The sequence below is a fragment of the Cynocephalus volans genome, chromosome 1, assembly GCF_027409185.1.
Source record: "Cynocephalus volans isolate mCynVol1 chromosome 1, mCynVol1.pri, whole genome shotgun sequence".
NCBI lineage: Eukaryota > Metazoa > Chordata > Mammalia > Dermoptera > Cynocephalidae > Cynocephalus > Cynocephalus volans.
In genome coordinates this window covers 177,199,093-177,271,181 of record NC_084460.1, presented here as the reverse complement: position 1 = coordinate 177,271,181, position 72,089 = coordinate 177,199,093, and the positions used below count along the sequence as shown (strand labels likewise).

The 72,089-nt window shown below is 35.7% G+C and overlaps 3 protein-coding genes across 3 annotated transcripts; all 3 read left to right on the top strand.

The window, feature by feature from the left end:
* The first annotated feature begins 249 nt into the window (after positions 1-249).
* Positions 250-894, top strand: LOC134364224 (keratin-associated protein 26-1). Its single transcript, XM_063080176.1, has one exon. The coding sequence runs from the start codon at positions 250-252 to the stop codon at positions 892-894; it is 645 nt and encodes a 214-aa protein (XP_062936246.1).
* A 35,766-nt stretch (positions 895-36,660) lies between these two features.
* On the top strand, positions 36,661-37,080 carry LOC134364129 (keratin-associated protein 25-1). Its single transcript, XM_063080074.1, is given in 1 exon segment — positions 36,661-37,080. A coding segment is annotated over 1 exon segment (420 nt).
* A 5,759-nt stretch (positions 37,081-42,839) lies between these two features.
* On the top strand, positions 42,840-43,595 carry LOC134372613 (keratin-associated protein 24-1). The gene has a single exon (XM_063090061.1). The coding sequence runs from the start codon at positions 42,840-42,842 to the stop codon at positions 43,593-43,595; it is 756 nt and encodes a 251-aa protein (XP_062946131.1).
* Positions 43,596-72,089: the final 28,494 nt, after the last annotated feature.

The window sequence follows — 72,089 nt, the reverse complement described above, 5'->3', positions numbered from 1 at the left end:
GGTTTATAAATATATTTAATCAATGGGAGGCATTGTAAGGAACATCCAGTTTTATAGGAGGTGGGAGCACTACTTGCTAGGCTATAATGAACAGTTCTAATGCAGCCTCATACAACAAGGAGGAAGAGTCTGTATACAGAACCACCACCTTCTGGGGATATATAAAGGATCAAGACAAATGAGGGGCAGAATGAAACTTGAGGCACTCAGTTCTCTCTCTCAACCACAGCCTGCTCTCAAAACTTCACTATGTCTTGCCACAACTACTGCTCTGGAAACTACAGCTCAGAATTCCTCAGAAATTCCTGCCATATTCCCCTCATCCCCTCCATGTCCCTCTGCTCTACAAATGTGAGCCGTGGGGATGTCCTCTGCTTACCCAACAGCTCTCAAGACTGTACCTGGCTCACAGACAACTGCCCAGAGACCTGCAGTGAGCCACCCAGCTGCCAGCCCGCCGCCTGTGAGCCCAGCAACGCTGAAATCTCTTGCTATTCTTCTACTGCCTACTATGTGCCCAGACCCTGCCAAGGAACCAGTTTTCTTCCTGCTTCTTCCTTCATCTCTAGCTCCTACCTCCCAATATCCTATAGACCTCTGAGATATGTGTCCAGCAGCTGTCATCCCCTGAGGCCCCTGCTCAATAGTTACCAGTCCCTAGGCTCTGTGCCCTGTGACTATCGGCCTCTAACCTATTTGTACAACAGCTGCCGACCCCTGAGCCTCCTCACTTATGGATGCCAACCTTCAAGTTGCTTGGCCTATGGTCCTCAAACACTTCAGGTTGTGCCCAGCAGCCCCAGACCTCTGCAGCTTCTCTACGGTGGTTGCCGACCTCTGACCCACGCATTCAGCACTTGTTGTCCACCTTGCCCTGCACTGGGATGCCAGTAGCTTCCTTGTTCCAGTAAAAATCATGCTGAGGATCCAGTACAAAAATTCAAACTCCATGGACTTTGGCTCATTTCCTAGTAGTGACTTCTTTTTCTTGTATTTACTGTACCTGATATAATGCAAGCTGCTTCTTTCACATATTTATCTTGTTTTTATCTTTCCTTGACTTAAATCGGCTTACGATGCTGTTCAATGCTGCTTGGATGTGGGAAGATTGTATTTGATTTGCAATATAATAAATGAGATTAAGTCAGAACTAAAAGTCTGGTTCATGGGTTTGTCTTTCATCACTTCATTTCAACACAGAAATGACGGGCTTCAACTGCTTGCAAGATGAGTGAATAGAACAGGTGATACTCAACCATATGTTCTTACCTCACAGTAAGGGAATAGCTCAATGGTTTATTCCTCAAGCTGCTTTTTAAACTTGCTATGTACTTGAGAGGCCCAAAAAGTCCTTGGTGAAAGCTTTCTTGAAAAGGCAAGATTAAGAATGATTTGATCTGTCTTATCTCTCCCCAGTGAACACACTTTCACCAGAATGTTCTTCCTAATTGCAAACCTAACCATAAGCTTCTGCTTAAGCCTTTGATGGCTTCCTATGATTTATTCCCATAAGATAAAAATCCAAACCCCTTAGCATAATATTGGGTGTCCTTCATTGTCTTTCTCCCTCCTACCCCTCTGGCTTTATCCCCTTATTCTCCCTTAAGCTCCTGCAATCCCGATTCACACGTGGGTCCCCAAATACATGCTTTATACAATCATTCACACTTTTGCATATGTCATCATCACAGACCAGAAGGCAGTTCTGGTCTATCTGCCATGAAAACTCATATTCACTGTTAAAAACATGGTCTAAGTTAATTTATTACCTTGTTGAATTATTCAGCAAAAAATGTATTGCTTGTCTACAATGTGCCAAGCCTGTGCTAGGCACAAAGAGATATTGAAGTGAACAAGACAGACCTGAACTCTAACAGTTTACCAGAAGTCATATACTCTAAGACATATCTCAATTGTAGATACATTTTCCCTCACTCAACTTAAACTGCGTGTGGGGGGAGAGGTTATAGTTTATAAATTCAAGTAAAACTGAACTGTAAAGACATGGTTGTTCACCTTTTCGAGGAAACGGAATATCCAGAAACTGTGCTGGCATGCAACAAAGACGATAATTGCTAGGAGCTAACAGGTAGCTATTTCCTTTGGATGAGGCATATGCCTCCAGTTTCTCAGTCTGCATCTTGCCCTACAGACTTCCTGACACTGAAGCAGAATTCCCATTCCGCTTAGCATCCTGTTCATGCTGCTATTTTTAAATCCATGCTAGGTTGGTCTTTTGCCTCACCTGCCTGGCTGTCCTGGACAATTTAAGTTTGTGACATCTGCACTCCTTATTTTTTAAAGCCTTTCCCATACTATCTCCTTGACCCTTATCCTGGTAAATAAATCACATCTTGATTCAGCCTGCCTTTTATCTCAGACATACATTTATTGTTGATCTTGTTCAACCGTTTATTTTTAACATCACTTTAAAATGAGACTTCCGTGGGAGTATAACATAAGCTAATTTGTAAACAAACCATTACTCCACAAATGTAGCCATTGTTCTGACTTGTAAGCCATGTATTAGTTTTGCCTGTTCTTAAAATTTTAAATGAAATTAGACAGTATCTACTCATTTGTATATGGTTTATTTTACTAAATACTATGTTTGTGAATTTTTTTTTCATCTTCAGCCTTATTCTACAGCATGACAAAGTTATGACTGGCTAATACTAATCAGTACCGGTATTGACTCCTACTATCAGGCTATTAGAATTCCGGTCATTTTACAGCCTCACTAATACTTGCAGTTGCCAGTTATTTTAGCTTTAGTCATTCTAGTGAGCATTTAGTTGATTTTCTTTTGAATTGCCCTGATGATTCATTGGATTGAACACATTTTTAATGTTTTTTGGCCATTTAGATATGCTTCGTTGTAAAGTAACCATTCATATACTTTCTCCATATTTTTAATCGATTTGTATGTATTTAGGACTTTGAGAGTTCTTTATGTGGTGTAGACATTAATTATTTGTTGGCTATATTTGTTTTGAATATCACCTTTCACACCGTTGTCTATCTTTTCACTATCTTAATGGTGCATTTAGATTACCAGAAATTCCTGGGGTTCACTTGGGAGAGTATGGTGCTGGTAACACTGAGGTCACAGGGTTCAAATCCCTATACTGGCCAACTGCCCCCCCCCCCAAAAAAAGAGTTCCTTATTTTAAGTTGGTCTAATTTAACAATCTTTTATTTATGATTAGCATTTTTAAGTCCATTTTAAGAAATTTTTGTTTACCCCAAATTAATGAAGATGTTAACTTTAGGAACTTTTGTTTTATCTTCAACATTTAAATATATCAGCAATGTAAAACTGGTGTGTGTGTGTGTGTGTGTGTGTGTGTGTGTGTGTGTGTGTGTGTGTGTGTGTGTGTGTGTGTGTGTGTGTGTGTGTGTGTGTGTGTGGTGTGAGGTAGGAGCCAAAATTCCTGTTGAACCAGCACCTTTTAGTAAAAAGACTCACCTTTTCCTATTTCATTACAGTTTAGTGCCTCCTTTTTTTCATAAATCTAGTATTTTTATATGGGTGGGTCTATTTCTAGACTTTTTTTCTGTTCTATTGACTATCTATCCCTACATCATGCTTCATTTTTTATTGTTTTACTTGTATTTATGAACTTTTTTGTAGACTTAAGCTCTTTGATGTCTGCTTTTGTGACAGTACATGATTAGGCTCGCTGGAAATGTTTATTGATTTGTATTGAAGTAAATTAAATTTTGATCTGGTGCTTGTGGAAGTTAGGGTCAGGGGTGTTTGGGGTGGTAATGATGACAAATTCCACATTTTTTTTTTCCTTTGGAGTTGCATTTTAGGTTGGCTTTCTTGAGGCTGGGTAGAAACAAGTGTTCACTTCTTATCTCTCTATAGTTCCAAATTATAAGAGCTGAAATTTAAGGAAAACTCTGTATCAAACATCCCATGCCTAGATAGAACCTGCTGATATTTATACATTAATATAAATGTTATAATTTTGTATTGCTAGCTATGTATCAGATTTCATTATTTTTTTAAAGATAGTTTATTATGTATACATGTGGGGCACAAAGTTGATTTTCAATAGTTGTGTACAGTGTGAGATGGTTAGATTGGAAAAATTAGCTTAATTATTTAATTATTTTAATTATTTTAAGGTCTGGCAAGGTAGTAATACTGTAGTTTCTACTTTAGACAAGATCATACAGAGTGTAAATTCCTGGTTTTGGATTTATTTCCAAGTTTTCTCATAGCCCATGTTGCTCCAGAAAATTACATTATAATTATAATATAATTGAGCCAATTAATTACAGGTATTAGCTGATATTTATTGTCTTCTGGCTTCACAGGTATATTTCCTATTGTTAAAATAAGTGGAAGATAGATCTTTATGCTTCTTTTTTTCAGATTAAATATTCTATATTAATACCTAATACCAATGTATTCCTTGTAATTAGCCTTCTGGATGTAGTCATCTTCAAATTGGCTGTCATATGAACTGACTTCCTTATGTCAAACTGCGAGATAGAATAATACATTGCCCTTCCTACATGAATCATAATCAAGAAAGCACGTTATGTCTCTATAATAATGTTGTATGAAGCATTACTATTTTCCCTGAACTTCAAAATCAGGCTTTACATACCAAATATGAAAGAGGGAAATACAGGATCATCTTCTTCCTTTTTTTTTTTTTTTTTCTCGAAATGGATTGAGGATAGAATTTGAAACCTGAGTCTTTTGTCTAAACTTAACTTTGAATAGTCACTTCCCAATATGAACAGTGGTTTCTTCATTTTCCACTGAGACTTTTTTTCTTTTTTTTGGCTTAGAAAATTTTCTAGAAATTGGAGAAGGTGAAGCCATAGTGGGTGAGTATTAAGAATGTATGGACTTCCAGTTTCAGCTCCAACATGTAAGGAGCTTAGAAGTCATCACTCCTGGTTTACAGCAATTTCAATGGACAATATGAACATGACTTTTCCTGGACCCATTCCAAAATCTGAAGAGACAGGTAAATCCAGAGAGTCATAGCTGAAGTCTGCTTTCCTGGAGCAAAAGCTGCTGAATCCATAACCTAGCAGAAACACTTAAATCATAATTTTGAGATATTGCTGGAGGCTGAGTGTAGACTGACATGAACATGAGAACCTCCTGGGGACCACAGTCTTAAGGATTCCCCACACTTCTTTCATTTTACCTCCAAAAGCCCTACCACATTCTCATGATAAAGAGCCAATGAATCCATCCGCATGACCCTGTCAATGAAAGAGGAGAAGTAATCCTAGAGAAGCATATCCAGGACCTGCTTCATAAAAAATCCTCACTTTCTAGGAGAAAAGACTTTACCAGAACCTTGTACAACCTGAGTAACAGGCATTTTTCCTTCTCCAGACTCCACTAGCTTTCCTGGCTCACCTAAGAAATACTTAAAAGGTCAAAACAGCTCAAGGTCAGTGTCCCTCTAAAAGAGTGAACATGAACATGAACATGAACATTTTAAGATTATAGAATGCTTCTCCTGTCTCCCACCTTACCATCACACCAACAGGCTCCAGTATAACAGTGGATAATAGCTGAAAGAACTACGTTTTGCAGATTCTCTCTAGAAAGTAGTACTTAGGAAAGCCAAAATACAAGAGGGGAGACAAAGACAATACTAGAGAAATTTGAAGCCTGTGGCAACTACAGCTGCAGCAAATATTAAACACAGCCCAACTCCCAACCAAATTTGCTTCAAATCTCATACTAAACACCTATTTATCTCAGTTACTACTACCCGATATAACCTGGCTGATTTTCAACAACAACAAAAAATTAAAAGGCAAACCAAAACCCAATAAAAACATAATATTCAGAGAAAAAGTAAGCATCAAAATCAGTCTCAAATATGACATAGACTTTGAAATTATCAGAGAGAATTTAAAATAATGTTGATTAAATGGTCACAGCTCTCTCTAATGGAAAAAAGAGACAGCATAACAACAACAAAAAAAAGAAACAACAGAGAGGCAATGTAAGCAGAGAGATAGATGTTTGAAGAAAGAATTTTCAAATGCTACAAATCAAATACATTGCAACAGAAATGAAGAATTCCTTTGATGGTCTCCTTCGTATACTAAACATGACCAAGGAAAAAAGCAGTGAGCTTAAAGATAAATCAGTTGAAACGTCCCAAATTGAAATACGAAGAGAAATCAAGAACGAAAAAACAAAACAAAACATAAACAGGACATCCAAGCATCCAAGAAGTGTGGGACAATTTCAAAAGATGTAACATATTCTTAGCTGGAATACTGAAAGAAGAAGAAAGATACAAAGGAGAAGAAGAAATAATCGAAGTCATAATAGCTGAGAACTTTCAAATTTTAGGGATAAACACCAAACCACAAATTTAAGAAGCTCAGAGAACACCAAGTAGGACTGAAATACAAAAATGAAAACAAAACAAAACAAAAAAAGAGCATTGTACCTAGGCATATCACATTCAAACTGCAGAAAAACAAAGACAAAGTAAAATCTTGAAGAAGGAAAAAAAAATCAGAGAAAAAACATTGAAATCTATAGAGCAGCCAGGATAAGAATTACAATGGAATTCATCTAAGAAATCATGCATGCCAGAAGAGAGTGGACTGAATATTTAAAATATATGCAGTGGTACGAGGACTGAAATGTTTTGCTTTTGAGCTATGTTCCCTGAAATGGTTAAGAGAATTTACATAAACATAAGAATCATGAGTTTTGGATTGATAACTCAGCCAGTACTTCATTGCATCATTTGATAAATATATTTGTGTCCTTGAAGTTATTTCAGGATGTAAATTTGTTTAGTAAATAATAAGTCATTTCTATTATGGGCCAAGCTCTCTTCTGGGTGTTGGGAATACAGTAATAACTCAATCTGAAGGAGTGACAAAAAATAAGTGGCAACTATTGATAAAGAGATAAGATAATCTGAGTGTATAAAGTGGTATAAAGGAAAAAACAATGATATAAACAGGGAAAGATGGCTACTTTTAGCAGGGTCAAGGGTATTTTGTCCTTAAAAAATGGTATTTGAATCATATGTAGAAGGTTTAGAAGTAGAGCATCCTGAGATCGCCTGAGGAAAGTGTGTTTTTGGCATGTAGAACAAGATCAAAGGTAGGCACTTGGGCAGTACGCAGAAGAAAAAGAGACTAGAGCAGCTGGCCAAAGCGTAGAGAGAAGAGACCAGTATCAGAGAATTTGCAACGTATTCAATACATCAGATCACCTTGCCAACGACAGAGTCAGCTCTATCAGATATGTCTACAATGTGTTTAGCAGGCACTGGTTGTTTTCCCAAATTAGAATAAATTAAGCCAGATGGGACTCCTATTAGAGATGAATATTTCACCTGTTCTTAATGTGAATTATAGCATCTTGCTGAGACAGAAAGACTCTAAGACTCAAAAGAGTCCATATTACATTAAAAAGTTGATTCTCTCACAAGATAATGTTTAAAAAGAACTTGCAGTTATAATTTTTAGTATTTGTGAACCAGTCATTCACCTGATGTCTCATTGGAGTCACTCTATGCTCTGATCTAAGATGATTTTGTAAGGCAATTGCTTCTGAGGAAGAGGAGCAGGAGAACTGGTGCAGGAATTTTTTTTTTTTTCTTTTTTCTGTATGTAACACGTCAGCAGCCATACAAGGATAGGCAAAATATTCTCTTTCAAATGTTTTAACCACATTTGTTTACTCCTATTTATGCATTTATTTCATCATCTGAATAAAAATACAAACAAGTGTTTAAACTTTCAGATAGGTCCTACCAATAGAATGTATAATGTGTGAAATTATTGTTTCTTTTATTCATTCTTTTATTATTCTTTTCTTTTCTTTTAACATGTAATGAGTGGTTTTTGTATGCCCTTGATAATTAGCAAAAAAAAAAAAAAATGTGCAAAAGTACTGAGGCTGAATGTACTTAGAACAGAAGCAATTTCTATAAAAGCGAGTTGGGCGACAACAACATTGATCCAACATGAATATTTTCTGTCACTATTGTTTTCAATGTTGACAATTAGGGTATACTACAAGTAGATTCATCAGATTTTAAGAATTTTTCCATGTTACAAATTTTGTTGTTTTTGTTGTTGTTTTCCTATGTTTTATTGTTTTCACATTTTTATTTATTCATTTCTGATGTTCAAATCAGGATAACTAGCATACTCATCATTATGCAATATAATCAATGTACCTGGCCCTTTACCAATTCCTCCCTTTCCCCACCCTCTTCCCCTTTCCCACACCCGGCAACCTCAATTCTGTTCTCTTCTCTTAAAAAGTTCAATGTATTATTGTGAGTGTTGTATCTCTTTCTTTCTTTTTTAAAATTTGTTTGTTTGTTTGTTTATTTATTATTTATTTATTTATTGTTAGCTCCCATATATAAGTGAGGACATGTGGTACTTCTCTTTCTGTGCCTGGCTTATTTTACTTAACATTATTTTCTCCTAGTTCATCCATGGTGCTGTGAATGGCAGTGTTTCATTCTTTTCTATGGCAGAGTAGTATTCCATTGCATAAATATACCACATTTTCCTTACCCATTAGTCTGATGATGGCTATTTAGTTTGATTCCAACTCTTGGCTATTGAAGATAAAGCTGCAATAAATGTGGGAGAACAGGTGTCCCTTTGACATAAAGACTTTCATTCCTTTGGGTATATATACCCAGCAGTGGGATTGCTGGATCATATGGAAGTTCTATCTGTAGTTGTTTGAGGAACCTCCAAAGCACTTTACAGAATATACAAGGAACTCAAAAAACTGAACAGCAAAAAATAAATAAGTAACCCAATTAAAAAATGGGCAAAGGAGCTGAATAGGCATTTCTCAAAGGAAGATATATGAAAGGCCAATAGACATGGCAAAATGCTCAACATCACTCAGCATCTGGGAAATGCAAATGGTGTGAATTCTTAAACAGTTTGAGATCATAGGAATGACATATGAAAGTGTCCTTCATAGCCAAGTAAGAAAGTGTAGTTATGTTTTCCTTTTAGTACCTAGAATTTGCCAGATTTGAGTGTCATGTTTATTAGCTTTCAACACAAAAATACTGAACCAATACCTTGCAAATAGCTTGCTCAGTCCTTGAAAATTAGGCAATCACCAAAATGTTTATTGAGATGTCAGAGTAACCTTGATTGCAAACTTAAAAAATAATACATAAAGTAAAACATTTTTAATTCTGTAGCTTTTCTGACATATTAACAAACGTAGTGCTTAAATATTTGTTTGACCTCATTTAAGGTTCAAACTCTTTTTTCCTCTCAAATTATTTGGATAATTCTGATCTGTTTTACCAATTTTATTACTTTTTGTTGTATAGGAAATTGCTCTGCATATTTTAATGTATTCTCTTGATCAAATAAGTGTATTATATATGTTATTAATGAATATTAATTATTGCTAACATTTTCTCAATCATCATTTTTCTATTTTTTATTGTAAATGCAGATTTCGAAGTTTGGGTTGTATGCTGAAACAAAAGCAGATTGTTCTCATCTCCTATTAATTTAATTTGTACTGAGAAATGTCTAGTAATGAAACTAAAGACCTACTTTAAAAATATAACATGAGATTATTTATACTCTGAGGAATAAATAATCTCTAGCAATTACCTTGATAAATAGAATCAATGAGAAAAAACCCTGTGGATTAAAGAAAGAATCCATGTCCTATGCATACTCCAGTTACTTTACATCATAGAAGATAGTGACCTTTTCCAAGTTGGTAAGTGCCCTTTATATGACATCTGGGCTTCCAGGATGTCATGAGGAGGCAATTTACTGCACACAAGGCACCTATGTAATATGCCATACATAGAAAATGCTACAAGTGAGAGGTTGTAGGGTAAATTAACAACAACAAAAAAGACTTCGGAGTTCATATCCCAACAAAGGTGGACTAAGGAATGGCCCTTTTGCATAGATAGTGTAGTGTCAAACACATCATTCTGATAAAGTTTCCTCACTTGAATTCAGAGAAACAGTGCTGTAATTGGGCATTTGATATATAGATCTTTCAATCAAATGGTGTAAACTTTCAGTATGAGAAAACTAATCTAAACCTACTTTCTAGAGTAATTTAATCTAATCATTAGGTTATTGAACTCAGTGGTTCCTCAAAAATATATTTTACTCTACTTAGTACATTTCCTAACCCCATGCTAAGTTCATCTAAATGTGATGTTAATAATAAACAGCATATCATTATTTAATGCCTCATTGCAAAACACACAATAAAGTGTCAAACATTTAAAATTATACCTGTGAACTAATGAAATATTGAATACATTATTTTATTTTATTTTCTCTTTTTGTAATTGAATTTATTTTTATAGCAGTCTTTGGTTTACAGAAAATTTAGCAGAAAGTACAGACAGTTCACATATCCCCTTCTCTACACACACACACACACACATGCGCACGCGTGCGTGCATTTCTTCTATCATTATACATTTTACATTAGTGTGGTACGTTTGTTACAAATATGAACCAATATTGATAAATTATTATTAATTAAATTTTTTATACGGTTCTCTCTTTTCATTGTATAGTTCTATAGGTTTTGTCAAATGCACAGTGTCATGTATTCACCATTACAGTATCATACAGAATAGTTTCAATGCCTTAAAAATCATCTCTGCTCCACCATTTAATCCCTCCCTCCCTCCTGCCTGCCCTGAAACCTTTGCAACCACTGATCTTTTTTTATTGTTATTATTATTATTACTTCAAACATTTATCATTTCTGTGTTGGAAACATTCAAAACCCTCTCTTCTAGATAATTGAAAGTATACAATAGATTATTGTTAATTATACAAGAATACTTCAAAAAGTTTATGGCAAAATAGTATTAAAAGATGATATGAATCTTTCTATAAACTTTTTGAAGTATTCTCATATTCCATTTATATGTTTATATATATATATACACACACATAATCTACATTTTCTTTATCCATTCATCTGTTTATGAGCACGTAGGTCGATTTCATATATTGGCTATTGTGAATAGTCCTGAAATAAACAAGGGAGTATAAATATCTCTTTGGTATATTGATTTGTTTTCATTTGAATATATAGCCAGCAGTAGGACTGATGGATAACTGGGCCATTCTATTTTTAGTTTTTCAAGAAACCTCCATGTGGTTTTCCATAATGGCTGTTCTAATTTACATTTCCACCAACAGTGTTTAAGAATTACCTTTTCTCCACATCCTCCCTGGCATTTGTTATTTTCTGCCTTTTTCATAATAGCTATTCTAACTGGAGTGAGATGATATTTTATTGTGGTTTTTATTTGCACTTCTCTGATGATTAGTGATGGCAAGAATTTTTTTCATTCACCTATTGGCTATTTATATGTCTTTTTTTGAGAAATATCTACTCAGATCATTGCTCATTTTTAAATCTGATTACTTGAGTTTTTTGTTGTTATTGTTCTGTGTGTTTTATTTTGTTTTTACTTGTATATTCTGGATATTAATCCTTTGTCAGATAAGCAGTTTGCAAAATTTTTCTCCCATTCTGTAGGTTGTCTCTTCACCTGTTGATTGCTTCTCTTACTGTTCAGGAGCTTTGTAGATTGATATAATCCCACTTGTCTATTTCTGCTTTTGTTTATGTTTTTGAGGTCCTCCTCATAGCCTTTGCCCAGCCCAATGTCCTGAAGCATTTCCTTATGTTTTCTTCTTTTAGTTTCATAATTTCAGGTCTTAAATTTAAATATTTAATGCATTTTAAGTTGACTTTTCTATATGGGGAGACATAGGACTCTAGTTTCATTTTTCTGTACATGAATATCCAGTTTTCCCAGCCAGATTTGTTGAAGGAACTGCCCTTTCCTCAATGAATATTCTTGGCACATTCATCAAAAATCAGTGGGCTGTAAATACATTGCATTATTTCTGAGTCCTCTGTTACATTCCATTGGTTTATGTTTATTTTGTTGTTTTTTGTTATTCCAGTACCACACCGTTTTGGTTACTATAGTTTTGCAGTATATTTTGAAGGTAGTGTGAAGCCTCTAGCTTTGTTCTGTTTGCTCTAGATTGCTTTGGCTATTCAGGGCTTTTTGTAGTCCACACAAATTTTAGGATTGTTTTTGATAGTAGGTCATTTTCATAATATTAATTTTTCCAATTCATGAACATGAGATTTTGTTTAATTTTTTTGTGTATCTTCTTCAATTTCTTTCAGCAGTGTTTTGTAGTTTTCTTTATTGATATCTTTCAACTCCTTCATTAAATTAATTCCTAAGTATTTTACTTACTTTGCAGCATTGTAAATGAGATTGTTCGCTTGATTTCTTTTTCAGCTAGATAGTTGTTGCTGTATAGAAATTCTACCAATTTTTGTATGTTGACGTTGTATTCTGCAACTTTACTGAATTCATTTATCAGTCCTAAGAGTTTTTGGTGGAACTTTTAGGATTTTCAGTATATGCAATTATGTCATTTGCAAACAGTGACAATTTGACTTCTTCTTTATGATTTGGATGCACATTATTTTATTTTTTCACCTAATTGCTCTGGCTAAGATTTCCTGTACTGCATTGAATAAAAGTGGAGAGAGTAGGCATCCTTTTTTGTTCTAGTTCTTATAGTAAATAATTCAGCTTTTGCCCATTCAGCATGATATTAGCTGTGGATTTGTCATATATGGCCTCTATTGTGTTGAGGTATTTTTCTTCTATATTTAATTTGTTATGACTTTTTATCATGAAGCAATGTCAAATTTTATTAAATGATTTTTCTTCATCAATTTAGATGATCATTTTTTTTTTATCCTTTACTTTGTTGATGTGATGTATCATGTTTATTGATTTGCTTATAATGAACCATCCTTGCATCCCTGGGACAAATCCCACTTGATAATAGTGAATGATCTTTCTAATGCGCTGCTGGATTTGATTTGCTAGTGTTATGTCGAGAATTTTTGCATCTGTGTTCACTAGGAATATTGGCCTATAATTTTTTTGTTTGTTTGTTTTGTTCTTGTCTGATTTTGTTGTCAGGATAATGCTGACCTCATAGAAAGAGTTTGGAAGAATTCCCTCTTCAATTTTCTGGAATAATTTGCAAAAATGTTGGCATTAATTCTTTTTTAAATGTTTAGTAGAGTTCAGTAGTGAAGCCATCAGGTCCACGACATTTTTATGTGAGACTTTTTATTACTGGTTCAATATCATTACTTGTAATTGGTTCATTCAGGTTTTTTATTTCTTCTTGGTTAAATCTTGAGGGATTATATGTGTCCAGGAATTTATTTATTTCTGTTAGGTTTTCAATTTGTTGGTGTACAGTTTTTTAATAATAATCTCTAATGATCCTTTGAATTTCTGTGGTATCATTAGTAATGTCTCTTTTTTTGTTTCTAATTTTATTTGAGTCTTTTCTCATTGCAGTTTTGTGGTGGTTTTCTGTAGAGATGAAATCTTATTGTTTTCTTTTTCCCATTCATATCTGCTTTGCCAGTGAGTTTTATCTTTTTATGAGTTTTTCATTACAGTAGTTATCATCCTTTTTCTTACAGATTTAGTACTCCCTTGAGCATTTCTTCCAAGGCCAGTCTAGTGGTAATGAATATCCTAGGCTTTTGTTTTTCTGTAAAAGACTTTATTTCTCTTTTATTTCTGAAGAATAGCTTTTCTGGGTATAATATTATTGGCTGATAATTTTCTTTTTCTTTCAGCACTTTGAATATATCATCTCATTCTGTACTGCCGTGGAAGACTTTTCATGATAAATATGCTGTTAATCTAATAGAGATTCCTTTATATGTTACCTGACCCCTTTCTATGGCTGTTTTTGGAATTCTTTCTTTCTCTGACTTTTGACAGTTTGACTGCTATGTGTCTCAAAGAGGTTTTGGGGTTGAATCTATTTGGGGACCTTTGAGATTCCTAGATCTGTATGTACATGTCTCCCCCAAGACTTGGAAATTTTTCACCTATAATTTCATTAAACAGGCTTTATACAGTTTTTCCTATCACTTCTCCTTCTGAAACTCCCATAATGCAAATATTTATTCACTTAATGGTGTCCCATAGTTTCTGTAAGCTTTCTTCACTTTTATTATTCTCATATCTTTCTTTTATCTGCCTGGATTAATTCAAAGACCTATTTCCAGTTCAGAGGTTCTTTCTTCTGCTAGCTGTAGTATACTGTTGAAGCTCTCTAATATATTATTTATTTTATTAATTACTATTTTAGCTGCAGGGTTTTTATTTGTTATGATATCTATATCTTCATTAAATTTCTCATTTATGTCATGAACTGTTTTCCTAATTTTGTTGCAAAGCATAGTCTTGTGTCTTGTTGAGTTCTCTTAAGATTATTATTTTGAAATCCTTTTTTGTCAGTTCATTGATTTCCTTTTCTTTGGAGTCTGTCACTGGAATGTTATTATGTTCCTTTGGTGGTGTCATCTTTCTTTGCTTTGTCACATTTCTTGTGTTTCTACATTGATCTCTGTGCATCTGGTAAAACAATTGCTTCTTCCAAACTTTACAGAGTGGCTTCATAGAGAGAATGTTTCACCTGAATATTGATCTTAGTGTTCTGGTTGAAAAGGGTGTGGTGATTCTGGTTCCATGAAGATGTAGTGATATCATCTTTGAGCAGTTTCTTCAGCTGTGGTCAATGTCACCAGTAAATATGGGTTCTTCAGCAGCCTAGGTCATAGAAGTTTATGGCAGCAACAGCATAGATTGTTGAGTTTTTAGGTTTCAAAGGCTTTTGGGGTCCTTCTAGTTTTGTTTCCTCCTCAGTGGGGATACTTTTCTGAGGGAATCTCTCTTGCTGTAAGGCCTAACACACTTACAAGCAGCTACAGTGGAGATGGGTTCCACATTCAGGTTCTCACAGTAGCTGTGGGGCCAGGGTCTTAGGCTTAGGTCTCATGAACCTATTGTGACCCCTAGGTCTTGGGGTGCAGATTGACAGTCTGTGACAGCATCAAATGTAGATTGCACACAGAACCAGAATCTGTGACTCTGAGGCACCTCCTGGCAGCTTGGGCCTGGTGCTGTATTGTGGCTTTAACTCTGACCCTGGAGGGCAGGGCACAGGATGGACCCAACACTGAGGGAGAAGGGAGTTATTATTCTCTGGAAGTTTGGGCCTGGGGAGCAAGATATGGCTGCAATTTGGGAACCAGCACAAATAGGGCTTATTGATCATTCAATTCCTAGGGGGTGAGGCACCATGTAGCAGTCTCTCTAGACCCTGGGATGGTGATACTTGGCAATATCCCTGTCTCTGTAAAGCCAGATACAATGGCAGCAAGTGTCCAGAATGGCAGGGCACAGACATCCTTTGGGATCTGTTTGACAGGGAGCAGCACATTGCTGACTCCATTCCTCTAGCAAAGGGGTGTTCCAGCAGCTCTGTCTCCAGGGGCTAGCTTCAGGTCTCCTTCTTCGGAGAAGCAAAGTACTAGAGTTATTTGACCTAGTAGGGCAGGACATCTTAGCTCAGCCATTACTGTTTCCCTGGGGTATAGGGTTACTACACCAGCTCAGCCCTGGGATGCACAGCTGCTCAGGTTGGCCAAGTAACTTCTTGGGCAAAGCACCAGTTCTCCAATGGGTAGTGCACTGCTTCAGCTCAGGCCTGATGAGGTGGGGTGCAGCCAGGACTGGAGAAATAGTTGGAGATGCCTCACTTTAATATGTAGCTTTGGCTCCAGCCTGAGGGGAAAGGGCAAAGTCACAACTGGGAGGGGTGGGTGGAGTGGCTCCACTGACACTTAGCCTCCCAGGATAGGGTGTAACAGCTGCTCACAGCTCAGCTTGGAGATAATGGGTCCCCAGGCAGGGATGGTTCAATAGTGACTTAGCCTCTGGGATGAAAGGTTGCCAGTCACCCCTACAGGAAGACAATCCAGAAGTAGTCCCAGTTCCAATATGGCACAGCAATGAGGGTGCATGGGTCACAGAGGGTGGGATAGTGTCACCTCCCCGAGGGAAACACAACTGTGTGGATTTCAGGCAGCTTTATAAACTAGATTTAGTGACTATGAAGATTGCAGGAGTCCCCAGAGTTGAGAACTGTAGGTGTCCAAGGTGTTGATGGGTGATACTGGGGTCATTTCACTCACATTTTCCCTGCAGGGATAAGTCCCTCCTGCTTCCCAGGTGATCTCGGCAGAGGGTATTTTCTTTCATTTCCTATGTGGCCATCCTGAGTGTCTGTGCTCACCAGGATTTCTGCTACTTCTTTGAAGTGCTCCAGTGCTGTCCTCTTATTACTTTTTCCAAATGTACACATTCATTCATAGTTTTGTCTATATTTGTGGGAGAGACAAACAGCCATCTTGAGTCTTCTAGTCAGCCATCTTGCTTACATCACCCAAGTGAATACATCATGTTGCGCTTTCTGTATTACAGTTATGCTAACCAGCTGTATTGTAACATTATGTAAAATTATTTAGCAAAATATAACATACCCCTTTTTAAACAGAAGCATTCACATTCAAATAATTCTAGAAAATAGGCTTGCAAATGTTTTAGAGCAATAGAAAATTCAACTACGGGAGCTCATCCTGCCTTATGTGCAAGTACTTGTCATCACTTACGACTGTTTGACTCTAATATGCTGACTATGAAAATCAACTTGTAGTTTCCTAATATATAATGAGTGCTGAATAACAGCTGTTTTAGCTTTATATTTTCTCTATCATTATCTTATTTTCTGATCCAATGTCAAAAGACATTACTATTCTCTAAAAAAAAAATTAATAATAATAAATTTTATTATTGACTATTTGAATCTCCAGTGAGTAGAATAAACTGCATGCTAGGTTTTCTTCTAAACTCAAACCTGAGCTTTATAGAAAATGTTAAAAAAAAATTATTTTGTTCCCATGACCTGAAGAAATAAAATTTACTTAATAAAAAATTCTGTGTACAACCTTCAGAGGAGCAATTTAGCCTTGTCTAGCACTTAAGGCCAATGGTTTCAGAGGCAAATTGAGAGAATTCAAAAAAACTAGTATTTCCTTCTCTCCACTTTTCTATTTCTCTTAATTCAATACACAAGTACAAACCATCTCTAGCTCAAAATATAAATAGGCCATTGTCAGATCTAACTAAACAATGGGGAAAAAAGAGCACACAAGGTGATGTTATGCGGCCCACACGTAACACATTGCCTGTTCCTGCTTGCTCTAACAGCAGCTGTATTGATGAGCCTTCATTCTCCATTCAGACAGAAGAGCACTTTCCATTTTCCTTTTGAAATTCTTATTGGCTGATAAATATCTGGTATTGTCAAGTCAGCATGAGTTGCATCTCTGGAGGTAATGATGGCCCACAAGATATATCTGTAATACAAATTTATGAATTGATTACAGAACTTTCCCAACTGTAGGGTGAAAAGACTGCTATATTTTAAAGTATAGTTGGCGTCTTGTTTCTTATATAGAAACCTACTCTCCATTATTCTATTTACTATTAGATTAAAACAGTGCAGTAAAACAGAACATTTCTATTTCCTTTCCAGTAGTGTGTAGAGAGGGTGAAAAATAAGAAGAAAAAGAAAGACAAGGAGAGAGAAGGCTTGAAGAAAAAAAAAATGCTCAGGGGTAGAGTATGAAACTATGTTGGTGAAACACAACGTAATCTCTTTGTTTAAAACTGCATTTTTAAACACATTCATTCAGCATTATTTATTCAACAAATATTTTTGAATTGCTGTTATGTATTAAGCACTATTCTAGGTGCTGTCCACAGTTCACTTGCACAAATACCCATTTTCCTGATTCTTCTACATCTATTAACAGACGGTTTACAAATACTACCATTTTAATGCTTTGACATCTGGAAGCAGAACTCTATCAAATTTAATCCAATGTGTTATTTTATAACCTCTCCATCAAATGGTGTAGAGTGATTTTCTAGAAAAGAAAATATTTTCAGAAAGTAGCATGAGATTTTTCACCAACTTTTAATGGATAAGAGTTTCCATCATAAAGTCTTCCAGAATGTAATGGGTTTGTTTTTATTCTCCATAGGCACAGCTATTCAGAGACTTTGAGAATTGGTGGATGCCTGAGGGATTTTTGTCCAGTGAACCTCTAACCAGGCTTTGTAGATTCCTGGGTTCAGTTAACCCAGATCCCTGGGTTCAGTTACAAATCTCTGAAAATGATGAGTCTCTAAGTAGTAGGTCTAGAAATGCGCTTCAATTTTTTCTAAAACTCATGATATCTTCAAAGTGAACTTTGGCTTAGCAATAATAATTTAAACTACTCTTTCTAGAAATGTTCATTTCTTCTGGTTTCTCAGAAAGTCATCTCCTTTTATAAAATATATGTTTAACTAGTGATGTTAAAATTGACAAGATACAAAAACTAGAAAGTTAAACAATCAGTAAAAATATGTCAAAATAGATCACCTCACCAGTTATCTAATAAATGCTTATTAGGTGAATAATAATATACCATTTTCCATATCAAATTGTCAAAAACAAATAATGGTAGCAATACCCAATTGGTATTGAGGAATTGGTACATGCACGGTGAGCCAGACACATACACTGTGGTAGAAGTGAAGATTTGGAACCACGTATCAAAAGCCTTTAAAATATATTATGACTTGAGTCATTTAGATTTTTTTCAAACAAAATAAATAAACTAAATAGGAACAAGGCAAAAAGAAAAGCAGCTTCCAAACAATTTCTAGTAAATTTCTAGTAAATATGGTGTTCATAGGGGTCTGTGAAAACATTTGTGGAATCTCTCAGGACTTTGGAATCCTTACCTCAGGAAGTGTTCCAATTAATTTGAATTTCACGTGGTAGTATATTTTTAAATGGAGGAATTTACATGGAGGTATAATCTGAATATAGTCTTAGAATAAATAATAATATTTGATTTGGAAGAATTTAGTTTATAAAAAGCTCACCACATGTGTACATTTTTCTCTTTTTTCTGATAAACAGAATTGTGAAAACTTCCTGGATGAAGAGCCATCCTTGCTTTGTGAGCCCAGTAGCGTATTCTTTGGTGTGTTGTATCCACCATTTGTGGAGAAGAACACATGTTCTCCCTCTCCCTGGCACCACATCCTGGAGAAGGAATTCCATTTTGGCTAGTTATGACCCTGTCTCTTTCCTGGACATAATAAGAAGAATGAGTGTTAATAGCTGGTGCAGGAGTCTTTGAAAAGTATGAGTAAAACTTAATTAGGATATTGGAGGGCACTTTCATTGGCACCTGAACAACTGTTGGTGGAATGCTGTCAGATAAAAGAATCTCAGCAAGACAGAAGTGAGTATGTATATGATCCTGCCAGAAAGCTGTGAAGATGTATAGGAAATTTGCCTAGGAGATGACAATCACATTTGACAAAGTCAAATTTGAGAAAGTGTCTGTGGCTCTTCTGAAGCTCACTCTGTTAACTTCATGTCTTTCCACAGCTGCTGCTCTGGAAATGATAGCTCTTGCTCTTTGGTGAGTTATTGCCACATTTCTTTTCCCTATCTGTTGCTCTCTGCTCTGGAAGAGTGAGCTGAAGAGGTGCTCTCCGCTTACTTAGTAGTTGCCAATCTAGCTCCTAGACTACTGCCAAGAGAACTAGAGTAAACCTACCAGCTGCCAGTCATCCAACTGTGAGTCCAGCAACTGTCAAACCGCTTGCTTCCTTTCTACTGATTGCCATGTGTGAGGACCCTTTCAAGAAATTCACTTTACTTTTGCTACAGACCATCCACCAACATACACCTGATGCCAAAGGTTCTCAGTCAATAGCTTCAATCCCTGACTCACCTCTCCTATGTCTTCTAGCCCTTGAACTATATGTCTGGCAGTGGCTTCCCTTTGATCTATGCCTCCTGCTGTTGCCAGCCATTGACCTGACACAGAGCAGTGGCCAGCCACTAACTTTATTGTTCAGTAATTTTAGATCTCTGACCTATACCTATGCCAGGAGGACCTGGCATTTACCTTCCAGTAAGTTTGGCTAATCAAAATCAATATTAGGATTTCTTGCTAAAAATACTGTGCCATATATCACTTCTTATAAAAGTCTTCCAAATAAAACTCTTTCCTTTTGTAACAGTTGTTTCAAGATTCTCCGGGACACTACAGTCTCTAACTCAGTTTTTGTTTGCATGTCAGAAAAATTTGCTTTATCTCCTAATATATTTGTTTCCTTAGGTACTACAAATGTGACTTTTGTTAACATTCGCTTGTTAGTTCTAGTGAATTTATGATGTCTTTAATTAATAAGAGTGTTTTGTCCACTTGATAAAGGATGGCAAATGTAACCTGAGTGATTTGTTAATCTCTTCATTGATTCATTCAGCAAGTATTCATTAACTTTAAAAATTATGCCAGATACTGTGTTGATCATTTTCTTTGAGTCCTTCTGGATGTTGGCTTTCCTGTAGTTTTCTTATCACTTATAAACTACTCTCATACCCTGATTCTGAGGCTCTCATGACCATAGGAACAAAAGGGATTAAGCCTGATTCAATGGACGTTCACAGGGTCCCAGTTGAGAGGACAGTACTTGGGGTTTATTCTATCTTCATGACTCTCAAAAATGGCAGGTAATCAAAATCCTGCAACCTTGTTGATGAGTTTCCAGGTAACCACTGTGACCAAAAGCATAAAACTACTAAGTGAACATGGTGTGTATCGGAGTGAGAGCTGTCAGTGACTGCTGAGGTATGTGCAAATTCCTCAGAATTAATTAGTGTCTGCCCATCAATTCTTCTTTAACTAGTAATATTGCACTCAAGTTATTTACAAACTGGTATTTTAGAATTAATTAATTGTACCGGTTTCTGAAAAGTATGAATTCTAAGAGATTAAAGACAAATGAAATTTGACAGAGGAAAATATAATGTGTGCAGAGGGTTAAAGTTTTTCAGTGCTTTCTTTATTCACTAGTACTGGTAAATGTACACTAGTGCACGAGTTGGTACAGAGTGATGCCTGTTAAAATCACGTTATAGAAACTGACTCCAAAACTCATGAAGACATTGGTGTATTTACAGCTGTTGTCAATATATCACAAACAGAGCCACTGACTTGTCACAAATGTTAAATTCTTCTCCGTAGGGAGCTTAATAACAAAGTTTCTCACCGTGAAGCCCATCGGCTTTACTTCATTTCCTGAGAAAGTATAAGGAAAGCTACAATCAATTGCCCAGTTCTTATTGCTAGAGAGGGAGTAGAGTTACATATTGGGAAAGCCACTTAGGAAGGTATATCAGCAGCATTGTTTTAGAGGCTACAATGGTACTATTTTTGTTTTTCTTTTTCAGGGGGTTACCAAGAGATGCTGGGTAAGATGTCACAGGATGTGGCATATAGACTCAGCTCTGCTTTTCTTGTTTGTTTGTTTTGTTCTGTTCTGTTTTGTTTTGTTTTACTGAGACATAACTGATTGTATGTATCTGTGAAGGACAGCATTGAATATCAATATCTGTGTGCAATATATGATGCTCAAATCAGGATAATTAGCACATTCAGCATTGCACAATGTAATCATTTTTGTGGCCCTTCTTAATAATTCTGTGACATGGATAAATTGAGTGAAATTTTAAATTTACCTCCTCATCAGGAAACAAACCTGCCTCTCTGCCTAAGAAAGCTGCCACAAAATTAAATGAGGTTAAATAGGAGAAAGTATGTCATAAATCATACCTGATTGGTACCAAAATGTAAGTTATTATTAAATGTTAGCTTATTTGACAAAAGAAGTAAAATCCCAGAAGACTACGGCATAAGCTGATAAAGATGTAAAATAAACAAATCTCTAATATTTCATTAGTAAAAATGTAATTCATTGTTTGCATTTTAAATAACTTTTTAGTTTTTAATGGTTTTAGTTTTACAGAAAAATTATGAAGATAATACAGTTTCATATACTCCACACCTAGCTTCTCCTACTGATAATAGTTTACATTAGTACTTACATTTCTCACAATTAATGAACCAATGTTGATTTATTATTTTGAACTAAATAATAAATAAATAAAATAAATAAAGTCCAACTTTATTCACACTTTCTTAGTTTTTAGCTAATATCCTTTATATGTTCCCGGATCTCATTCAGGAGATCATATTATATTTAGTTGTCATGTCTCTTTAGGCTACTCTTGGCCATGACAGTTTCTCAGATATTCCTTGATTTTGATTTCCTTGAGACTTTTGAAGAGTCCTGATCAGGAATTTCGTATAATACCCTCAATTTAAATTTTTCTGATATTTTTTTCAAGATTCGGCTGGGATTCTGAGTTTTCAGAAGAAAGATCAAGGAGGTAAAGTTCCATATAAAGAGTACATACTATCAACGTAACTAACCACTATTGATCATTTTGTTGCAGGATTCTGCTGTAAACTTACTCATCTCCCCCCTTTTTATACCATACTTTTTGGAAGGAAGGCACTGTGCTCAGCCCATACTTAAGTGGAAGCTATGCCCCACCTCTTTTAGGAAGGAGTGTCTACATATATTGTTTGAAATCATTCTGCATTTAATATTTGTCTATTCTCCCCTACTTATTGTTTATACAATTATTTGCTTATATCAGCATGGACATATTAATATGTGTTTTATACTTTGGGCTACAGACTAATATTATGTTATTTATTTTGTTGCTCAAATTATTCCAGCTTTGGCCATTAAGAGCTCTTTCAGTGGACTCCTGCATCTCTTTGACATCCCCCATAATTGTTTTTTTGTTTGTTTTTATTTTGTTTTTGAGCACCCCTTACTTTCTAACATAAGATCTCCTGTTTTATCTTGTATTTTCTCTATGAGGAAAATATATGTATTCTATATGAGCAGGGATTCTTTTAGAAATCACAACAGACCCTTTTCATCCTTGCAGATTCATTGAGCATTTGGCCTTAGGAAGGGGTTGCTAAGGTAAGACTAATCAAGATACTCTTCATAATAAACTTACACTTGTATCATAATTTTATCAGTTTTTTTATAACCATTATAAATTATGCTTGACATTTCATTGAATAGAAATAGTTATGAAAAAGAAATTCTCCATGACACAGATGACCACATAATGCACATGAAAAATTATACAACAACAATATTATTCTAGATTGCACTAGTGGGGAATTAAATATTTGTTAGCTGAGAATTTTCTTCCAGATTCAGCTTTCAAGAGACTTTTGGTAGGGTATTGCTAGTTGTTTTACCCCAAAAAAAGAAAAGAAAAAAAGAAAGTGTTTGAGAATGTTGATTTGAGAAAAGTTAAAGTAGTGGGCCGCTTCGGCCTAAAATAAAACCTGATTTACTCTTATTGGCAGATATCATGGCTTCATGCTCAAAATGACCATATGTGCAAATAATGGCTTAGAATAAAAGAGAAATGGTGATTGTTGAACACAAACAAGATCTTTATAGTAAGGAAAAACATCACTATAATGGGCTACAAAGTATAAGATCTGTATTAGCTATCTTCAATAAAAAAGGTAAATTGATTTTATTTATATATTGAATATTACTCTATATGAAAAAAGAGATTCAAATGAGATGATCTGGACTTCTCCTTCCAGACAAGATGGAGTAACAGGGACAGAATTTATTTCTTTTCCAGCTGAAATAAACATAAAACTAGATAAAACATTTGAAACATGAGCTTTCAGGACATTGGACAATAGGCAAAATAGGACAGTAAACCTTGAATGGCAGAAAGGAGAGAACTGAATAGAAACAGAGTTTTGGAGATCTGCAGAGGGTCCACCAAAACCTTCCTTGAGTCTTGGTGGTCAGTGCATGCACTGAGGAAGCATCATAAAGCTGGGGGGTGGGGAGGAGCACATGAAAGAATTAAAGGAGAGACACTCATAGCTCACAGACAGCTGGAAATAGTTCGTATTTCCACCAGACAGAGTAGAAAACTGGTAGAAGACTCAAAGGGTTTTCTCTCAGTGCTGGGGCAAAAATAATTCTACATTAAATGTTGCTTTAGTTTCACCTAATAATGCTTTCGAGCAAGACTCTAAAGGATCAGACTGTTTCCAAGTAAATTACCTGTGTCCCAGAATAAAACTAAAAAATATTTACAGGAATACAAAAATATGCAACACACACACAAAAAGCTAAATCATAATATCTGGCATCCAAACAAAAGTTATCAAACATGAAAAGAAGCAGGGACTTATAATAACAGGAAAAAAACAAATCAAAACTAATGCAGAAATGACACAAATGATAGAATTATTAAGCAAGGACATTTAAACAGTTAGTAAACTATATTTAATATGTTTAAGAAGTTAGAGAAAATATTGATCATGTTAAAGAGAGAAATAAAGACATAAATAAAGACTCAAATCAAACTTCAGAGGTAAAAGCTACAATTACTGAAGTAGAAAATATAGTGAACAGTATAAACAAAAGATTAGATAATAAAGAAAGAAAACATCAATGAATGTTAAGACATAGCAATAGAAACAAAATGAAACACAGAATAAAAAATTAGTGAATGAAATGAGCAAATAGGGTGATTTATTGGAGACTCTCCTAGCTTTACACATTCAGAATATGAAATAAAAAATAAGGCTAGAATGGCAGACAGAATTTTGTCTTGTGACATTTAGCTATAATTGACTGTAATCCCTGCCATTTACATGACCTATGAAAATCTTGTGCCAACTCGCTGTTTCTACTAATTCCCTGAGGATTATGGACCTCTGAGCTTACTGCTCCTGCTATCATGGGTTTATTCATCAACCACCCAGAAGCTACATATAACCCCTTCACTACTTTCCAAAAGAAATGAGTTAATGATATTGCTGTGAAGATTGTTCAAATGGTGTGGTCAAATAGCAGTGTGCACAGCAGATCTCTTTCCCATACAAACCCCACTGTCCTTTTTTTCCCCAGTCCTTCTTAATTTGAATTAATTCTGGGGGCTTCAAAAATCTTGTTCTCTAACATAGAGAAATTCAGACCTCTCCAAATCTTATTCACAAACTTAGACATATGTACCAATCCCTGTGCTCAAAATAAACTGATCTCCTTGTGAGTCAACCCATCTTTAGAAAGCAGTTGAGGGTACAAACAGTTTGGAAGGTTTTTGTTTTTGTTTTTTATGTGTTGGTTTTCTGTTATATTAATGTGTCCTTGGGAGAAAGCTAGTGACTTTCCACACAAGTACTTGTAAATACATATATTGGAGGCAAATCAGCATTATTTACTTCACTAAATAAGGATTTATATACTAACTCTATTACAAAGAAGAAAAACATCCCTTATTTACAATGATGCCTAATTAGTTATGTCATGGGTGTCTGATGATACAGATCTATCCATGGGTAATAACAACCCAGAATAGCCTCTACCCAATACACAACAGCACAATTCCATGGTTGGCTATGGATAAATTTAAAGGATAAATCCACGTGAATCACAGAGATACTTGAACATTTGTGGTTATGTGGGAACTTAATTGGTTTGAGGGTTATATATTATCAGAGAACATCACTTTGCAGAGTTAAAAAATACACGTTGCCTGTGGTACCCATTTTTTAGATTAAATGGTCAGTTGGCTAATTTTCAAAAATAAATTATCCAAATTTCCATATAAGGAGGATGGAGTATGTTGTTAGTTATAAGAAGAACTCCCCTGCTCAAGGAAGAGAATTAAAGCCTGACTCACTCCATTTTCAATTTACCCAAAGATCACAACATGTTTATAGTTCTACCAATATTATAGGAATATATATAAACATGGCTGTGGAATAAACATACACAGGAACAGATGTATATTCAATGTCAGAGTGGAAGCTTCCTGTGGTCTCGAATGGGGAGAAGACTTATCTAATTACTAAATTCACTAGAATGAGCCATGAGAGATTTTTAGAGCTTCTATCAGACAAGTTCAGCTATTCGTGTAAACTCAACTAAGGAATGCTACTGCTCTACAGGGGAAGATTTGCCTTCTGTCACAAGCTGCCTTTTGAAAAGTGCAGTGCGTGACAGCAACCTTAAAAGCTGACTCAGTCCAACCTACCTTGGTCATAATTGTTGTGACTTAGTGTCTCAGACTAACCTCATAACCCACTTCCTCCAGTGTATGGGTGGATAATGGTCAGGGCCTTTCATATACATTTTTTCCATTAAATCCTTAGTGATACCTGATAAGATGTGCCCATTTTGCATCTGAGGAAAATGAAGCTCAGAGAAGTTACTTTTAAGAGCACTGTGATTATAGAGTGCCAAATCACGAGTTCTGGCTACATTAGTTCCAACCACAAATGCCAGTTCTTGTTGCTTCACTGTTCAGAAAGAAGATCCCCATGCTGAGAGCTGGGAGCAAGAATACTATTCTATGCAAGTTCTACTATTTCCCCACCTCAACATGTCCTACCAAAAGCATGTTTCTAGATATGCAAAATATAAGTAGTCTCCTTAAATAAAACTCCTCAAGAAACTCATAAAATTCTATCTATACAAGTGATATGGTTGAGATTGAGTTATAGACGGAGGTAGTATTTCTAAACCAAAAACATGTTTCTTTTGAGCAGACTATTCTAACAATTTCTTACTTCCATTTCACGTAAAAGTTCATTCTGATTCCAAATAATCAATAGACAAAGCTTTGGGAAACAATCATATATTAAATTGTCTTTCTTAGTTAGATAATTAAGAAAACTACGACTTATTTCAGAAGGTTTTTTGTGCAAGAAAGTAGTCCTTGGAAAATAGTAATATGGAAACAGGTTATAAACATAAGCACTCTCTTTGTTTTGAAATATCTTCCTGAAATTCAGTTAGGTAAGCATCCAAGGAGAGATGTGGCCTCTTTTTCATTTAGCATCTATCAAAACATGTGTTCTAATACCTTCAGTTTTATGCTAATAAAATATAAAATAGTGACATATAGGCTTGTTGGGTGTGGATCTTAGCAAAGATTGTCAAGGCATTTCAGGTCACCATTCTTCACTGGGAAAGACACACTTGAAAATGATATCCATGTCAAGTTTCCTCGAGATGAATTAGGTTTTTAATTTACATTATGTCTCAGAAGAATGAAAAATGAGGTTCAATTTCCAAATTGAAATTTTTCAACATTTATCACTTCTAAAAATTTCTTATTAGTACTTGTAAGTATTTACATAAACATATTTTGGTGAAGAAAAAAGGGGGGCCTGTAATATGAATTCTCCCCAAAAATATGGATCCATTTGTAGGGGTTTTTTTTACAGCAACTTCAAAGAATTGTCAAGATGGATAAAGGAACACAATTTCTAAAGAAGCAGTTGACCTATACTGTAAGAGAGATTAAACAAGGAAGACCAGATTGATTTTGGAATTGTTGCAGGGAACCCTAAGCATTTTTAATTGCTGAGCTTTTCCCTTTTCCACTTGAGAAATTGTTTTAGAAACTTTATGCTCCACTGGAAACTCGAGCCCCTGCCATTTTACCCTGCTTGCTTCTTGTGCCTGCCTTCTATGAGCTAACAGCAGTCTCACACCTGTCCCCCAGGGGCCAGAGGCAAATTAAGCTCCTAAAGTGACCAACGGACTGTGTCCCACAGTCAGCCAATCCACATTAGCATCACAGCATTCCTCATTTATATAAGAGGACTTGAATGAGAGCCTAGGGGAAAGAAGGGCGGGAATTTAAGCTATGTAAGGGGGTCGGTTCCTTTGTTCGGGGAGACACTGGCTTGGGAGTTTTCTGCCCTCCAGTGCCCTCCTTGCTTGCAAGCAATAAAACACTGTAACACTGAACAAAGAGCTGCAACACTAAAATAAAGAACTATAAAACTACAACACTGACGCTGGTCTTGAATTCCTTTGTGTGTTTGCCCCACAACGGAATGACAGTTATCTGAAGGATGTCATGTTGATAATATATATTTTATAGGTTGGTAGGAGAACTGCTTGGTAGGCACTTAAATAACACTCCAAAGAGACACCATGCAAATGGGTCTAAAATATGGCAGGAGGAGGGGCTATAGAAGGGACCACCACCCACCAGCCAGGGAACATAAACAATAAGTTCAGCAGGTAGCAATTCCACTCCAGGTACCTGCTCTCTGCAACTTAATCAGTGCCTGACCTTCTGTCTCTGCCATGTCTTCCAGTAATTGCTGCTCTGAAAACTACAGCTCTCACTCCCTTAGGAATTCCTGCCATGGCCCTGTCACCTCACCCAGTGCTCTCTGCTCCACTGAGGTAAGCTGGGGAGATGCCCCCTGCTCTCTTAGTAACAGCCTAGGCAGCAACACACTCCATGACAATTGTAACTCTTCTGGGTGCTCTCCAATTGTTTCTGATGTGTTCAGATCCAGTCAAGGAATTGTCTTCCTACCACATCCTGTGGTTCCAGTTCCTGTTAACCAGCATCTTGTAGACAACTTTGAGCTGCCATCTTCCAAGTTACCAGTCCTATGGCTGTCAACCCCTAGGCTATTTGACCAATGGCTGACAACTGCTGAGCTTTCTTGTGATTGTCAACCCCTGAGACACTGGTCCTATGAATGTCGACCTCTTAGCTATATGTTCTACTGCTACAGATCATAAACGATACATACAGCAGTTTTCAACCACACCTCTCTTCGCTGAGCAACCAGCAGTATCCTTATTAGATAAAATCACCATGAATAGTTGGAAATAACCTGATGCTTAATGGCTTTGAGAGAGCATTCGGCTTCACATCAATAGCTCTTTTTATTTTACATGGGTTATGTTATCTCTTGCAATTCTATGCTAAATTTCCTTAAAGAGACTTTTCTTTACTTCAGAAGTTCTTTTTACTTACTTTTACATATATATTTGAAAAAGCTTGATGTTTTTCAACCCATGTAAAATGTTTCCTTCTATTTTATTCCTAATAAGATGATGGCTTGCCATACAATTCATGCTTCCGATGTGTTATCTTTTGTTTGTTTGTTTGTTTTTATTTATTTGGGTTTCTTTTTTTTGTCGTTGGCTAGCCAGTAAGGGATCTGAACCCTTGATACATGTTGTCTTTTGTGTGTACCTTATTTCATGTATAATTATTCCGTTGGGATATGCCAACCACTTTATGGAATATTGATGATTTTTGGACTTTGGATTAATTATGAAGAACACTGAAAGTTTCCAGAGGTAAATAAAGCAATTCAATAAAAGGGACCTATAAAAAAATTAAAGTTCATGGAGTCAAAGTGTCCATACAATGTATGCCTGCATTTGGGATTTGGCATTAGAATCTTTCAGCTAATAATAAACTTGGTTTGGCAGAAAGCCACAAATTAGAGTAGGTTAAGTTGTAACATAGAAGCCCACAAATATATATTGGCTCAAATTTTTTTTTTTTTTTAACAATACTGGTCAAGAAAAGAGGTCAGCAGGGGTGCCCTCCATGCAGTCATTTAGAGATTAGTTGATGGAAAATTGACGTTGTTGTGGCTACCAAGATTACCCAAGGGGTTGCATTCCATTGCAGCTAAATGTGGAACTCTGCACCTTGGCCTTACCTAACCACAAGAGAGGTTGCAACATACAATGCAATCCAGCGTCGGGGAAAAAACAGGGGAAGATAGAATTGGAAGAACATCTAAGAGTCTCTGGAATGGGGACTAATCTGAGATAGAATTGAGAGGAAAAAAAGAAAATTTCCACTGTGAAAAACGTAACATAACTTTGTTTGTTTGGTAGAACTCAGACATTTGACGCTCTTGCTTTGAATGAACAAACCTAGAGGTGTGTTCAGTTCTATTTTCAACTTGTACTATAACTGCAGGACTACAGTCCTCTTTCCTAAAATTACTGTTTGTTTTTTTTTAATTACAGTTTCTCAGTTGCCCATCTCAACTTATAACTGTCATGTCTCATAAATATGACCATTTGCAAAATCAACTTGATGTTCACAACCAGGCACTATGGCTTGACTTTGACCAGTGCTGATGTAAGTGTTTACTACTGGATGGGGAACATAAAGAATAACGAGTATGTGTCAGGCACTTCTTGTACATCACCACATTAATCCTCATCACCACTCTCCTGTACCAAAACTGTCATTATGTTTTTACAAACAAGAAGACTTAGACAGGTTCAGAAGAATCACACAAGTTTCTGAAGAACAAAATTAAATACCTACATATATATGTATGTGTGTATCTGTATTGTGTGTGTATATATATATATATGTATACATATAGGTATGTGTATGAATATACAGATGCTCCTCAACTTACTGTGGGGTTACATCACAATAAGCCTGTCATAAGTTGAAAATATTGTTACATTGAAAACACATTTAATACACCTAACGTATTTGATGTCAGAGCTTAGCCTAGCCTACCTTAAATGTGCTCAGAACATTTACATTGGCCTACAGTAAGGCAAAATCATCTAACACAAAGCCTATTTTATAATGAAGTGTTGAATATCTCATGCAATTTATTGAATACTCTACTGAAAGTAAAAAACAAAACGGCTGTATGAGTACTCAAAGTATGGTTTCCACTGAACGCTTATCACTTTTGAACCACTGTAGATCCAAAAATTTTAACTCGAACCATTGGAAGTTGGGGTTCTGTGCAAGTTTCAGGGCATAGTTGAGATTCAAATCCACATTTGCCAGTTTTAGAAAATGTGTCCTATTATATAATCATTTACTTGGTTTAAATATTTCATTTCTACTGTATGCCAGTTTCTGAAGAAAAATTACAGGAAAAAAACGTACTATTTATTCCACATTACTGGTGTCAGGTATTTTATAGATTTTAACTTTAATCTTTCTCATAACATAAGTGGTATTTAACATTACCTCTCTTTTATAATGAAGAAACAGGATCAGTGAGATTAAACCTCTTGTCCAAAATCTCATAGTAGTAAATTAGAGAATCCAAATTGATTCAGAACAATATTATTTCTCTTACATGTAGCAGCATGCTAACATTACTTCATCGACAGAGTTTTTCAGTGAATTCTAATTACATTGCTGCTAGTCCCCAAAGAGGCAAAAAAAATTTTTTTAAATCAAGTTTTAACAGTACAGTACTGAAGATTGAAAATCAACCTAATCGCATGGTCAAAGTGTATAGAAACAGTCGGCATGCTTTGTAAACATAGGAAAGATGTCAATAAGTTCATCAGCTATCCATTTTGAAATTATTCCTTCCATTTACAAATACAGAATATAGGCCAGTAAAGGAAATTGTACATAGATAATAAATTTAAAAGGCATATTTCAACTGTAAAATACTTTTCGATTTTTTGTAGCTTCTGTCTTGGGAAGCTGTAGTCATCGCCTGTAAACATTCAGATCATTATGCTCTGTCCATACTGATGATACCTAAATTAATTACTCATGACAATTATTTTTCATTTCTCTGGATACATAAAGTATGTTACAGAGATATTTCAAAACAGAGATGATGCTCTTAATTCATTGCTATATTCAAAAAATATTTATTGAATAACTACCATGTGACACACTATCATATGCATTGTGATAAAGCAGTGAGCAAATAGAATTGATTTCTGCTCTCATGAAACTTGACATCTGGTAAAGTAGATGGTCAATAGATATAATAATAAATAATTTAATGTATAATTATAACTTATAGTAGGTATGGTGAAGGACATAAATTGAGTAGAGAATATAAAAGTTGAGTAGAGGAGCTCCAAATGAGGTGGAATAGACTATAGATCCTTTCTGAGCAGTAAAGTCTTAAGACTTGAAGGACAAAAAGAAATCAGCTGTGGAAAGAGCAGGAGGAAGGATGGCCCAAGGATGGAAAACTGAATGTACCAGCACTAGTGGTTGAAAAGAACTTGGTAAATTCAAGGAACTGAAAGGAGATTGGTATGGCTAGAGTATTTAGGGGCAAGTGGAGAGTAGAAAAGATGTAGATGCAGAGGTAGATAAGGTCCTGATTATTAAGGGTATTGAAAGATATGTTTTTTTAATTTTGTTTTCAGGAAACAAAAAGCTTGTTACAGTTTTAAATAAAATAATGACATTGCCTCATTATAAGAATATTTTTCTAGACTTCTGGTCCAGCATGTAAATAGCTTATAATCCATCCCTTTAGAACAGTTAACAAAAACTTCAACATAAAAAAAAATGGGTATCAGAAGAAAAAAAGAGAGAAAGGAACAGAAAAAATATGTGAAGCAATAATGACCACAAATTTCCATAACTTAATGAAAGACACTGAAAAACACAGATCCAGAAAGTTCAGAAAACACCAGTCAGGATAATTACCAAAAAACCTACACCTAGGCATATGATAGTCAATCTACAGAAAATCAAAGAAAAGATAAAATCTTCATCACCAGAGGGAAAAATTATGCCATACCTATAGAGAAGGAAGAATAAGAATTACACAAGACTTCTCTTTAGACACCACGCAAGCAAGAAGAGAGTGAAGTGAAATATTTAAAGTAATCAAACAAACAAACAAAAACTAACCTAGAATTCTCTACTCAGTGAAATCATTCTTCAAAAGCAAGGAAAATATTTCTCGAACGAAAATTTCAGGAATTTTTTGCCGGTAGACCTGCCTTGCAAGAAATGTTAAAAGAAATCCTTTGGAACAAAGGAATATTATATAGGTCAGAAATTCAGATGTATGTAAAGAAAAGAAGAATATCAGAAAAAAAAAAATAAACGTACAATATTACTCTGATCATAGTGTAAGAAACAGATTAAAAGGGTGAAGAGTGAACCAAGCAGGTAAATGGTATAGTTGTGAGAATGAGGACGGCTTGGAGGACTCAAGATGACATGGCATAAATAAGAAGCAGATACATTTGAGATATACTTAGGAGACTTAGCAAATGCTTATTATTCATAAGTGATAAACAAGGGAAAGAAAAGAGTCGAGATTGATACTGTGATATCTGGCTTGGGAAATCAGATAAATTTTAACTTACTAAGACGGGGAAATAGATCAGAGAAAATTTTGAGAAATAGAATCAGAAATTTCATTTTGGACATTAAAGTTGAGTGACTAATAAAAAAAATCAATGGATAGATATCAAATAGGCAGCTTGTATTAACAAAATCTTATCTGTTTCACCATCTCATTTTGTTTATCCAAAATTCAAAAACATGTATTGACTGTCTACTTTGTTCAAGGAACTGACAACTAGGGAGGTTAATATTAATAAGACATGGCCTCTGGTCTCACTGAGGTCAAAGTCTAACAGGCTAGATAGGCTTTCAGCAAATAGGTTCAATATCATGCATAAATACATTAATTAATTTGTGAGTAAAGTTTTATAGAAAAAAGTAGAAAAGTAAAGCAAAATGAAGAAAAGGGTCTTAGGAACACTCACCTCCCTGAAAGGGCTCCCAGTTGGTATTATCTGCCTATTCCTATATACTGGAATTATTAGATAATTCAAATGTAATGATGTACTGATAGTGCTGTAAAATTCTTCAATGAGCATTGATCATCCTGGGCCAGGTTGATATACATGTGACAAGAACAGAGAAATTCCAAATAACCATGTTGGGAGTAATATAAAGAAAGCCATAATACTTCTTATTAAAGGATGAGTGAGCAATTGACAAAGTGGCCCCCTTCCCTGTCTCTACACAACCAAGACAATTAGGCCAATATGAAAATGACTTCTAACTCTTATGTTAACATGGAGAAAATGAAAATGAAATGTTTCATGCATTATGCATGGAAATGAGTAAAGAGATGCAGACGGTATCTCTGAGACAACAACTTCTGACCTACTGTAAAAATATGCACTGTAATTTTTAGGAGGCACAATAGAGGAGGGTATTCCAGAAGGGGCGTAGCTTGTGTAGTCCCTGGATTAAAAAAGCAGGGTTTTGGGGAAATTTTAAACATTTAAATGAAACTGAAATATAGGGTTCTGGAACAGGATGATGAAGAGAGGCTGAAAATGGATGTTGTTGCCAGATATCGAAGCTCCTATGAACCTCATTCAGAAGCGTGGACAATAGGGAGCTGTAGAAATCTGTAATCTACAAAAATCTCTCATGAAAATATGGAGGTTTTATTAGACTTAGGGACTCTAAATAAGACATAGAATGTTAATAAGTGTTATGTGACAATGAAAATACCATAAACTCTCAGATGTGATTTTCATTATTTTATGCTAATTCCATCATATCCTCTACGAATACCCCTACCAAAGGGTATAACTTCTCAGCATTTTTTTTGATCTCAGGATATTGAGCCAGGCAAATACAAGATGTGGTAATCTTAAAGAATCATTGGTCTTTATAGATATTGGGAGGAATTATAAATGAAATTAAAAATAATAAATTGGGATACATGTCAATCTGGCATGTGTACAGGGCCTCTCCTGCATCTGTCATTGATATGTGATAAATTGATTGATGATACCAGGCTTCTTTCAGTCACATGTCCTGCATCTAACTTATATTTGAACCACTGATAAATAATGATGGGATCATATTTAATTTGACACCTCTATCTCAAGGGTCTCCCAATTACCAGAAACATTTCAATAGCAGTTCTATAGAGACCAAATCTATTTTTACTATGGTGCAAAAAGAAAGATTTTAGTTTTCTTTTTGAAACCCATATATAGCATGCCTACATGCAGAGAAAGAGATTTTATAGACTAGTTGGTTATCACTTGTTTTCAAACTTTACCAAGAACAAAAGAATTGAAAAGAAACTTGGACTAAATCATGAGGAACTTAAGTGAGGCACACTCACAAAATACTTCAGCTGGAAATTATCAAGGTGAGAGAAGGAATCTTCTTTGGAAGCTTGTAAGAATTTGAAAGATATCATTTATCTGAAGGGCTTAAAGTATTTTAGAGAGATGGGAAAATGTTAGATGGACTTCTCAAACTTAACTCAACCCTCTATGACTCCCATCTCTTCTGTTATTTTCTACCAGCACAAGCCTCACAGTAATATGAAGTGATCTGAGGCCTTCTTTAAGAAGAATGTGGTAGATTGACATTGAAAGTCCCCAGTATGAAATGTCAAACATTTTTTCTTTCACTGTTTGAAACAAAAAAAGTGAAAGGGGGGAACTTACATTACATCTGCACCAAATGTCATGTTTTTTGTGATGTTCTAAAAAAAAAGTAAATAAAATATCAAAAGTATATGACATGTGTGCTTTATCTCTCTTTCTGTTTCCTTCTCTCCCTCTATGAATGCTTGCACAGGCATGGGAGATCTCCTCACTTTTCTTGAAAAGCTCTGCAAGAATTTTTCAATATCTTTCCTCTTGAAAACAAAATACATCAGCCTTCCAGATTCTTCAATGAACAATTGGGGACAATGGAACTATTGTGCAGTAGGAAAGCATCCATTGAAAGGATCATCAAGGATGCTCTAAGATGTCAAGGGGTTGCTTGGAATCTTACTCTTCTCCACCCATTTCCAACTACATCATCTTTGATCAACTGAGAGGAAGCTTAAGAAGAGATACTTCCGGTTCTGGAAGACAACTGACTCCAGGAAATAGATTTCTGTAAACATTAACTAATATTTTTGGGTAAAAATCCAAAATAAGGCTAGAGATTTTTCCTTCCATGGTGTTCAAGTAAGCATTCTTCAGGCATTTTTTTCTTGTGATATTAAAATTTTGCTCAATCCTTGCTCAGTTTAATTGCATGAAGACCAAAGTCTCCTCATAAATTGTCTCAGGTGAAGATATCCATTAATTCTGAAATTATAGTGAACAAGCTAATGTCTGTTGATATCATGTTCATCCCCTTAGTTGAACACGACCAATAGGAATGTATGAGACTTTACAATTAAAAGCAAGTATGTCATCAATGTTACCATGTAGAAATATCACATGCATTTTCTCAAGTCTTTGGAAATCAAAATCAGCTTTTAAATATGAAAAATGCTAAGTTCTCAGAGTGAAGTTCTTTAAAATGTACACTATGACGCTTGTATAAAATTTAGTGTTAAGACAAATATACAATGAGCAACATCACACAATTAAAAATTAGGAATGGGATGAGATTTTCAGCCTGGCATATACAATAAATTTTGATATGTGGAAACTATTTTAGGACATCAACACTTCCTCCAAGCATTGCAACATTAGGACTCTCCTTCAAAGATGAGTGCTATGCCTTCTAACTATGTTGTTCCTTGTGGATAATGAATAGGAAAACATCTATTCAAATGAACTCCTTTTAACCAAGCGTTACTGAGGGGTTAGAAGAGAAGCAAAACAGATAAAATACACAGGTGATTATATCACACATTCTCAAGCCTGATAAAAGGGAGAAAGATTAGAATTGCAGATGCAAACTCGACCTGTTTTATGGATGGGTAGGTAGGACATCATCTTCATAGGCAACACAACAATGAGTTAATGAGATATTATGAAGTAAATTGATCTAAAATATGGAGAGGAGAAGTGTGTAGGTATATAGCCATCGAGGTACATAAGCATTCTGGTAGACTTAGACAAACTGCTCTTTGCTACTTATCTGAAAGCCTCACGTCAGACTCTAGCATATCATGCAACATCTGCTATTCTAAAAACTACAGCCCCTGCTCTCTTGAGAGTTACTGCCATGTTCCTGTTACCACATCCACTGTGCTGTACTCTACTGGTGTGAATTGTGGTAATACTCTGTGCTTGCCCAACCAACACCAAACTTGGCTTCTGGAAAACTCCATAACAGACATGTGATAAACCTTCCAGCTGCCAATCATCCAGCTGTATGACTACAACTTGTGAAATTTCTTGCTACCTTTCCACTACTAACTGTGTCTCCAGACCCTGCTGCATCACCAATTCTTATCTCATGAGTTCCTGCCAAACATCACTGTATGACAGACTTCAGAGCTATTTGTCCAGTAGTTGCTACCCCACAAATCACCTCCCCTATAGCTGTCAATCACTGAGCTTCATCTCCTGTGTCTATTGACCACTGAATTTTGTATCCAGCACCTGCTATCCTTTGAATGATCTCTCCTATGGTTGTCAATCTGTAGGTGATGTGTCCAACAGCTTCAGACCCCTCAACTAAGTGTCTAATAGCATTCAACCTGTACAGGTTTGCCAAATGTGCAACAGTTTCCACCCAGCATGTTATTGCTTTGGGGGTTGGCAATGTCCATTTTTTGGAAGACTGTGCTGAATTCTTATTCCACCATCTTGCCTGACAGATTTGTAAAGAAATTTTATCTTTAGGTTGATGAGTTGTTCTTACGCTGATGGATCATTGTGCTTCTGGTTCAGTTTTTGATTTGTTTTGTGTTTTGTTTGTTTTTTATCTGTACTTTTTTGTAATCAAATTGTAATGATTTTAATTATTGATTTCTTCATGAGAACATTTTCACTATCAAGATGTCTTGATTTCTATACCATTAAAGTGTTCTTAAAAAGGAAGAAAGTTTCATACAGTTGTTTCAAGTAATAGAGAAAACAGTACTTTTTGCCTCTTTACTATCTTCAGTGAAGTTAAGAATTTCTAGTTTTACTGAACAAATATATTTAAAGAAAAAAATAGTGTCTGAAAAAAGCAGGCAAGATAGATCTTTTCAGAAACTTCATTGAACATGTCATAATACTTGAGCCTTAAATGTACATCTGCATTTTCTAACATTTAAAAAGGGAATTATAAATAATCTTTATTCAGATTCAGCTGTGTTTTGCCATAGTAACAAACAACTTCAAAATTCCAGATTCTTAAAATTGCAATGGTCTACTTATCACCCATACTGCACATTAATTGTGCTAGCTCCACAGTCATCCTCATTCTGGGACCCAGGTGTACAGAGTCTTCACTATCTGGAACACTGCCAATAGAGATAGAGGAAAAATAGCATGCAAAATTAGTTATGCATCAGTTGTACATATGTCTTCTAAATTATCATTGAAAAGAGCAGGTTACAATGTCCACCCTACCTTATAAGATTAAATACAAAGGGGTTACATAAATAATAATTAATTCTACACAATGGAAAGCACAGCATAATTTTTTCCTCCTGAATTAAACTTAAGAAGTTCTCCCACTTGCTCCCTTATGGATCCTTGCACAGAGAACATCACTATTACTTGGAACTTATTTCTCTCTTTTATACAACGGTATTTCAAAAAGTTCATGAAGAAAATGGAATTAAAAGATAATACAAATCTTTTGATAAATTTTTTGAAGATACCTCATATATGTATGTGACTAATTAATTCAGTTCTTCCATGTACTCAACGGTGGGAACTTCTTCTTACAAGCAACCTGAATAACTGTGACCATCATATTGATCATCTTCAACGTGCCAGGCATACCACTATGTAACCAATAGTCTCCCAACATACCTATGACAAAATATTATCATACCAATTTTCATAGATAGGAAAACTCAGGGCAAGCAACTTGCCCAAAGACCCATGTAAGTTGGATTCCACAGACTTTTCATTATCATCCAAAATATCTGTAGTTTTGTCCATTCAGGTGATGACTAATCTGGAAGCCACTTGGAGGTTGTTAATAATGTGGTGACCGTAATCTTCAAATCTAGACCTGCCAAGTCTAAACTACAAATAAAGCTGTTTCCTCCCTGTCACAGTCACAGCCCACCCTTTCTCTCTAGGAGGACTAACAAATAGTATGTAACATTATGCCTTCTGGGAGTCTTACTTCTCATGTATATGGTAGAAAATACCTTTAATATATTTAGTTCCTCAAAGCTGAATTTTTAAAATCAACATATAACATATAGATCACAGCAAGTTATCTAACCTGAAATGTAACCTACTCTGGTGCCTTTCCTTCCTTTCTTCCTTCCTTCCTTCTTTTCTTCTTTCCTTCCGTGTTTTCATCTTTTTTTCTTCCTTTCTTTCTTTTTTAAATTTTTTTTAATGCACTCAGACAAATTGCAGTGGATTTTAGATGAGACCCAATAATAATAATGAAAATAATAGTATTTAATAACAATAATATTAACAAGATTATAGGCTGATGATAAAAAGTTAACATCAAAACATCAACTACACAGGAATCATGTTTCCTATCCTGTGCTCAGCAAACTCATTTAATCCTCAAAGCTGCCTGTGGAGAAAATACTATTAGTTTCATTTTGAAGATGTGCTTTTCTAAGTGTTTTCACCTTTATGAACTTATTCCATCTGCAGGACGGTCCTGCAAAATAAATGCTATTAGCTCTGGTTTTACATAAGAAGTTGCTGAAGTACAGAGAGAACACTATTCCAATGTTACACCATAATAAATGGTAGTCAGCGAGAGAGTGATTCATAGCTTATTAAGGCACCGACTTGACAGTTCCAGCTCAAAATGTTTAACTTTAATTACACTTGTGTCTCATTATATCTATACCATGTTTCCCTAAAGAATTAAACATGAATCCAACTCAAATTTCGGTCTTTCTACCCACTTGTGTCATTTAAGAGTGCTTTGTCTTCATTGATTTCTATTCCCTAAAATTTTGGTTTTGCCCATCTTACCTTCAGCTTTTGAAACCATTAATGATCTAATAAGCCAACAACATGAATAAAGCAAGGATGCCTACCACTTTAGGTTACCACTGCTAAATTTAAGAATAATTTGACTCATTTATAATTCAATTGTTATGTAAGTATGGATTTGCATACATTTTGCTTTTTAACTCATAAGATCACTTCTGTATCATTTCATAGCACTTTGGCAGGTGGAATAAGAACACAATTGTATATATGATGGCAAAAGAAGAAAACAAAATTTCTTGTGACCTAAAAGGCTAGAAGGTGTCCTCCATTTTTTTTATTTAAGGGCCACTTAACTAGAAAATTTAGCTTTCTTTAATTTTCTATCTTTACCCACAAGGACTTTTAACCTTTCAACAAAATTGGGAAAACATTCCATAACTCTTTTTTAATGAGTTGAAAGGAATCTACTCGCACATTAGATAAAGAGAGGGTTTTTTTGTTTTTTTTTTATTCCTTAGATGGCATGGGTATTTCTCTGAATTATCTGATGTTGAGAAAGCTTATTCCTTTGATCTTAAATGTCTTAGATACAGAGTACAAATTCCTCAAACTGCATAAAGACTATCTACTACCTTCACCTATATTTTTCTGACAATGTATTTATTTCCTATGACTGTTGTAACAAGTTACCACGAACTCCATGGCTTAAAACAACAGAAATTTATTGTCATACAATTCTGAAGGCCAAAAGTCCAAAATCTGCTTTACCGACCTCAAGCCAAGGTGTCAACAGGGCTGATATTTCTCTGGAGTCTCTAGGGAAAAAGTCATTCCCTACCTTTTCCAGCTTCCAAAGATGTTGGCATTCGTTAGTTTGTGGCCACATCCCTCCAAATTCTGCTTTTGTTACCACATTGCCTTCTCTCTTTGTGATCTACTGTCCCTCTTTTATAAAAGCCCCTGCTATTATATGAGTCCTACCCAGATAAGCCATTTTAAAATCTTTAACTTAATCACACCTGCAAAGTCCCTTTTGCCACATCAAGTAGCATTCACAGGTTCCAGTATCAGGAAGTGGACATCTTGGCTGGGTGGGTCATGAATATTATTCATCATTCCACACATAGCAAATACTAAAAATAGGGGAATTAATGAAACAGAAGATCTTTTTAATAATAAAATGAAAACAGAGTAATACATATGCTTCCCAAAGCCTTCAGAGGACAATGCCACCCAATGGTTCTTACTTACTGTTAAAGCCTGCCATTGTTATGACCTGATATTTGCTCTGACACTAATCTGTCTGCTCAGCCTCCTTTGAGGATGGAGAGCAAAGTAGAAGACAATTCTGCAGAGGTATCATTTATAGAAAATGGTGAAGTGATTGGGGAGAGATGATGGTTACATGTGAGTCTGATATTTTGAGTGGGTAAGAAGGAAAAACAGAAGCAAATAAGAGCAGTTGAGTTAACTCTGCCTTTGCAAATCTCAATGTTTAAGTGTTTAGAATATTGTCAGAGCAAGACGAATTTCAATATGTTATAAAGTCTCATGCTTTGAATATTGGTTATGCTATATGATGTTTTGACATTATTTTGTTGGACTTACACTTGTATGAGTAATATTAATTTAAAATGCCTTACTATTTAATGCTAAGACAGAAGGGGAGTATTTGGGCTTTATAGATGACTGATTCTGTCTTTGTTTTCCCTCAAACCTGCCACAAGGAAAAGATAAGAGGTAAAAGTCAGATGTTAAAGAGGTGCAGAATAAAAGAAAGCTTCACCAACCTCTGAACTTTTCTGGGTATCGTGAGGACTCAGTAACTTAGAAATGTTGGCTATCAACTGCTTTATGTATCTTCTTTCCTATTTTACCTGACTCAGGACTGAAATTTTCTGCCCCAAATCCCAGGGCCTTCTATAGCCTAACAATTTGCTGAAAATATGATTTCCTGATTCTTACCCTTTTCTCCTGAGAGAGATTCCAGAAGGTAGCAAATTTTTTTTAATAAAGCGTTGCTTATTGTCACTTTAAAGAATATTTACCAGGAGAAGCACTGAGAAAACTCAGATTAAAATATGTGTATATATTTGGAGAACATCTGTAAGTTTAAATTGATGTGCACTTAAAAGATCTAGCTGAAAAGTGGAGAATACCAAGGGAAATCTAATTGTCTCCTGTATGGATAGTGTCCTTTAAAAGTATCCTTATTGCTTATCATACCTGAAGAAATCAGTACTGTCCTCTGTCTGAACTCATCACTGTTAATAAATGCATTGCTGTTTCCAATTCAGTGGAGAATGTAAGTACGAATTACAGTTTGTATTTTTAAGAACAAATAGTCATTTCTTCAGTTTAAATTAAAATCTTAAAAAATTCCCTCTAGCCTTCACCATAGGAGTAAAAGAGCTATTTAATATGCACAGTGCCTGTAAGAACTATACAGGTTATTCAAATAAAATTTTTAAACATAGTCATTCCCTTTTGCTGGCATAGGCCCAAAATAACTATTCTTCAACATAGGAATGAAATGAAGTCTATGTGCAAAAGAAAGCAAATCAAGAATAAGTAAAACTTATCTAGGGAAAAATGGGAAGAAATGTTATACATCTGACAGCAACTGGGCTTTACAGCAGAGACAATGAAATGCTTGATGAATAATCTTAGTCACTTATAAAGGTACAATCTTGAGAAACTGGATTTCTTTGATATTACATATTGCAGAAACTCTTTAAGAAAGGGATTTCATAGAAGTCTTGGTTGCTTAGCAACCACTGACCCATGAGGTCAAGTTCATTTTTAGCTTGGTGTAGGTCACCAAGTCTCTCTAGGATTGCTGTGAATCTTAAGATGGAATTCTCCAAACATATCAAATGAGCAGTTGTCACTGGTTATGGCCTGGCGCAGGTAAAAGTGTAGCCCATATTTGGGGGGACTGATTATTTCTCTCAGTAGGGCAATGCCTTATCCTCTCTTTTGAGCAACAAGGTTGAGACAGCCAAACTCTGTGGCTTATTTCAGAGTACCGGATCAAGTCCTACAGTATTTTGCAGCAGACGAAAGAGTAGAAAAATACAATTCCCTTGCTTTACTTGTTAACCTTTTAATAACCACGTTGCAGAAGCCCATAGACACATAAACTCTTCTTAAGTGCTGATTGAGAGATGAGAGTTTGCCTATTAAAATTAAATCACTATTCACAGAAGCTATGGTCTACAGATGATGAGTAATAGGTGATGGTCAGAGTGGATACTTTGGATTATGGATACTTTGAAGAATCAAAATAAATGTTTTTGAATGAGTGTGAAGACATCAGCAACTGTGGCTAAACAACACATTAATGAGATGTTGTGTTGCTGTTGCAGGAAGAGGGAAGGAGGATAGTCTGGAGAGTCTCCTGACAATCTCAAGGGAAGATATAAAATGTCCTCAGGACACTGCCCCACAATACCTGCGTGGCTACCACCAAGCATGCACTCAGGCTCCATGTCTCTTCTGGGCTATCCTGGGGCTTGCAATGCCACATCCTATAGAACTCACTGTTATATCCCAGTGGCTCTTTCTCTTTGCTCCAGTAATGTAGGCCCTACCTTTGGATGCTGCTTACCTAGTACCTACCAAGGAAATCTCTGGCTCCTGGATCCCTGCCAAGAATCCTACTGTGATGTACCAAGCTGTGAATCTTCTAGCTGTGAGCCCAAGACCTGCACCACAAGCTATGATCCACCAAACTCCTGTGTGCCCAGCAACTACCCGTCAGCAGGTCAAGTCGTCAGTGCCTGTGAAACAATTAACATCAGCCCCAGCACCAGCTGCAACCCATGCACTCAGACTGAGGGGTATGTATACAACTACTATACACCCACTCAGTGTGAATCCAAAGCCTGCCAGACCATTCGCAGTGGCTCTAACTGCTCTGGGCAACTTAACTGCTTCTCCAAGTGTCTCCAGCCCCTAAACTACTGTAGACTGGGTAGTTTAAGGTGTAGAAGCTACCAAAATCTTGGATTCAGACCCAGTGGCAACTCATCATCATACTATGTTGCCAACAGCTGCCAACCCAAAAGGTATTTAATAAGAAATTGCCAATATCCAAGTTATGGGCTTATGAGCTACCAACCACTGAGCTATTTCTCTAGAAACTACCCGTCTTTGAGTTGTATACCCAGTACCTTTCCACCTCTGAGGTATTTATTCAGTGGTAGCAGACCTTTGCATTGCTATTGATCAGCTTACTCCATTCATAGCAGCTGGAAATTGTCCAATTAGGCAGATTCTACTAAGTAGTAGAATCTCTAATGTTCTGCTGAGTCATTTTATGCATCTTAAGAATCTTGTTACATTAACCTAAAATATAACTTCCAGGGATTATTAACCACAGCCGTGTTTACCTACTAGCTTTTCTTTTCTGTTGCTCTATTAACGTCCTTTGTGTTAAAAGCTGATCAAGAAGGATCATTTCTGAGATTGACTATGATGGACTCAATGAAGATACTCCATACAAAATACAACCATCACCAGCTTTCTTATATTGGCTGTCACTGTCACTTGCCTGTCAGCTTGATTATCACTTACCTTTCCTGATGAAGTGGGGCATCTTTGGTTTGACCATTGATTTCAGCGTGCAAGTGCTTTCAGATGGTTTCAATTTCTGTCAATAGTTTTGTGAACTGCCTAATTAGCACTTTGCTAATGAGCTGAGAGATAACATTACCTTAAACATACTGAGTTGAGTTATTTCATCCTTTTCCTACTGACTGATCGTGAGGACGTGCAAATAACCCGGACTGACTGGAGCTCAAAAACAGAAGACCTTGGCAAATCTCTTCTTCCAAAAAAGCCTGAATGCATAAGATTCACTGGCACTTGACTTTTGTCCTGAACCCCTAAGAGAAAACCTCAGAAGTGGCTGAATCACAAAATTTATTTGTTGAAAGAATGACAAAATACTTTTTGAGACTCTTTATTATTAGTGTTAGTCTATGTTCAGAATTCTCTTATAAGCCTTCTCTGCTGAATTACTGTGTTCTGATTCCTGAAAAGGTCCTGGCTCTTAATAAAAAAGTTTCTATCTGAAAATAGTGGTTTTCTTTATGCTTTATTTCACATTCACTAAAGTTTATCCATGTTTGGCCAGTATGCATAGTATTGTCAAAACACTAGCTTCCTGCCATTTAGTTTATAGTCTAAACTAATAATATAAAGAATATAGAATATGAAGTCCCAACATTTTGATTTGTTCTGTTCTGTTTTTAACACATTAAGTGTATCTCTCTTAGAATGTCTAAGATGGATATTGATATAGAAAAATTGGGGGGGGAGGAATTTATAAAATAAATCAATTTAATAAAAAGTGCATAAAGTATTAAATGTTTGTATATTTCCCCACACAGTATATATATTTATTGATTTTAGAGATAAGGCCTGGGAAGTTGAATAGATTTAATATTGAACCCCTTAAGAAGTGATTTAACATCTATAAATTTCTGATCCAAAAAAAAAAATAGAAGTAAAACTGTCTATTTTTGTGGTAAAAATAGCGTAATAGGTATCTTAAGCATTTTCGCAAATCATGTTTAAAGGCAAATAAAATGATCCCTGAAGATATGTGTAACTCATTATTGGAGGGCTCGAGAAGAGCACCAATATCAATAGTCAATGCCTAAAATTAAAACTTATGAAGCATACTAATAGGGCTGGTGTTTTATTTATTTATTCAGTAGATCTACCGGGTACAGAAAGGCTTTAGAAGAAATATTAGTGCACTGCTTCTGCCTGAACATGTCTGGGGAAAATCTAGTCATTTTTTTGTGAGTCCTTTCAATTTAAAGATAATTCTATTTGTTGGAAAGTTTTTTATTTATATTGAGAAAAAATATAATTGTCCTTAGCAACCATTCATTTACCGTACTGTACCAGTTTAACTCCTTTAACTTAGGGTAGGTGTTCAAGGATTTGCAAATAATGCATGTCCCAGCTGAGTATTCAGTTGTCCAAACTAAACACACATTCTTTTGCTTTACAAACTTTAATGGCACAGGTATTCTTTGAGACATTGAACGGATCTCTTTGGGGATTTCAAGACTTACAGATCCTGATCTAAAGAACTATTCAGAGGAGTAATATAGTGAAACAAACTGAATACGGTTTCAACCATCTTAAGTACAATGTAACAACTTCAAGTTAAGGAAAGAAGATTACTTCTAAGTGGGAGAATGAGAGAGCACTCGATGGAAAAATGACTTTGGAGTGATGCCTGAATAAGGTGACTAGGGTATGAGTACTCAGTGATGGGAAAGGAGGGTGGGGGGATAGGTAAATTTGAAAAGAGGTGTAGTTCAATTTGACCCAAGGAAAGCAAACATAAAATCACCAGTGAAAAAAATTTGTGAGAAAATAGAGGACATTAAAAAGTTTGGACACGGAAGATTTTCTTAAATAAGAACAAATAAACAAATAACCAATAGTTATAAGATAAAAGATTTTCAAATACGGCTTCATCAAAATCAAAAGCTCCTGATTATAGAACATATAAAGAAATTAAAAATAAAGTGAGGGGGGCAGGCAGGGCATATGAGAACTCTGTACTTTCCACTTGATATTTTTTTTATTTTTAAAAATTTTTTATTAGCATATTGTTAATAAAAATTAAAAATTAGCATTGTTACAATCACATTTATTCTTTATGCCCTTTATCCAATCTCTTCCCTTCCCCACCCCCTCTCCCCTCCAGCTCCACCCTCAGATCTCGCCTTCGTTTTCTATGTCTTACAGTTTGGAGTCCAGAAAACTCTAGATGATGAATGAACTTTCACTCCAGGGTCTCACATTATTTAAAGAAAAAATTATTCAAAAGTAGGACATAATTATCATATTTTTTATTCAACAATATGTGCTCTCCAAATTTACATTTAGATTCTGATATTCAGCATAAGAATTATGATAAATTTCGCTATCTAAAGAATAAAGATTCTAAATCTAGAATCATTTCTTTCAAGAAAGAAAAATAAGGATTCTAAGTCCGATACTTTTTCTTTCAAGAAGCAATTATGATAAAGACAATTATTGTTGTCATGACCGTGACTTTATACTATAAACCATTTCTTATCTATAGTGTGGGCACTGAAAATGGGCAATTAAAACTTATTCTACTCCAGAGTCAGCTCTCTCCTATCTATCTGCATCCTTTTTCTGTAATCTCTAAAAAGTAAGTAGACTTTTTGACTTTTTTTTTTTTTTTTGTACTGCAAGAACTGGGTACAATGTGAATCTCAGGTAACTTTGAGAAATATCTGTTGGTTGACAGACAAAGAAAAATGCAAAGTGCTTTTTTGTTCAGGTATTGCATATGGCATAATGATTCATGTATCAGGAACAGAGTGTTTTATAGAAGAACTTGGATTTTAATCCTAAATCTTCCATTTATAAGTTGTACTGCTTAAGCTCTCACTTAACCCTCCAGATCTTTGTAGAGTGAAGCGCTTTTTGAGAACTGAAGACACAGTGTATGTAACACCCTGACACAGTGCCTTGGACTAGTGTTCAATTTTGTTATGTTAAAAAAAATGAAGAGACCCTAAAATTCACCAACTTTACAGCCTTTTTGTCCATAGGTGATGCAACTGAGAACCAGAATCCAAGATACTGGAGCTAGTTAGTTAGTTGGGAAGCCAGAACTATAATCTGGATTTCTTTGCTCTAGTTCAGTGTATTAGCAGGGAAGGCCTTTCCACAAATGCTCTTCTGGCCCCTCTCTAACCCTTTATTCATTTGGCCTCCGGAGAGGTGAAGTGGCCTTCACAATTAATAAATGTGTGCAGAATAATTGGACATGTGCATTTCAGCCCTGACCTTCACCCTCTTGGGAGCTCCTCTTGTTTCATTTGTAGACTGTCCACAGGATACACACTTCCACTTCTTTCCACATCACAGGAACTTCTCCTGGACCCACACTACCCCACATGGATAAATCCGTCTAATTCTAGGTTCAGTGCTGGCAAGGCCATTTGTTTTCACAGACCTAGTTCTACAACTTGGTCTCTGTAAATAGAGGTAATATATGTGTTCATTACTTGCAATTGCTTTCAATTTCAAAGTGTTCAGAACCCATTCAGTAACAAGACATGGTTTCTCAGAACCCCAACACAGTGCTTCCAAAAATAGGTCACATAGTTTATCACTTAAGGGAAGACTATCTAATTATAACTAACTCATAAATAACAAATTAATAAAGATGCATACTGTGGGAAACTAACAGGAAGCAATTATATTAAAAATAGTTTGTGGTATAAAGTAAATCAGGTAAAAGTGCTCTATTCCATTAAGACTTTTTTCTATTGTGGTTATCACATTTAGGAAGTGAATTGAACTTGAAATTGGGAAATATTTATTTGATAGAATGCAGACAGGCCTGCATGTTTTTTGAGCCTAATGATATAGAGAGAATCAATAGATGGTGAAACAAGAAGTGTATGAGACAAATATAAATCTTTTAGAGCCAATAAAATTAATATAACTCTCTCAACACTGGCACTCCAAGATCAGACTCTGCCATTTAAACTCCATTTGATGCCTTAAGGAAACTGAAGGAAAGATGCCAAGACCAACAAGTCTCCAGCGTATGTAACCTTTCACTCTATGCTAGGACATTGTCCTGAGGTACTGAATCATATGAATTTGCATTCTGCAACACACAGAGCAAGATAGTACACGGGAGTGAGTCAAAGGTGGTAATATCTATAAAATAAAAAATATGAGTTTTAAAATTGGATCCAAACAGAACTAAAATCTTTGGATTGAACCTTATAGAGTTTAGAACTTGCACTCCTGATCTTCTATAAATTTGAGGGCAATAGTCTAGGATAGGAATAAACAAACACATTTTCAAAGAAAAAAGCTCAACTTGAGTCAACAGAGTACTTAATTTGGTTTGGAGTACACATCAAGTGTCACCACTAGTCACCACTATCAACAATGGGAGAGGGAAAGAGAGACAGAGAGGGGGAGAGGGAGATGGGAATGGAGAGGAAGGTGTAATAAGAGGAAGGAAGAACATGAAAAAAAGGAAAGGGAAGGGGATTGTTTAAACTTTTTCAAGGGACTTCCCTTCCCCTCCCCATACGAGAATCATTAACTTGAAATCTCTTAATCTCGGCATCCCAAGAAACTAGAGAGGCACTCAAACTAAAGAACAATAAATCTCATCCTGCCCTGGACCTCCCGTCATTGTGGGCCACACCTGACTCAGAATTCCACCTCCTGCATGTATTAATGCAGTCACAAAGTTTAAATTCCTACTAAAACTAGTGGGTTCTTTGAAGATTATCTTGGGACCAGATAAAGGCAACAACTATGCTAACTTTACAAATAATTGTGAGTAGATATGTGAGCTTATAGATGTGTGTGTATACATACGTATATATTCCTTTTCATCATGATACTTAAATCCTGTATGTGACTGGAAACCATAATTCTACTGCTTTTGAAAATAATATTTACCACTACTTTTAATTATCTATTTAACTTGGACAGAATAATCACAATAAGCATGTCATTTCCACAACATGGAAGGAAGGAAGGAAGGAAGGAAGGAAGGAAGGAAGGAAGGAAGGAAGGAAGGAAGGAAGGAAGGAAGGAAGGAAGGAAGGAAGAAAGAAAGAAAAGACCACAACAATATGATTAACTTTCAGAAGGAGAGAACAAACCTAAGATACTAGAGATGTGGTACTAGAAATAGGGAGAGGAAGGGAGGGGGTTTTGGGAGTGACAGATCAGGTAAAGGGCATAAAGAAAAATCATTATTTGTAATAATTAATATGCTAATAATAAATAATAAAAATGAAAAACTGAAAAATAAAAAGAAGAGAGAACTTAGCCAGGATACTATTATGTTTTTCCTTGTGTCTCTTGAAATATAAGTAAAGGAGATTTTAAGCATAACAGTACAATTCAGCCTGAGGCACAGAACATTTGCATTTCTTGTTCCCTTCAGGTAAAATATAACACTGTTATAAAGTATGAATAGAAACATACTATAAAAGCACAAATATTCCATTGAACTAGCATGACAGCTCTATTTGACAGAAATAGTTGTGGTGGTGTTCAAGGCTATCTCTGCTCATTCCAGAACTCATTAGTCTAAAGAGCTCCTAACCAACCTGAATGAGAGGGCATGGGGAAGGTGGCCTCAACCACAGCTACATAAAGGAAGAGAGACTCGTACACACAATTCCCGGGAGAAATACTTCCAGGAAGCACACACTGAAACAATGCTTTTAGGTAATGGGCGCTCAAACCAGACACAAAACCAGCCCAAATCCTTCGTCTCTAATCTAAATTTAGTTCTATGCTAGCCTAGACAATAGGCAGACATCTACTTCAGAGTCCCAAGCCCTGAAGTTCTGCTGTTTCCAGTCATTGCAAAACAATATTCCATACAATTAACACTTCCTTACCAAGTTTTATGATTTTAATTTTATACATGAAAATTTGTCAATATTTGCCATTATTTCCATGTAAGAAACTTTAGAAATATCAATGCAATATGTTTGAAAATAAGCTGTTAAAGGCAAAAAGTATCCATGATCACTACCAAACGGGGTTGGGAGTATCATTGAACAAAGCTGTTAGAAAATTTGTGTTGATTTTAAAATGTCTGATCGTGTGGATGGTCCCATGCATTTTTCCATCCTGAGAAAAATCATGGAATCAAAAAAGCAATTCCATCCAAGTCATTTAGGTCTACAGGATACTTCAAAAAGTTCTTGAAAAAATAGAATTAAAAGATAATACAAAGCTTTCCATCAACTTTTTGAAATACCCTCATATGTCTTTAAAATACAAAACCAATAGTTTTTGTAAATAAACAGTACTTTAACTTTTCTGTGTAAAATCTAAAAGCCATTGAATGGTTGCCTGGTGGCCTGTGGGACAGTATGCATGTTTATGGGAAGCAGGAGATGGAAATGGTGTGGCCTGTCACTGCGGCCAAGTCAGACAGGCAGCTGCGGACAAGAGAAGTAGCACCTGCTCATTCAAGGGGATGGGGCTTCGGGTTAGGAAGCCATTCTCTTGTTCTAGCTTTACCACTAATTAGTTGTGTGACCAAGGTAGCAACGCATTTTCTCTCTGGGTCTCAGTTTCCCTAACAATAAAACGAGGAGGTCGAATTTAATGACCACTTACACCTCTAAAACATGATGACTCTATCATTCTAAATGGAACCTGTGTGAAAATCTTTTATGGTGTTTGACTATGCCTTCCTTTGGAATGTTCCCTTCACAAAGTGATTATCAGAATGCACCCAAGCCCAGCCAGTATCTTTTAATGATACAGGCGTATTTTAATTACATGTTGCAAATAAACTCTTAAATCCTGAGAGATACCTTTAGATCTGTTACACGTTAATTATTAAATTGCTAAAAGTTACCAATAGATGCTTCATACCTAACTCACATGTTTCCTTAAGACACAGCACTTGGGTTAATATGAAGGGAAGAAAAACAAAGGAAGTGCCATAGGACATTAGAATTTTCTCCAGGAGCTAATTTTCTGAGTAGAAGCTGCAAACTGCAGTCATTTTAACCCAGAGACTCTACCCCTCTTTTAAAACATGTGTACCTCAGTACACTAGTAAAACCTGCCTGGGCCCTCCAGCCAGATCCTTAAAACTTTTCACTAGACACCAGCCCCTATGTATGATGGGTGTGATTTCACAACTGAAGGCAGTAACTATCATAATAAGGTAATAATAAGGTACACTCTAACACTGACCATCTAATCTCTACAATTTATTAACCTCTTAAAAGAATAAAATAATAAAAAGTCTGACATATTTTTGTAAGCAACATATTAACTAGGGTTTGGTTGGACTGGGAACTGGACTACTTCCAACAAACAGTTGGTGAAAAAGCTTACCAACTTACATATTCCTTCTTGATGTGAAGATCCAGAGATACCTGTTTATTTTCACAATGATAAAATAAAAGGAAAATGCAAAGAAAGAAAAAACAAGCTTGTTGATAGATGCAATCGTCATACTTGGACACTCTAATGTTGAAGATCAGAAGTTTATTATAGCCAAACACCAGAATATAACCTGATCACAAGGGCAGATAGGGAGCAGAGGAAGTCTACATGAACAGATTATTTTTAAACAGTACAACCTCTTATAGGCTAAAAGTAAGCAATGTGGAGAATTTTTACCTAGTTTCTAAAACTGCTGCATGAGTTTTCATTTCTAAATCACTCTGAAAAATGATATTTTGGTATAAGGCAAGAACAACCCCCCTTCTCTCTTTCTCTCTCGTTATTCTTGCCTGGAGGCAACATCAGTTGTAAAATAATGTATCTGAGAAACAATTTTAAACAGAGCATGAATACTTTAAGATAATTTCTCAGGAACCAAGTCATATTGCCTGGATGCCTGCTTATGACCCTTGCTCTAATTGCAGATGCAGATATAGTACAGTGAGTATGCTTAAGAAGTTGTTTTTTGGGTTTTTTTTTTTTAAATATTTTATTTCTAAAAGTGCTGCTGAGTACCAGCCTGTTCATGTGACTACTGATTCGATGAAGAGGCAATGCTGACATGTTCTAGAACTCACTTAGATATTGAATGAGTCACCGTCTATGAGCTGTGAACCCAGAATGGTTGGTGAATGAGCATTGGGGGGTTAAGTTTTCCTGAATGTATATGGTATGTCTGGCGTTTGATGACTGCTCTGAGTCAGTACAGGAAATTAGAAACTATGACAATTATATATATACATACACACACACACACACACACACATACACGATGGCATAAGTATTAGAGGACTGAAAAGCAAAAAGGACATGCCAAGATGAGAGGGATAGTAACTGCAGAAAACAGCTCCATCTTTGGGATTGAAGACACAAAGAAGTTGGGGGGTCGTCAGAACCTTGTAAGCTCTAGGTAAGTAAGACTCCACCACCTCTGAAGAGAGGCACAGGTCAGATGGTAGGACCTGGGGACCTTGTGGAGCTGGGAACCAGATCCCTAAGGAAGGACCCTGCTGGGCAGTGCTGGTCTCTCTGGTGGAGTATGAAAGGTGGGGTTCAACGGGACTAGTTCTTCAACTCAGAAGATGGGCAGTGGAGACAGGAACCAACTGCCATTGACAGGGTGTTGTTAACAGGAACAGAAAACCACAGAAAGATGTAGGCCCCTTCTTCCTCCTCCCGCCTACCAGCCGCCCTCTAGTGCCCACTGTTGACAGAATTTAATGGGGAACTGCTGACAAAGGAGAAATGTGGTTTTCAGATTTTCAGCCAGAGCATCTCACAGATGTGTATATGGTTTAAAACTTAGAGAGGATAACTTCATAACCATCACAGACTGACTCTGCTCTTCTAAGCCAACTCTGAGAGACTATGCTATATATTTGTCATTTTAGATTATATCTATAAAATCATAAGTGCATGTAATGTATGCATCTGGCCAAAGCATTTTGTTTTTTCTTAAAGAAGAAAACAGTTTAAGTTTTTGCTATAATTATACCTCAGATCTCATCGTGTGGGGCTCCATCCCATATCTATGTCAGCAAAGAAACTCTGGGGTAAGTTTCTGAATAGATACACTTTATAATGAATCCCTCTCTAATGAATTATAATATATCAGTGTAAAAGAGACCTATTTCAAAAGCAAGACAGGCCCATTAGTAAAATCAAGAAAGTAAATAAATAAAATATAGGCAACACATTTTATGAGCTAAAATTAGTTATCTAGTGCAATCTTCACATCTCCTGAACTACTTTTGGGTATTTTTATGGACCCTTAGACTTTTGCTGTCGTAACAATTGACCTGAATGTATTTGTTCGGGTTTAATGGTGATCCAAAACATAGCATCCCCTTTTCTTAGCAATTTCTGAACTGATTGAAAAATATGACAAGAGCCAGCAAATGAGAGCAAACTGCTGCTTTTATACTAAAATTATTACTCTTAGAAATAGGTATTTCTATCTAAAGGTAAGAAGCATCCCTGATATTAATTCCAGAATTAAACAGATTGAGCCATTGCTGTAGACTGAATGTTTATGTCCCCCCAAAATTAAAGAGTTGAAATACTAACCTTCAAGTTTATGGCATTAGAAGATGGAGCCTTTGGGAGATAATTAGCTCAGGAGGGAGGATCCCTCATGAACGACAGAATTAATGCCCTCATAAAAGAGTGTAAGAGAGCTGCCCTGCCCCTTCCACCATATGAGCACAAGTCAGCACCCCTCAACCAGGAAGCAAGTCCTCACCAGAAATAAGATCTGTCAGTGCTTTGATCTTTGATCTTGGACTTCCCAGACTCCAGAACTGTGAAATAAATTTCTGTTGCTTATACCACACCCAATTTACAGTATTTTTGTTATAGCAACCCAAATAGACTAAGACACCCATTTAGTAACAGGCAGTGCTGGACCATTGGAGGCCTAATCACATTTAGGAGAGAAGCAGAGCAGAACAGAAGATACCTGAAGGGAAGGAGATAAGGTGCTGAGCAAAGCATGCCCACTTCGTTACCCAAACTCAGCAATCAGACAAGAAAATCTTCCTGTACCTGCCTAATGGGCAGAGGGAGGGAAGGAGCTTTACCTTGATGGAGCTCCTGCCACGTGGAAATAAATGCTAAGAGTTGTAGGGGATTCTCTGCATCACCTAACCCCACTAGACAGTAAATTTTGTATAATCAAAATTGATGTCTTGCTATCAAATCTTCAATGGCTAGATCATTGTTTAGCAATTAACAATTCCTCAATAAACATTTGTTGAATGACTAAGCAGATCAATTCTTAGTTTTATGGAAGGTATATATGTTTAGAAAACTTGAATTCAAATATTGGTTTTGATATGAGCTAGAGACATTACTTTGGGCAAGTCATTTAACATTTTTAGACCTCTCTCGCTCATCTGTCATATGCTCATAGACCTAACCTTAAATGAATTCTGAGATCCATTCCAATTCCACAATTCTATTGGTCCTCCACTCATTAATACTTTAAATAAGCTATACTGCTTTTGTAATTATAGAACCTATAGCACAAACAAATGCTAAATAAATATGCTTCTACATGCAGGGTTGTCCTTCATTTTCCATTCTCTTAGTATTTTATTCTTTATGAGGATAGTACGAGAGGTTATAAAGCAGGTCTATTATCCTAGATTCTGCCTTCTGGGTATTTTCTTTGACCTCCAGTATGAGCTTTGGAAGCCCAGTGCAGCACCTTGGCACAGCTATTTAGTAATTGACATTAAATCGTATGACTGAGTGTATTTACGAAAGGCGGCTTTTATAAGAGGCAGTGGAAATTAGCAAAAATAGTATAAAATAAGAGGTGAAACATATGAGCGCTCCCCAAACCTCGTAACTACCTCTGTGTGGGAACTTACAGATGTCATACAAATTCTCAGATGCTCAGGTTTCTTCATTATAAAATATGAAGCTAGAGCACATTCAATATTATTTTTCAGCTCCAACATTCAACAATTCAGGCTAATGCACTGAAGAATTTAATGTCTTTACATGACTAAAGATTTACCAGCAAAAATACAAATTTTAAAACTTGAGATTTTTTTTTTCTTGATTGGATAGACAAAAGTAAAACACTGATAGTACCACTCTTGTTAGATTTTTCTGTAACTTAAATTTATAGAGAGCTATTTTAGAGGCAATTTGACATCAAATGTTAAAAATGTTATAACACGCAGACCCTTTGGGTCAACTCTCCCACACGTAGGAGTGGTATAAAGTAGCTAAAACACAGTCTCCAGAGCTGAAATGCGTGGGTCTGGATTGTAGGCCTGCAAGCATGTGGTCTTAAATGATTCATTTAGCCTCTTCCTGGTCAGTTTACTCATCTATAAACTAGAGATCATAATAATATACCATCAAGTGATTGTCTGGGCTAAATGAGTCTATGCACATGGTTTAGAGCTTAGAAATGTTCCAGGCATAAAGAAACCACTTAGTAAATGTTACCTACTACCACTACTACTACTACTACTTTATTATTATTATTATTGATGAATTTGTGAACATGTTCACAGAATATATGTTTAAGGATTTCTATTTAACAAAGCTCTTAAGGCAAACAATTTAAAAATTAGCTAAATTACCATCAATGGTGGAATATAAATATGTAATAGGAAGATGACAGAAGATGGAGAATTAGTATGTGATATTTACTTTCTCAAAGTCAACCATAGGTGTGTAACTGGGGACAGCAAAGGATGGAGATGACACAGAGAAAATTATGCAAAAACTCTGAGAAATATCTGGGAAATGAGAAGATGATTCTGTTCATGTGTAGGAAAATGACAACTTAGAAAGGCTTGCTGGCAAAAATAGGAAGAGAGAAAGGTCAGGGACACTGATTTATTTTTGCACTGTTCTTACTCCTAAATGTCCTGGAAGGATCATTACCTGCCCCTTGACAAAACAGATCCAGCAGTACCAGCCCAGTGTCTTTAAGGAAATCAGGATGGAAGGTCAATAAATCAAATTCAGCAAGGGAGAGCCTCGCCACTGCAAGTCTCAGTTGATTGTGAGAATAGGTCACATTTTGTGGATGCTTTGGGGATGTGGCCTTTAAAACAAATTCCTTGCTAAATTTTCAAATTATGAATAGGAATTCTAGTACTATATATGAATAGGAATTCTATTATTATAATGCATTAAAGCCTGAAAGAGGTTGTACATCATGTTATTCTATGTTAAATCCATGTGGAATTGCCATGATTGTAATTTTTTCTGGGGAAAAACCTGCAATCCAAGATTGAATTTGTGCATTTATTCAAACTACCCTCACTCCATCTTTACCAAGCACCTAGTAGGCATCACAGGCAGAATATTTATTACATATCCCACCACAGGGTGAATAATATCTGCATTGATGTATCTAATTCAATACCCAACATCTCAAAATCCTGCCTATATCCTGACTATGTTAGATCTTCATTGTGGATACTGCATAAGATTTCTGGGGTCACTTAATTTCTGACGGTTCTGGGTCAGTTCTGTAGACATAAAAATAATACAGAAATGGGTTGAACTTCTGCAATATGAAGGCCTCTAAAAAGCTATCTGATAATACTTTTCAGTCTGTCAATATCTGAAATCTAAGGGAAAATTATCCAAAGCAGAGTGAATAGACAACTTTTTATTTATAGTGTTAATCAAAATATTGGGGAAAATATTCATTCACCACCAAGCTTAAAAGGCCTTGGTTACCATTTCTAATGAGAATGGAAACTCCAGCTACAGAAAACCATTTATTTATGCTGTGTGTTGGTTTACTGCTAGTAAATGTTGGCAATACATTACTCAAAACTCTTTTCCTGGCAAATGACAGGAAGAGGACTGGCAAGTCTTTTCTTTGTTAAAGTATTTGCCTTTTACAGAGACTGCAGACTCAATTTTTCACTGGCAAACACAGCAGTGAGTAGGGTAGAATGATCCTCTTAATACTTAATAAACAATTCTGTAAAATAACTGTAAGTTATCCATGGTTGATGGTGAAATAGGTGGGCATAAGAAGTAAAGAAAGGAAAATGAGACTTGCTGTACACGACAAATACATTCAGATTAAACCTAAGACCACAGAACTTTAGCAGTCATTGTTTGCTCATTCATTTGTTTGATTTCTTCTGTATTTCTAGAACTTGGAAAAAAATATTTGCTTTAGACAGTTTCACCTTGATAGCTAACTCAAAGCCTTACTTTCCTCTCTCCCTGGTTCTTTGTTTCTTCAGTCTTTCCTTCTCAATGAACAGATATTTATTGCACACATATATCATATCAGGCACAGTATAGTATGTGAGGTGAACAATACAAAGGCACATTATAACTGAAAACATATTGTCACATCACCTCTTTTTAAGGACATGAAACTGGTCAGAGCGGATAATAAGAAAACAATATGGTTCTCATGTTGGCTCAGTACCATAGACATAAAAATCATACAGAGGGCCGAGCCCCTGGCGCACTCGGGAGAGTGTGGCGCTGGGAGCGCGGTGACGCTCCCGCCGCAGGTTCGGATCCTATATAGGAATGGCCGGTGCACTCACTGGCTGAGTGCCGGTCACGAAAAAGACAAAAAAAAAAAAAAAAAAAAATCATACAGAAATGGGTTCAATTTCTGTGATATGAAGACCTCCAAAATGCTAACCTTCCCTTAAATAAAAAAAATATTTTAACAGATAGAGATGCATGGTCTTATTAAAAAACACAATAAAACAACAACACATACACATGCAGAATTATTCATTTGGTTTAGTAATTCATTCAACACATATCTGTTGAGGATCTACTTTGTACATGAGTCTATGGGACTAAAAGGGTTATTTGGACGTGCTCTTTACTTCTAAGAGCAAGCTGAGCTGACTGATACACATCTGTTCTGTTCCGTGCAAAGCACAGAGAACCATATATTTTTGAAGTAGGAACTTTTTAGGAATATTTTGTCCTGCTTTTTGTTCCTTCCTTAATAATCCCATAGAATGTTCTGTCTTTTCTCCTGAATATCTCTGTTAAAAAGTCTTTAAGAGTTCTCATGATTTGCCTGAGTTTGGAATTAAGTAGGAGACAAGTGAAAACATCATGAAAACAACCTTCCATGGTACATCTCTCTGTCCATGGAGCTTTCTCAGAATAGTTTACCACTGCTTTGGGTTTTTTCTGTCTTTTACATATCATCTTTGAAGAAAATCAGAATAAATTCTTTCTTTATACTCCCTTATCAATAGGCAGTGTGCAGTAATGGAGATGCTATGGAGAAGTTAAAATCAGAAATGTCTAGGTTAAAATACTGGTCCTGTTACTGATTGTGTGAATTTCCACACGTTTCTTAACCTCTCTAAGCTCTAGTTTACTTTTATGTAAAATGTGGTTTATACTACCTACCTGGAAGAATTATTGTAAGGATTAGAAATAGAATGCCCCAAACAAATTCAGCATTCAAGAATTAATAGTCATTTTTACTTGCATTTTTATTTGTCCCTTAAATCATTCCACTTTGCATTCTAGTTCTTTTCAGATATGTCTATAAGCCCCCTACCCCATCATCAATGAAACATCCTTGAGATTAGGAATTATCTTTCTCACTTTATTTCTCAGAGTGATTAAAAATCCATACTTTGCACCTTCAAAAATACTTGTCGATGCATCGTGACAGGTATCATCAAATTGTATCTTTACCTAGAAATATTATGTAAAAAATCTAAACATAAGAAAACTTCATCACAGATTGAATTTTTCAAATGTGGGGGGGGGGTTGCCATCTCCAAAGCACATCTAAAAGTACTGTCTGGATATCTAACTAGATCAGATATTGATTATAGGTGTTCAGAGTGATAATTTAAAATATCTAGACACTCGTATAAATTACTTCAATAAAAAGAAAATAAAAATGCTGTGCAGAAGACCTTACTGATTGGTACTAACATGAGAAAAAAAAAATCCAAGTTGGGGAAGCAGGTGACTGCTTTTTAAAAAAAAAAAAAAACATTTATTAAATCCATACTTATGCCAAATATTGGAAACATCATAAATTGAGTATGTGCTGTATTCCAATGCACTCTTTATTTATTATCTAATTAATTCCAGCCAATAATCCTTGAGGTAGGTGGTATGATCCCCATTTCATAAATGAGGAATTGAAATGAATAGTAAAAGGGCATATTCTTTTCAGTGGTTTTATGATGAAATCTTATAGACCAAGAATACAATGAAGACTTAGGAAAAGGGGACTTAAGAAGCCTTGGGGTGTACTTGTTCTCTGGGCTGTTCGGGCCAGGCTGATACAGGGTAGAGAGGGGCACATAGCACCGTGGGCTCACTCTCTGGGTCATAAACATTCTAAATATGTGTTTGGGGCTTCACTCAGTATTTTTATTATCTTTCACTTACGTCACCTTCATATATTTCTAAAAAATAAAAGTAGTTGAGAATTTAGTGGTTTGGGATATGGGAATTCTCTCCATCATGGTTTATTAGAGATATTACTAATGTATAGAGATGTTATCATGACAAGATATTAAAGCACTTAGTTGTCATGAATAAACAGTACTGAAGAGTAGAATAGTCTCAGTTACTTAAAAAAGTAAATATGGTTTGTCCAAGTACACATTACAGTCGACAATATCAGTGTTGTTATCACATCCATTATGTGGCTTTCCTGGGCTTACTTTTGTACACTATTGTAAATGAAATAAATTAATCACATTTCTTTATACCCCTTTCCAAAAATATTAGAATCTGCATAATTTATTTATGTTAAAAGTCTGTAATCGTCCACATTTGATCTTTTAACTCATGGTAAATAAACACTTTATGCCCCAAAAGGAATAATTCAAAAGCAAGTTTGCACAGAATTGTAAAAAACCTGTTTATTACTATGTGCCAAAAATTCACTTTACTCAGCTGATATGAATCAGTATTTGATTTCAGATGAGCACTATGCTTAGTTTTAAAAAGATGACTTTATTTATATTATCACTTATTTGTAACCATATATTTACTTAAAAATCAAAAACTATTCCCCATGCTTCTTCCTCACCACAATAAAGTAGTAACAAATAATTTCTTACTCTCACAGCCTCTTTTTTCTAGGCCTGCACCCCAAAGCTATACCAATAATACAGACAATGTGGCCACACAATAATGAAGGTCATACTGCTGCTAAGTATTAACTAATTAAGGAAGACGGGATATAGTCGTGTTTGTGTCTGTGAGTATCTGTGTGTGTGCATAAAAGAACAACAAAAGAATAATGTCAGTAAGACTATTTCTATTTTACTTTAAAACTACAGATTCCCTCATTATTAGAATTTGAATTATTATGACTCACTACCCGCAAGATCACAAAACTAAGGGATCCTAATTAGTTCCCTAGCTATTTAGTGAATTAAATTTTTTCGTTTTTTTAAAATAAAATTTCTCATAGTGTATTATTTCCTTTTAGCAATTAACTATTGTTAGTCCTGGGTAGAGAATACTTCCAAAATATGTGTTTATTATCTCCTAAACCTACATCTTGGAATAAAAAATAATCACTAGAAAAAAGAGCCATATGTAACACAGTATACGTATACCCAGTGTATAGGCTTAAATATAGTTTCATATAGAAATGGCAAGTTTCCATTTATTTTCTGCAGTTATCTTCATAACATTTAGATGTGTCAAAATATTTAAACAGCATTCTACCTATTTTATGCTGTCTTAAAATATAATGTTTACAAATATTATATGTAGAGTTGTGCATTAAATTTTCATGAATTTCAAAGGTATAAAAGAATCACCTCTTTTAGTTTTCAGAAGATAAACTTGGTCCTCTGAAATAATTAGGGATCTCATGTATCATAATACAAATGTGGTACACAAACATATACATTACACGCCCCCCGAATAACCAATTGTATACTTCATACATATTTGTTTTAATCAAGATTAATCAAGATTAATTTAGTTATAAGGAATAAAACCCGCTTGAGTGACTTTTAAAAAAAGATTAAAAAGAATTTACTGTAAAGGTGAAGGAAGTATAGCTGACCTTTACATGAAAAATGGAACAAAAAATACAGAAATGCTCTCTGTCTCACGTGCATGAATAAGGTTTTTCTTCTATTGTTATATGGTCCGATACAGCCCAATCTTTTCTACCTGGAATAGTGGAATCTCTTTTTCCTTTCTCATTTCACTCCTTAACTTCATATGCTAAATATTTGAGGGTCAAGCTCACATATTATCTTTCCTATATAATTTTCTCTGATTGCCCAGCTAAAAGTAACTTTAAAATATTATAAATTCTCAGTGCATTTTATTTAATCTCGAGTGACTGACATCACTTTCACCTGTTAGGACCCTGAAAGCGGCACACCAAAGTGAAGGCCTCTGAAGCAGCCTCAAAAGCAAAGTTCTCCTCTGACCTTCTCCTGCCCTCCTGTCTCTCAGCTTCATTCTCCACTGAGGCAAGCCATAGATACTAGAATCCCTTTTTCCCCAAGGTGGGTCATAGATGTACTTTAATCTTCCCACCTCCCTCACCTTTCTGTCTTGGAGCTGGCCATAAAAAATGTTCCGACCTACCTTGTCTGATAATAAGTCATAAGATCCCCATTCTAGAAAGGGTCTTGCCCTATACCCTGGAGGAATGAATACTGCACAGAGTTGCCAAGAAGAATCAAACAGACAGGCCCTGCTGGGTTTCCCAACTCCATCTATTAGGATAGATCATACTTTTCTTGCCCAATCACATTTCTACATGGTATTCCTGCTTCATAAAACCTAACCATAAAAATGAATAGTTTCTGGTTAGAGCATGGTGTTGATAACACCAGGTTCTCGGGTTCAAACCCTGCACCAGCTAGCAAAAAAAAAAAGTGAAAAATGGGAAGTTTTTCCTGTATCTTTGGGTCTTCATTCTGCAGCCTCACCTGTCTCATAAAACTATAATATAATAAAATTTATTATGCCTTATCAGGTGATTCTTTAGTGTACCTTCAGAGGGTTGGAGGGAATGTCTTCCCTTTGCACCTACACACCTTTGATGTATGTCCTAGCACTCTTACCAGAAATCAGGCACTGATTATGGCTTACGCGTGTTTGTATCTTTCTGCATAAAAATTGACCACTGGTTTGCTTTGTTGAAATTCTACTATGGCCTTAATAGTCTTCCTTAGAACCAATGAGTGGAGATTAAAAGGAGACATGTTTCAGCTCAATAAGCACACAACAACAAAAACCCTCCTACCAGTAAAACTGCTCTCTCTAGAAGCTAGTAGAATCCTTAAAATAAGAAAGCACATCAGCAAAGCTGTCTATGGCTGCAAGCATTAGAATAGCTAAACAAGTGTGGCATAAACTGCAGGGTTTGAAGCCCAGAACTCAATGCTATCAGCACCATGCTCTAACCAGAAACTATTCATTTTTCTGGTTAAGTCTTATGAAGCAGGAGCACCATGTAGTAACACTTTTAGTTACTTCACTAAAAGTGGAGTTCAGTGGTAGGAATTTTCTGGGATTAAATCAACAGCACCATGATGTCATTAGGATTAAAATTTTTGCTTTTGTTCAGTTTTCCCATCTCTAGTACATTGTCTTGCTTTCTAGTCTTTTTCCCCTCCTGAGTTCAAGATAGTTGTCATAGTGTCAAGTATTATATACAAAGAAAACATCCGACCAAAAAGAAGAATCCCACTCACCCCTGCCACCTCACAGATGACCTCTGCTTGGGCTCCACTGCCTAGAACTGGGTCACCTGCCCATGCCCAACTTTATCACTGGCAGGAGAACTGAGACATTCATAATTCACCTCCTTGATCTGGAAGAGGGGTCATTTGGAAATCAGAACTCCATCAGCAGATAGAAGGTAAAAAAGAAGTAGGTGATTTTTGAACATCTAACAAAATAGATTTTTCCCCAGAGTGATTTAAAAGCAGAGGTGGAATATCTCCTCTTGAAGATGTAGTAGAGACCAATGGATGTCAGATGGTGGGTAATATAACCATTCAGATTCTTTTCAAGCTTATGTTTTCATGACTAAATATGCGATCTTACAGAATTTAGCATTAAAAAACTATCTGAAAATATCATTTCCAGTTTAGTTATAGGCACTGAGACTGATAACCCAGATGGCATATGTTTATGATACAGTCTCTATAATTCTACCTTCAAAGTTGTGTCTTAAACCTCTTACTTAAATAAGGAAATTTGTAATATAGTATTATTTTCAGTTCAGTACCTTTTGCCTCTCCCCCCTGCTTAGGCAGCACAGAACTGAAAACCTGGGATGGAGTCATAGACTTTCCACCACTTCGCTGCGGAGCCTGTTTATGTCACCTCATTTCTTCCCCTTCACTTTCCTTGAATCTAAATTTAGATCTCAAGAGACTACTAGATGAATTCCAATTCAGTGTTCTTTCATCTGCAAGACTCATTCCAGTGCAAGGTTCTCTGATCCCATGACTTTCACCAGCAAGAGTTATAAATTAACATGGAGTCGGATATCACTGCAACCCTGTCAAAGTGAAGACAAAGCTATATGAACATACTCTGAATAAATGTACCTAACAAGATGTTCCAGCTAATTACACCCTTCCATTGGGGTGGAGTTTGGGAGGGATGGAGACAGAGGAGAAAAACTGCAATAATTTTTCGATCTTCAGAAAGACATCAATGTGCTTCAAAGGCAGGTCTGTGTCCATATTATGTAAATCACCAGGATACACAAGTTAGATATATAAATATGAAGAAAGTTTTATTATATTATAATAGTTCTTAGAGAAAATATAAAGTTCTTTGCTTTTGGGGAATATAAATTCCTGTATTAAATCAAACTATATCTCTAGAGTTACGTTTTGTTTATATTTCTATTAGGATGAAGTCGCAGAGAGAACCTTTTTAAAAGGGTGTATACGCAGTTCTGAATTGTTTCTTTTTAATATGAAGAAGCTTTTTCAAGCATACAAGAGGTGGCTTGTAAGAAATGAGAACCAGAAAAAAGACACTGAAGACATTGCTTTCATGGTAGACTATGTGAGATGCCTGGGTGCCTGTGACAGAGGTGATCCACTACTAGGGTAAGGACACTATGGTGGTCTTTCCTTTTAGATGCTGATGGCTTTACGAGCACTCAGAGATAGCAAGCTTGGTACAAACATAAGAGATCTCAAAAGAGACAACATCTAGGGTGGCAACAGGGAATGTCATTGCAACAGCTCTAATACTGACTCCTGACCACTGGGAGCTGTATCAGTAGAGAAACAATATGTTTGGTGATGCTCAGTAATTATTTCAAGTGATTTGTTTGCAAATACAAACAACTGAGTAACTGAGTTACTTCTTTGGTATAACAGAAATATTTGAGGGGCAATTTTCAGTTGTGAGAGAGGGTGCTGAATACAAATTGTGCCAATGAAGAACAATGCAAAGAAGATATTGCTTCTACTGTAGGATGGCCAAAATTGTATGTACAGTTTTGTATATAAAACACATTACTATTTTTGAATATGTCTTTTTTCATCCTAACTGGAAAAGTTCTTTATTCCTCTTGAGTTGAAAAGTGTTAATAAAAATAGTGATAATGATCCACATGGTGAGTGTTTATGCTGGGGACACTGTGACAAGTGCCTTGTAAGGATTAGTTCATTTAGCCATCACACCACCCTAAGATTTTCATTTTATATTTGAGGATACTTAGGCTTTAGAAAACCTGACAGGCAGCTTTAGGATATGAAGCAAGTCTGATTGTCTCCAGAACCTTCAAACATCTATACCAGGGACTCTCAGCCTCGGCACTATTGAGATTTTGGACTGGATCATTTGTTGTGGGTGGGGATGGAGGTACTTTTCTGTGCGCTGTAAGGTACTTAGCAGCATAGCTGGTCTCTACCCACTACATACCAGTGGCTCTAACACTCCCACTGCCACACACACACAATGTGAAAATCATCAAATGTGCTCTGTGGGGGAAGGAAACAAAATCCCCCTGGTTGAGAACCACTGCTTGATACTATACTGCTTCCCTGCTGACTCAGCACCTGAAAAGCAAAGAACGAATCTATTTAGAGAGCTACATGGGTAGCTCCTGAAAGTTTTAGGTGGCAGGGCCCTGCATGTGTCTTGGAAATTACAGGAAACATCTAATTAAGTTATCTGTGCTGCTTAATTTCACATTACCTGGGAGTTTGAGATTCAGAAAAATCCCAGTTTATTTGACATGCCTTAGGATTGTGCTTTCCCCAAGCATATTTGCTACCAAACCTGGCCCAGCTAAACGGCTGGAGCCAAGAGCTGTTTGAACAGGATACCTGAATCAAAACATAGAGTTGAAATGGAGAACAGAGAGAGTAACTGAGAGGTTAAACTATTAGGTGACCTACTGAGAAATTGTGTCCTACTTTGTTTTTGTGGCCATGATCTCTTCAGGAAGGAATGAAAGTTATTTTTCACCTTTCCTAGGAGAGTAGCCAAGCCTTGGCTTTCCTAAAAGCATAAACATTTTACCACCAGGGGGCAGTTATTAGCCCTCAGAGTGTGAGGTGGGCAGACCTGAAAGTAACGTAAACAAAGGTTTTTGTTTGCGTGAGTCAAGCCTAGGATACTGTGGGCAGAGTAAATCTGTTGTTTGGTCAAGGCCTGTATAAACCTTTGTACTGGGGGTTGGGAGTTGAAGATTGAAAAAGAGAATGTTTTTCGCCTCTTTGTGAAAATTAGATGTTTTGGATGTTCAGAATATGGAAATCTAGGCCTGGTTTTAAGCCTGTGGAGGTAGAAACCTGCTGGGGAAAAGCTGGTGAGGCCTGAATAGCTTTACTATATTTACCTCTGATTCCATGCACTAAACTCACTTCAGAAAGATGAAGAAAATATTTTAAACAACTTTGGGGCAATAAATACACAGAATATAATTGAGTCACAACATGTATGTATTTAGTTTCCACAAATTCAATACTCTAACTTCAGCCAAAAAAAAGAAAAAAATTATAAAAATTTTAAAAACTATACATTTTCTACTGCTCTACCATATAATGTATATTACCATATAAATTATGTATTTATAAATACATATCACTGTCCAAGTTTACACACACAAACAAATCCACATTGACTATTTACTCACACAGAAAGCTTGTCACATAATTGCATTTGTAGGCATTAGTCATTACTCTTATTAATAATAATACTATTCTCTGTAGGATCAAAGAGGTTTTTAACAATACTGTTAAATGTATGCAATTATTTCCTTCTGTTGTAAAATTAGATTCTATCTTCTGAATTAAAAAATAAAAAAGCTTCCTTGTAACAGGAAGTGTCCTGCTGCAAGGAACTCACAGACTCTTTGAAAGTAAAATCATTAACAAGTAATTATAGTATAATTAGTAAATGTAATTAAAGAGATGAGGAAAGAGAGAAAGCAAAAGAAACAAGGAAAGAAAGGAGAGAGGGAGGGAGTGAAGAAGAAAGGAAAGAGAGAGAGAGCAAGAAAAATAAAGAGCAGGAAGAAGGAAAGGGGGAGAGGGAATAAGAGAAGGACAAGAAAGGAAAAAAGGAAGAAAATCTTGTGAGCCAGGAGAAGATAGAGAAACTAACATCACCAGAGAAGAAAGATGAAAAGCTTCTACAAAGACTCTTAACGTTGGAGCAGTTGGGAAATATAAGTCAGAAAGAGAAGGGAATAGAAGGCTTCCCGTGGTCTGGGGAGGGACCTGAAAGAGTAGGGCACTTTCAGGGAACTCCCAGTTGTGCATCGTGGCCGGCATTTACACTGCAGACGAAGTGAAAAAGATAGCTCCTTTCAATGTGACAGGGCATCATCCAGCCCATTGAGAGCCTGAATGGAGCAAAAAGGCAGAGGAAGAGCAAATTCACTCCTTCTGAGCTGGGGTATCCATCTTCTCCTGCCCTCAGATGCTGGAGATCCTGGTTCTCAGGCCTTCAGACCCAGACTTGGACTTACAAGGTTGGTTACCCTGGTCTGCTAAAGAAAGATGCCAGATAAATATTGCTCATTTTTAATTACTGTTCAGCGGTCCTGTCCATTGACTTTTACTTAAATCCAGTTGGCTAGAACTTGGTCACATCTCTATTCCTATGGTAGGGAAGTATGGGGAGATGACTATTTATAACGAAGCATATTGTTTCCCTGGAATTGTATAAGTTTAGAAACTAGCATGCTGTTAACCTTGATATACACTTTGAAAATTGATATTGACTAGACAACTAGAAATTTCTTTCTCTTTCTCTTTTTCTTAATAGATAAATAGAAAAAGGCATTTCTATATATACATATATATGCTGCTAGACAGAGGCACATACAAGTACACACACATATATATGCACATATTTGTATACATATATACATGTTTATTTTAAATTTTAGTTAATTAAATAAAGCTTATGAAAATATGGGAATAAAAATGAGTATTTATTGAATTATCTGAGGTAACTGGATAAAAAGTTTTAGATCCATGAATTAGATACCATTCTCTAAAATAGACTCTAGGTGTTCTTGAACCTTAATTACTAAAAACATGTATGTATATATATATATATATATATATATATATATATATATATATGTATGTATATATATATATATGTATGTATATATATACTTCCAGTAGTCAAAAATAAGCAAGAATATTTCATAGATGTGTAAAGAAATGATACACTTTGAAGCAATGGAAGAAAGTAATAAAAATGATTGATTCAAAAATATGCAATTTCATACTTCTATGAGATTAAAATAAATAAAGCAAAAAGAAAAGAAAAATATCTACATGTGAAATTCTTATATTTGATACAAAAAAAGTATAAAGAGGTTAATACCTTCAGAACATAAAAAGCTAACACAAATGTATAAAGAATACTGTAAGATTCAACAGATGAATGAGTAAATAGCATGAATAAATTTGCTCAAGAGGAAAAGGAAACAAACCCTTGGAGAAAATTTTCCTCACTAGTATTCAAATAAATGAAAATGAAAATAATTTGGCATACCATTGTCTAACCTGATAGAGAAATAAGAAAATTTAAAAGGGATTAATAACTTCCCAAATTTTTATTCAGTGCACTTTTATTGCTGACAGCACTGTAAAGTGACACATATATCTTTGATGTATGATGGAGAAGAGTTACTTAGCCTGTGTCTAAGGAAAGCAACCCCAGAAGTTCTCTCTTCAGTTTGTCATAGTTCATGAGTGTCCAGTAGAACCACACCTAATTCTTTGCCCACAATCAGAGGTACCAGGTATCAGTGAAAGTGTCAAGAGTAAATATTACACAGTGGACATGAAGAAAGACAACAGCCTCTATCACTGTTAGAAAACTTTTCTCACCCCTCCACTCCTTAGAGAGTGACAAACTGACCAAATCAGATTCTTTTTACTGGGAAGGATGAAATCTGGCATGATAGTTAATTTTATGTGTCAACTAGGCTAGGCGATGGTACCCAGTGAATTGGTCAAATATCAGTCTAAATGTCTCTGTGAAGGTATTTTTAGTGAAATTAACTTTAAATCAGTAGACTTTGAGTAAAACAGATTACCCTTAATAATGTGGGTGGGCCTCATTTAATCAGTTTCAGGCCTTAAGAGAAAGAAGACTGAAGTCCCATGAAGAAAAGGGATTTCATCTTCCAAACTGCTTTTAAACCAAAGCTGTAATGGGCTGAACCCATGGCTCGCTTGGGAGAGTGCGGCGCTCCTGCCCCGGGTTCAGATCCTATATAGGGATGGCCGGTGCGCTCGCTGGCTGAGCGCCGTGCAGGCGACACCAAGCCAAGGGTTGTGATCCCCTTACCAGTCACAAAAAAAAAAAAAAAAAAAAAAAAAGGATAAACTAAAGCTGTAATATCAACTCTTCCCTGGGTATCCAGTCTGCAGACCTGATCTGCAGATTTGGGGCTTGCTCTCACAATCATGTAAAACAATGTCTTAATATTTCTAAAAATAAATCTTGACCAATTCAGCTAGGGTGGATCACCTGAGAACAGGTTAAGATCATATCTATGATGCTATATAATAGAACAATCTTGAAAGCACAGTAGTAATTTACAGAAGAGATGTGGATAACTTGTGCTCCCAATTCCATTCTATTCTTATATTCTTATATCCATGTAACGATTATTCTCATTGGTCAAATAATTTAATATCTGGAAATTGTGACTAGATTAGGGTGCTGCTCATTAACCATATATTCCATACCTGGAAATTCATTTTGAAAAAAAAAAACAATTATGCATCTCATTACTTCACTTTTTTCAGGATCATTCCTTAATCATCTATACAGATTACTCAGAAACTTGCTGGCACCAGACTGAAGCAAACAAACCAGTGATATCCTAGATTCAGAGACAGATCAAGTCTAAGACTTTATTTGCTCAGACTTCTGGCTTCAAAGTAGAGTCTCCATCAACCGTATATTAACAAACTATTACTATGACAATTTACTATTTCATAAAACCACACAGATACTATTTCTGTGCATGCTCTGCAAATGTGTCAACAATGATATGGCTTTTTCTTAACAGGCTTTTTATGGATAATGTTAGATTTCAGAAATGGATGACTTTTATGCAAGTGTGCTATTTTCTCTATTAGCTCAGCATAAACCCTCTTATCCTTCTTCTGTCATTCCTCCATTATGAATTGCTACTGTGAATATTTCCCCATTTGTGCCTCATTGGACCATTACTGTTTAGCCATTTATCCGTGTTTTGCTTATTCTTATATAGGTGCCAACATGTCAGAGTCCCCTGTAGTCAGTGAACAATGTATTCACTAAAGATGTATTAAAATAAGTCTTTTCAATCCTCAGTTAATTACTAATCAATGAATTTGCATTCAAATACAGTATATGTCTTTCTTCGGTTGTCTTGAACCATATTCCAATATATTTAAATGCTCTCGATTAAAGGAGACATCGATTAAAGTTAAATGATCCAGGGGACAGTTCTAACGAATAAATATATTGTTTATTATTTTTAAAACTGGTATCTGTCCCATAATTTGAAAATAAATATTAGGAATATTGGTTTAAAAAAGTTGTGATGTTATTTGCTTTACATACACCTTGAAAAGGAAGTGTCATTTTTCCTTCGTAATAGAATATAGTTTGGTGTTAAAAAACAGACTTCTTAGTGTAGTGTTTGTTTTCATATTTTGCATTTGTTAGGCAATCAATTCCTAAAGTTTAAATGGATGCTATTTTCCTTAGTGTCTTGTATACATTAAAACTTTTAATTGTTGAATTAAATGTACAAGAACTTGTGTCAGATGGGACACTATTAAAAAGCAAATTAAAGCCTAATTCTCATTTCTTCATATAGTCAAAGGGAAGCCAAAACTAAGAGTTTCATTAAATCTAACAGACTCATTTTAGCCATTAGTTTCAACCTCCTCCCACTAGCAAACCTTTGGCCAGGGCTGCTTAATTAACTGATTTGACTTTTCTCCCTTTCCTTTCCCGAGCCCTCCCTCTGGGGATAATGAGTAGCCACATGTCTAGTAGGTAGGCAGCAGGAGGGAAGCATTGACTAAGCCCATGAACAGCAGGTTACCTTTTACTGCATTTCTGTTCCATAGATTCATAAACTGGAGGAAAGGTCTTCAAGTGGCAAAACGTTTGCAATTAATTCAGCAATTGCAGAAAGATGCTATTCACACATTCCCAGAATTTTTAGTCCTGGAAAGTTTCTGAGCTTTTCTCCACTCATGCTGTTCCTTTAGTACACAACAGCCTATCTTTGTGCCAAGAAAATACCTATTTATCTCCACAATCCTATCTGAGGCATTACCTGAATGCCTCCCAGATACCTTCGTGCAGAGTTAACTACACATTGCTCAGTGTGTCTCCAAATTCTTCGTGCAGGTTTTCATTTGACAGGAATGTTTGGACTGCCCTTTTTGTGGAAGGCATTATTGCACTCACCATGTTGTAGTTTAAAATTTTTTTAGTAAATACCTTTACTCAAGTATTACCGAAAAAAGTAAAAAATATATATATATATATATTTTTTTATATAACATTTTTGTACACATTGCAAATATCTTCTGCATTCTGAAGTTTGCATTTTCACTGATTTACTGGTATTTTTGAGTTCTTAGCTAAAATATGGTCCATTTTTAATTTTCTTACTTTGTATTACTGCTCATTGTGATATATTTAAAAAATTGCTGCTAACCTCTAAAGTCATAAATGTATTTGCTTCTTTGTATTTTAGAAGTTTTGGTGTTTTACCTTTTGCACTTAAATCTGAAGTACTCCTGGAATTTACTTTTATGCATAATTTGATACAGGGAGATAAGTTCCAATTATTTTTTCTATGAATATTCAATTATACCAACACCATTTACTGAAAGGCAATTCTTTCTCTACTACTCCGCAGTGAAACCTTTGTCATAAATCAAATGTTCATACACGTGAACCTCTTTCTGTACTTATTCTTTCTCATTGGTCAATTTATCTACTCTTATACCAATACCTACACTATTCTAATTACTCTAGCTCTATAAAAAAGTATTGATATCTATTTTATTAAGTCCTCTGACTTGATTCTTCTTCACATTGTCTTAGTTACATTTTGCCCTTTACATTTCCATACAGATTTTAGAATCAGCTTGAAAATTTCTAAAAAAAGCATCTTGATGAGATTTTGATTGAAACGGTATTGCATCTATAAATCAATTGGGAACTGCTGGCATTTTAATAGCATTGCATTTTCCAATCAACACATTTAGTAAATACTTACATTTATTTTCTTCTTTGGAAATTAAATTTATATTTAGATATTTGCTTAAACACAATTGTAAAGCCTATTTTTTTATTTCATTTTTTAAAACTTTATGCTGGTATGAAGAAACACATTGACTTTGTATTCATTTGGCCTCGCTGATTTTATTTATTAATCCTAATAGTTTATCTGCATGATCTTTTGAAGTACCTACATATATTCTCAGACCATTTCGAGTAATGTTTGTGTTATTTATTTATTTATTTGTAATCAGTCCTTGTACTATTTTTTCTCCTTGAATTATTACACTGGTTAGGACCTCTAGTGCAAAATTAAATAGCAGAGCTGACTCTAACTTCCTTGACCCATTCTCAGACTTGAGGGGGAAGGATTTATATATACCACCATTGAGTGACAAGTTTTCTGTAGATATTTTGTAGTCAAACATTGCAGGATTTAATTTGCCCACATTTGGTTTA

Excerpts from the sequence above, each read along its gene's own strand:
- LOC134364224 (XM_063080176.1), top strand. The coding sequence starts at position 250 with ATGTCTTGCCACAACTACTGCTCTGGAAACTACAGCTCAGAATTCCTC.
- LOC134372613 (XM_063090061.1), top strand. The coding sequence starts at position 42,840 with ATGCACTCAGGCTCCATGTCTCTTCTGGGCTATCCTGGGGCTTGCAAT.